Genomic DNA, 72,089 nt, shown 5'->3' on the forward strand with positions numbered 1-72,089 from the left:
CCCTGTAGGATACATTTTCTGCAGAACCAAAAAACTTGTGTGGAATATGTTGGACACAAGTCGGCAACACAGAGTGACTCTTCAGTACAAAGATTTATAACGTGTTCAATGCCTCTAAACACCTATGATGTATTAACAGCACAAGTGTTTTGTAAACACTTACACCCATTAGCTGGGCACAGGCTGTACAAAATTAGGTAGAACATTTATATGGTAGCTACCCGCCACTATGTAAACTATAAAACAAACTAGCACACTCGCTGGATGATGTCATTAGTAGTATTATCAATGACGCCATTTGAGATGACATTAGTGGTGTCATAAATGATGTCATAGAACAAGTGCATGGTGGGGACAAGTCAAAGTTAGCTCTGCTAACCATAACTGGTGAATTTCTGTGCTTTTTTTAGTTGGTGAATATACATATATATATATATATAGGTCTGTCCTGTGGGTGAATATGCATATTGTAGTTTGCTGGTTACTTACTTGACAAATTATGGAAGCATCTGAAACCGAATAAATCGCTTCTGTAAAGGATTCTGGTGTGCCGTCCTTCTGTTGGTCCTGGTGATGGGGTGGTGAAAGCAGGGCTTTGTGCAGAGGCATTTGTGTGCTTTTATTGCACAACATGCAGCGGTTTAAAACCCAGATTTCACAGGGAAACATGAGATTTGGGAAACATTTCATGAGTGTCCCTACAAAATAACTGTTCAATCATCATAATAATAGTCCCCAAACCACTCAGCAGTGCTCTACCACTGTGTGGGCCGTTTGAATTATTCAGCAAAGTATGTCAAAATTTCACAGGAGGTTCAACAACATTTTGTGGCAAGAAAAGATAAATAATGCTTCTCAATCTCTGGCAGTATGATTTAGATCACTTTGTCTACGAACAACATGCTTGTTGAACTCTGCTGACCATTTGTAACTCATTATGTGGCAATAGCAGTAAATCCATATTTAATTATAATTATCTGGTAAATAACACAGTTTTAGATTCACATAATTTTACTGGCACTGACGATTGTCTGTTGTTTTTATCACCTAAAATATTGAAATTGTAAGTCAATTCCCATTTTAGCTGCATCTTGAAAAGAACAGCTTCAACAATCTCTATTTTCTACAGACCCTGTGGGGCACATTTACACAGGATGCTCCGGTGGCGCAATACTCTGCTCCATATTACAAGGCGATGCTAAGCCACTTTGTGTGGCTTAACGCTGCCTTGTAAATGCAGCAAAGAGGCGTGCAATGGGTGTTGCTATGGGCGTTCCCACGCAACACCCATTGCTTTTTGACACTGCCCCAAAATTACAAAGATCTGTAAATCTGAGGCAGCACCTTTGAAAAGGAGACATTAAAGTGGTACCACGAAGAGAAATACTTTAAAGGATCTAAAAGACATTAATGATTGTTTTTTGTGCAGTAAGGTATCCCTTCCTGCACAAACACAGTCATGCCAGCAATGCAGGCACCCTTGTACCATAGAGCATCGCTGCTTTTTTGCGCCGACACAAGGGACAACTCAGTGGTGCGCCATATTCTTGTAAATATGGTGCATCCCTGCATTTTTTAAATGAAGCACCGTTGGTGCAGCTAAATTGCTTGCAGAGCTATGCTGTGCCATTTCGTTGTGAATATGCCCCAGTATTTTTTACATACTTACCTACGTAGCATTACTGTTCCTTTCTTTGTGTTTTATACTACCAAACTGTATTGCCTAGTATTTCAGCATACTTCAATAAATATTTACCTGTATGAAAAAAAAAGAATTCCGAGCTAACATCTTGAACCTGGACCTGGAATCTGGGTGTAAATCTCAATATTGCTCTCTTTGTCCCTGCAGGTCAGTAAACACACCTCATCCTGCTTATTTTCAGTAAAAAAAAATATGCACTAAATTCTTCCATTCTTACCCTTTGAGACACGTCCTCTGGTGATCCAGTTTTCTATTTTAAGCAAATTAGATTACAGTAAAGCCATCTTTCTTTCCAAATGTGATTGATGCTTTGCTGCGTTTCTTCTAATCCTTTTTGCTCATTACAGGCTCACTGATCGATAACCAGAGGCACCGTCCAATATCCATGAAATATTTATGATATGTGGTTGTCTCAAACCATTCCACATACAGGGTGCTCAAAAGTGGGCCAGCCATCCTATGCCCCTGGAAAATTCCTGTTTGTGTCTGAAGCAGGACTACAAGTGTCCCAGTATTTCTGGGCTGTACCACCTGCAAAAAACACAGGAAAAAAGGGCTCACTTGAAAATTCGGCATTGCCTGGTAGCGGTGCAATAATATCACCCAATATCTCTAAAAACTCGGTACCAGCCAGCTACGTTTGGACCTTGGACCATCAATAAACAAAAAAACAGAAACTGCTCTCACCCCTAATCTGTAGATGAAGATAGCCCCATTGTCCTGTCATGCTGTCTTCTGTGTGTGTTTTCTCTTCCATAACACAATTCCTCTCTTCTTCACTGCAGCACCCTTGTTTCGGTGTAAACCATATTTGTTTATTAATACTGCGATATATACAAAATATATGTTTTTACATCAATTTACAGTTTGTAACTGTGTCTTAAATATTGCCTTGAAAATAAATGTCAAACACTTTGCTATAATTTGTGTACTGAAATAATCGAAAGGCCTGAGCAAGCACGCTATGCCCCACCTCCCTCAGGCCCCCAACTTCTCTTCGTCATATTAGCGCCAATGGACTTTTCTTTATGTTTCTGTTTGAAACATCTGGCTTTGGTATGCTCTAATTTATAAGGGGTTATGAATTATTTGCGAAAAGAAAGCACTTTCTGCTGTACCATTATGAAACCACTCCTCTCCAGACCCAAGGCTGCCTTCCACCAGTGGCCAAAATAAAAGGACTCTCTGGAAACCTGTCGATATCTTAGACGTCTTTTGTCCCAAAAGAACATAACCCTGGCAAAAGTACAAGAGCATCTCTATTTATTTTCCTTGACCTCTGACCTCAGGCCAAGGGTTGCACTTTGGTCACTGTTTGGCCATGCTGTTCACAAAGGCTGACCCGGAGATGAAAGGCCCGCGGGCTCTTGAGCATATGATGACCCAGGCTGGAGCATCTGGGCAGGCGGCCATGGCCATTGGCTGCGGGCGAGTCCTGTATCCAGGGGGAAGATTTACCTCTGAGCTCCTGGAGGGATGCTTCAGCTGCACGTGCACAAAGAGGCCGAGGCCTGAGAATGGGCGCGAGCACACAAAGGAGCATTCAGCTGCCTCTGGCTCGTGTGGGTGAATGGAAGCAGCTACTAGAAAAGTCCATGATTTACAACTTCATTACTCTCCTATTTCTGTCTATTACACCCCGCTTGGAAGTTCTGCTGCTGAAGTTGAATGCTTTGGCTTCAGGCTTGATTCTTGACCAGTGATACAAGTAAGACCGATACAGTGGACATATAGCTGTGATAAATACGCAACCATGCTGACATGCGCCAGGGTTGTAACAGAAAAAACAGACGTTTTCTTCTGTAATATTGTCTATCATTTTATCGAGTTCAGTCAACTCAAGCATGTAGGTATCGCCAAAATGCTGAATCTTGTTATTTTATTACAATGGAAATTGAAAACAGAACAAAGGAATGAGAAATGAAAATGGTTTTGCACACACTGACAAATGATTCCCCCTGGTGACTATTGTCTTATGCTGCTATTTCTAACATATTGTGAAAGAAACTGGTTGCGGTGCAGTTTTTGCTTTGCACATGCACTGTCGCTTGCTTTACAGTTTGAAGCATGCTCAAAGCCCTCGCGCCACAAGGGGACAGCCGGCAAATGTAGCACGTGGTTCGCCCAAATTCATCTTTAATGGGGCGGTGATCAGTTTTCTGCTCGTTGAGACCTTCTGTATATGCTGGAGGCTTGCATGGGTCAGCATCCCCCATCCCAGCAATCGCATGTTCATCCCTGTCACTTACAGAGAACATGGAGTGACGTAAATTAAGTATACTTAATTATTAATTACTGATAATTAAGAGTAATTCTTTAATTGATAAATAATTATGCATATTGTGTAAGTAAGATATTTTTAATTATATTTCAGGTGCGGGTTGTTGTGCCTGTGGGGGTAAAGGGTGGGAAGTTAATTAAAATATTTAATGAATCCTTATTTAATTATTATTACATGTTTCATTGATAATTAAATATGCAAATTGTGTAATAAATATAATTATTAAGATATATTTTAGGTGTGGGTTATTGGGTTTATAGGGGTACAGGGTGGGAAGGTAATTAAGAAATAATTTTTGAAAGTCAATTATTAATTGCGATTAATTGATACATTGATAATTATGTAAATTGTGAAATGATCATATTTGTTAAGTTATATTTTAGGTGCATGTTGTTTCGTTTATAGAAGTATACGGTGGGATGTAATTTAAATAATAATACATTTAAAGTTATTTATTCATTAAGTACAAGTTTTGTTATTTATTATGTAATGTGTTAATTGTGTTATGTTTTTTAATTTCAATTCCATTTTAATTGTTGGCTAGTATGGTTGTGAGAATTTAGGGTCCGATTAGGATGGCGGAAGGCCCGCCGGCCCGGCGGTGGCGGTTCTTCCGCCATCACACATCGAATTACCCACCGCCCAATTCGGATGACGGTGGGTACCGCGGCTGATGCAAAGTCCGTCTGCCACTTCACTAACCAAAGGCATTCGTACCGATTACCTGGCGGACGGTGCAGGGTGCCTAAAATGGTGGCAGTGCTAGCAGGCACCGTCCACCAAATTAGGATGTTGTTAAGAGACTGCCTTTCCATGGCGGCAATGCCGTCATGGAAAGGCTGGCGGGGATTGGGTTTGGGGGCCCGTAGCAGGGCCCCTTTGTTTTCCGGGGAGGTGTTGCTGCCCTGGGGGGTACCCAGGGTACCCCCCTGCATTTCCCTGAACTGCATGGCAGGCACCTCGTGGTACGGTGTCTGTCATATTGTGCATGTAAAAGCGCAACATGTATATTTTACATTGTGGTGGGTGCTGCTTGCAGCACTGCCCGCCGCAATGTAAAATATATAGGATGCACCCGCCACACTGGCAGGCGCATCATAATTCGTATGGTGGGACCGCCTCAACTATGGCGGGCGGTCCCTTTTGTAGCTGCGATGCCATCGTAATAGGCCCCTATGTTATTAATATTGTTTACAACATTTTCAATGTTGTTAATATCGATGTAAAAATATCTATGTTGTTAATATCGCTTACAAAAATATCATTTCAATAATTTTTATGTATTTTAGTATATGTTTTAATTGTATGTATTATAATATATATAAATTGGTTGTATAAATATTGTTAATGTTTTTCAATATAGTTTGCACATTTTCTGTTGCTTTTTAATTAAATGTTATTGTTTATTGTAATTTTTAGTGTTGTAGTGGGTTGTGAGGTTTGTAAGGGTACAGGGTGGAAAGGAAATTAATTATAAATAATTAATAATTGATTATTATTAGGGCTCCCGGTTTTATAGTATTTATTTTTTTAACATTTCCGTCTGTATTTATCCATATTTATTTTTGGGTCATTTTATCTGTATTTATCAATATTTCTTTTGTGTTTTGCCTATAAATGTAGTTGAAAAGCTGTACATTTCCATATTTATTTAAATGATAGACCCACAGTCATACTTTGATGTCTGTTGTGTTTTTAGCTATTTGAGTTGCCAAATATTACATAAAAGTACACCCAATGGCAAATATTAGCCTTATACTACAAATGTATGTTGACAAATGCTGTTATTTCAAGAAATGGCATCCAGTTATTTAATTTCCCATGCTGTCATCTGCTCAGCTGTTGGGCTGAATTAATGAAAGATAGCACGAAGAGTCTGTAAAAAAAGCACATTTTCTGTATTTATCCATGTTTAAAAATAAATGCAGGCAGAAAACACATTGTTTTCTGTCTGTATTTATCTGTAAAAATTCGTAAAAACTGAAAACAGGGAGCCTTAATTATTATTAATTAATTGATAATTATGTAAATTGTGTAAAAAATGTATTTTTTAAGTTAGGTTTTAGGTGCAGTTTGTGGGGTTTGTAGGGGAATAGGGTGGGAAGTAAATTAATTATAATTAATTAATAATTAATTTTTAATAATTATTTAATTGATAATTTATATAATTAAGAATGTTTTAAAGTTATATTTCAGGTGCAGATTGTGCTTGTAGGGATAGAGGGTGGGAAGTTAATAAAATAATTATTAGTTAATTATTATCACTGAACCAAGCCAGGCCAGCTCTGGTGGCTCAGTGGCCTAATGCATCCACTGGAGGGGCTTGTGTTGGAGCTCATTGTCACAAGTTCAAATCACGGTGAGCCCACTCAGCCTTTCATCCACCTGAGGTCAATAAAAAGAATACCATTGAGTTGGGTAACAAACATCTGTTATTCAGCACTAAGATGTTTACGGGGAACATGTGCCTTCCTCCTGAGTCCAATGCTTTCCCTACTGTTTCACTGACTGGAGTGGGAATAGTGAATTTCAACCCTCCTGAGTCAAAAGCTTTGCACAGACTGTAGTGGGAATAGTAAATGTAATTTCTTATGAGTCAAACGCTTTGCCTCCTGTTGCACATACCGGTGTAGGAATAGTAAATTTAACTTCTGTGTCCAACACTTTCCCTACTGTTGCACGGACTGGAGTGGTAATAGTGCTTTTTATCTCTCCTCAGTGTAATGCTTTCCCTACTGTTGTATGCATTGGAATGGGAATAGTATATTTATTTACTTATTATATTGTTGAAATATATTTTATTATATGTTTGTGTATTTAAATATATATTCTTTATCTATATATATATGTATATATATATACATTTAAAGATATTTTTAGTAAAACATATATTTATGCATTGTTTACTTTTTGTGGAGTTTGTATGTTGTATTTTTAAATTGTTTATGTTTATGTAAATATATGTAAATATACTGTATTATATATATATTTTTATATGTAGGCATATATATGTATACAAGCAGCCCGTCCCGACGTTGTCCGGGAGCAATTAGGCTTTAGGGCCCCCGCCCGCCCCGACGTTGTCCGTGGATCCCCCGGAGCCTTCCTCCATATATTGCAGTTTTATACCTCTATGTTTACTTTGTACGCTTTTGTAACCTGCACACTTCACTTTTTCCTCCTGTAATGCAGTATTATACCTCTATGTTTACTTTGTACGCTTTTGTAACGTGCACACGTAACTTTTTCATTTTTGCTTCATTTTTCCGCCGCTCACCGCTCCTAAATAAATAAATAAATAACCTACCTCATCCGCCGCTCACCGCTCCTCCCCGCCTGTCCGCCGCTCCTCACCGCCTGTCCGCCGCTCCTCACCGCCTGTCTGCCGCTCCTCACCGCCTGTCCGCTGCTTCTCACCGCCTGTCCGCCGCTCCTTCCCGCGCCATGTCCGCCGGTCCTCCTCGCGCTCCTGGACGCCGTTCCTCCCCGCGCTCCTCACGTCAGCACGCACATCGCGGCCAGCGCTTCTTCCAAGGGACTACTTTTTTTTTCGGTCCATTTTTTAAATAACGTATATTTATTAAGTTTATGTAGCCTATGTCCATCTGCACACCCTCACGATTACAACGATGTATCGGGTGTGTGGATTAGCACTGTGGTTCCCGAGTTTACCCGCCTCAAAGGTTCAAAGTTCTTCTTTTATAATAGTAGTATATATATATATATATATATATATATATATATATATATATATAATTGCTATAGTGGCAAATTTATAAACAATCATAATATAAGTTGCAATTATTATTTTTTAAAATAGTTTGCCATTTTATAAGTCTATATAGCATACACACGTTGATATATATGTGTGTGTTTGATTAAATTACTAAATATCATTATATATTTTTTAAATATTATTTAAACATATTTTATTTACATTATATTAATGTTATATGTTAAAATAATTTCGTTCTACTTATTTAAATTACATGTATATTAAAAAAATATTTGTAAATATATTTTTGTATTTACTTTTTGAATATATTTGCACTTGCTCTTATATACTTCGAAAAACGATAATTTTGTGATCAATATTTTGGACACAAAATTTTGGTATCACAATATTTATGGTTTGGATATTGTGTCAGTCAATTCTGGGGATTGTACTCTACAGTTACCTGACAATGATTTGTTGGTGAAAAAGTTCAGGACAGGGGCAGTGTCACTAATGACCTACAGTGAGATAGGCACCATAGTCAGTGTGCATGCATGAAGCATGCTTGCAGGCTCATCAGATGTCTTAGAGCAGTGGTTCTTAACCTGTTGCCGTGGACCCCTGGGGGTCTGCAAGAGCTTCTCAATGGGTCCACAAATGTTTTACAAAATTAAATAACAATAATAAAGTATATTAAAATACATAAGCAAAATTTAAAATGTGAAAACCTTTTCAGGATTTAATTGTGAATTATACAATGTACTTCAATATTTGAGCATTTGTTTGGTGTACACTTATTTTTTGTGTTTAGGTTTGATGTTCAAATCACAGGAATTACTCAGGCCTGGGGAGCCGTCTTAGAATAATGAGTCAGTGGGGGTCCTTGGATTCCAGGCATGATTCAGTGGGGGTCCACACAAGTCAAAAGGTTAAGAACCGCTACCAAAAAGCATTCAAAGACAGACAGCTTCAACATAGAGACCAACAGCACAGCATCGTGAAGTGAGGCGGTGGCCAGCTGATGACTGAGTTCCCCTTTTGAGTCCTCCTCAAACGATCGGTGAGGAGTGCCCATGCACTAGCACCATCCATTCCACCCCTGCTAGACAGATGTGTCTATATGCCATCAGACCTTACTTCCCAAAAAGATAAACTCCTATTGGATGGATAAAGTTCATCATGAATCCTCAGGGACACAGCATCACTCCACTCCATTACAAGATCCCTCTACGGTAGTTAAGTGACTGCCGCTTCTAAGGCCTGTTCGACCTCACCCATGTCCATAGTCTACACATATGAGAATTCGGTCATTCCATAAAAACAGAAGTTTGCAAAGGTTTAAACACAGACTTTAAAACTTGACACACCCATAATTATGCTGTTTTGGGACAGACACACACAGCTTACAATCTATTTATTTTTAAGCAGCAGCAAAAATTGGTGGGCAAAGGCTTTCATAGCCTTATTTTTATATTAATGCTTTTGTATAAAATGTCAAAAGTTGGCTTTTATGTGTCTGCTGGACGGCAGAACACACTGATACCACAGAGCTATAAATTCACAAAATGTAGATTTATGCGTCCAATTTTGACATTTATAGGAAAGGGATTATTTGTGGTTCTGCAAATGGTAGGGATCCAGTTGCTAACTGGTTTGGACTATTTCTCTTTGTTTTGCGGCTGTTTTGTAAAGCTGAGCAAATGTTCTGACTTATACCACATCTCTAAATGGTCTCTGGCAGAATAAGTTCGTGACCAATCTTTTCTAAAGTATTATTTTATTTAATTGCAATTCTGGCAGGAAAAACCCCTGTTTTATGCAACACTCATCCTATGTCAGCCGTTTGACCTGACCGACTCCTGGACCCACTCCTAATGACAGTGCGGCCCGCCTGTCTCCGGGAATGCCCTGGCTCAAATGGGAAAACTAGGACAAAAAAACAAAAAGGAGAACTCAAAAATCCAACAAAATCTGAAATACATTCAGTGGCTATGTTGCAATAATGCAATGGTAAGAAATACATTTTTCAATATTTTAGCTACTTTCGTATTCAGGAGTGTGACAATATTTTAAGAACCACATCACCCTAATGCTGAAGCCTGGCTACTGTCTTCCCAGGCTCGTACCATCTCCAAGACCAAGTGCATTACCATGAAGGTCATCATAAACTATTCCCTAAAACACATGAAAAACACACTAACCACTTCGGGCAGGCACACCATTCAAGGAACCTAGACAGTGCCAGACTAGAGACACAAAGTGCAAGAAGGAAAAAAACAAGAATGCATGCCTTCTCCATTTATGCATTCAGGATCTGGAACGACACCCACAAAAGCATGGAAACTACTCCACACCCCCAACCACCCCACACCCCACGCAATGCATTAAAATGTAAATGTAAATGTAAATTGATACTTGTATAGCGCACTACTCACCCGCAAGGGTCTCAAGGCGCTTGTACGAATACCGCTGTGGAACCCATCCTGGCTTTCCCTGTGAGGCATCCACTCCTGGGCACCCCCAAGGTGGAGGCCAGGCATCCTTAGCGTTGTGGGGGCCGTTGTGGAGATTAAGCAAGCTATTGCCCAGAGTTGCAGAGTGGGACTCCATGATTGGAATAGGCACCGAGGCGAGAATTATCAGGTCCGTGGAATTTTTGAGCCCAAGACCCGCCGAGGCGGGGAATTGAACCCTGGTGCCGGGCTAGACCTCTGCATCAGGGTCTGCCGCTCTAACCATTGAGCCACACTTCTCCACTAAGAAGCTAAGGACACATCTCTTCCAGAAGCAACCCACACAGTGGAACTTGCATGTGACTCGCCTCAAGGTAGCATTCTGATTCACCCCATTGGCTCCATTGCTTCTCAGTTTGGTGTGCGCCACACAAGTGCCACACTTATCCCATGTGAGAAGGTCTCCTGCCTTAAATGTCGATCCAGGGTTGAAGTGTCAAAGTATAACTGCATATATTATTTCCTATATTTGCAATTGGTTGTTTCTTGTGCTAAAGAGTTAGTTATCACCTTCTGATTTCTAGGCAGGCCACATTTTTTTTAGTTCAGCACCGTGGAGCCCATCCATCCATGTTGCTCATCATCAGATTATTGACCACGGAGCACATCTATTGCACTTTTTATTGCCCTTCATCAGATTATTGACCGTGGAGCCCATTCATGACACTAGTTGTTACTCCTCATCAGCTTACTGACCATGGAGCCCATCCATGACACTAGCTGTTGCTCCTCATCAGATTACTGACAGTGGAGGCCATCCATGACACTAGCTGTTGCTCCTCGTCAGATTACTGACAGTGGAGGCCATCCATGACACTAGCTGTTGCTCCTCGTCAGATTACTGACAGTGGAGGCCATCCATAACACTAGTTGTTACTCCTCATCAGCTTACTGACCATGGAGCCCATCCATGACACTAGCTGTTGCTCCTCGTCAGATTACTGACAGTGGAGGCCATGCATAACACTAGTTGTTGCTCCTCGTCAGATTACTGACAGTGGAGGCCATCCATGACACTAGCTGTTGCTCCTCGTCAGATTACTGACAGTGGAGGCCATCCATAACACTAGTTTTTACTCCTCATCAGCTTACTGACCATGGAGCCCATCCATGACACTAGTTGTTGCTCCTCGTCAGATTACTGACAGTGGAGGCCATCCATAACACTAGTTGTTGCTCCTCGTCAGATTACTGACAGTGGAGGCCATCCATGACACTAGCTGTTGCTCCTCGTCAGATTACTGACAGTGGAGGCCATCCATGACACTAGCTGTTGCTCCTCGTCAGATTACTGACAGTGGAGGCCATCCATAACACTAGTTGTTACTCCTCATCAGCTTACTTACCATGGAGCCCATCCATGACACTAGCTGTTGCTCCTCGTCAGATTACTGACAGTGGAGGCCATGCATAACACTAGTTGTTGCTCCTCGTCAGATTACTGACAGTGGAGGCCATCCATGACACTAGCTGTTGCTCCTCGTCAGATTACTGACAGTGGAGGCCATCCATAACACTAGTTTTTACTCCTCATCAGCTTACTGACCATGGAGCCCATCCATGACACTAGTTGTTGCTCCTCGTCAGATTACTGACAGTGGAGGCCATCCATAACACTAGTTGTTGCTCCTCGTCAGATTACTGACAGTGGAGGCCATCCATGACACTAGCTGTTGCTCCTCGTCAGATTACTGACAGTGGAGGCCATCCATGACACTAGCTGTTGCTCCTCGTCAGATTACTGACAGTGGAGGCCATCCATAACACTAGTTGTTACTCCTCATCAGCTTACTGACCATGGAGCCCATCCATGACACTAGCTGTTGCTCCTCGTCAGATTACTGACAGTGGAGGCCATCCATAACACTAGTTGTTGCTCCTCGTCAGATTACTGACAGTGGAGGCCATCCATAGCACTAGCTGTTGCTCCTCGTCAGATTACTGACAGTGGAGGCCATCCATAACACTAGTTGTTACTCCTCATCAGCTTACTGACCATGGAGCCCATCCATGACACTAGCTGTTGCTCCTCGTCAGATTACTGACAGTGGAGGCCAGCCATAACGCTAGTTGTTGCTCCTCATCAGATTACTGACTGTGGAGCCCATCAATGGCAATAGTTATGCTCCTCATCAGATTACTGACCACGGAGCCCATCTGTCGCACTACAATAAAACCTACTTTTTACCTAGATCTGAGACTGTAACCCATAACGCAACGAAGCCAAACTGTGCTAAAACTACATGGCTGTCTTTGGTAAACACAACCATTAGACAATCATATACTGATTTCTCATCCGCATGTACTGCGGTATATTGTGTAGTTACGGCACAATATATAAGCAAGTTTTTAAAAACATCTAACTGTAGCACTACTTACACTATTCACACCTACTACCAAAAATTACCTTTACACCTCATAATGTATATTCTTCACACATTACATGCACATCTGTTCACATACTCAAAAAGGAATAGCTCGAGGGAGGAAGACTTTCAAAAAGATGCACAGGACACTCTACTGAGATTTGAAGTGAGGGTGTGTCATAAGGGAGTTTTAAAAAAAGCTATGAAAAGTGTACAGGATAAGAACAGAACAGACCTCTTGAAAGAGGAGCCCAATATCAAAAAGATCAATGTGAAAGATAACTTCAGATTGATCACAAATTTTTCGAATGCAGCCAGTCAAGTGAGAAAAATAATACAGACGAACAGGCGTATACCAAGGTCCGATTTAGTGATAGGTCAGGATCGACCATCCTATCCCTCTTTGACCCTCAGAAAGACACTTGCCGTGAAAGATCAGTGAGTGTGAAGTTACCTACCTTGCAGAAAGGTTTACAACAAATACAGGGTTTTTACCCCACTGGCAAATGTAAGGCCTGTGCCAATTGCAAGAAAGTCACTTTGTGTGCGATACGAGGCCTACGAGACTCGGTTCACATAAAAAAGTTTATGAATTGTAACACACCTTATGCAGTCTATTTCTTAATTTGCCCGTGTAACCTAAGTTACGTCGGAAGCACAATTCACGCTCCAAAATTACGTTACCTTGAGCTTCAGAGAGCGATTAATAAAAGAGTTCCCAGTTACCCAGTCGCAAGACATTTTCAGACTCAACATCAGAGCGAGAGGAATCAGCTCAGATATTTCTGTATTGATCACATACCACAGGACATAAGAGGTGGTGACAGAGAGAAAAAATAATGTAGATTATAATCACTGTATATACTGGACATGTTAACAAAGTCACATTTAAGGATTGAATAGTGGGGAAGAGCTAGGGGTGCACTTATAATTAAAACCAGGAAGGGCAATAAATGGACGAAAAACAAGACAAATGAATTAGCCAGGGGACATCTACAAGTTTATATGAATGAAATAATGTAAAATAATCCGCGGAATATGACAGCCCATAGAGGACCGAATTCTGATACTCAGTAATTTTTGTGTCACTTACATATACAATGTAAATACACCGTTGCATGCCTTAGCCTATTCAGGGCGTAATTAAGTAACAGATTTAGGAAGAATGAATAGTTGAATGTCCCCGACAATTAATGTAAACAGAAAAAAACATAGAATTGAGTAGGGTTACATACTTATGTAAATTCTGGGTATTCCAACCGCCATTTTGTGGTGCTTTTATAATGTGAAATGTTTTGCTTATGATTTAGCAATGAAATGCACAAGAGCAGACAAATATATACAGTTACAAAATGGAGGGACTATGTATAATGCATAGATGAATTGCTATAATCATGTAAAATTGAAATTTGATTTATAACTTAGAAGCATCATCCATTAATTCATAATAATTTAAATGTTTGCTTTCATGAAATTGCAATAATTAAGCAAATGGATGCGGAATGGTATAATTTGCTCAGAAAAACCACCACTCAAAAATGGCGGAACATTAATACTGCCCTACCACCAATGAAAATGGTAGATTTGTAAAATAAATGGGGCACAGACGCAGCAGTCGCCGACACTAACAAAGGCGATCCACCAAAACGCGTTTGCGGTAAGGAGTACAAATAAATCCTAACGTTGATTTCCCGCCGCAAGTGCTGGTCTTTTTTCAAAGGGAGCTGTGATATATATACATATATATTCCTTCACGTTGCTGTGCAGGAGGTTTGAGTGAATATATATATATATATATATATATATATTACCTACTGGCGTTCGCCAGTAGGTATATATAGTTAGGATTTTTTCCCTATGGGATTTTTGAAAATTCTATGTCTAATAACTTTGGCGTTTGTGGGCGGAATCGGCTGAAATTTTCAGGAAAATGGCACATTTTGTTTCTGAGCAGCCCCTGAAAATTTGGTGGGGTTTTGTCAAGGGGGGGCCGAGAAAAAAGGGGGGTCCCAAAACGCATTTTTCCCATTCATTTTTCCATAGGGCGGTTGGACTCACTTTTAGCTCGAACGGCTGAATGGATTTGCACGAAACTTGGCAAAATTGTAGGGACTGTTAGCCCGATGTGCCTTTGCTAGGTCTCAATATATGTGCTCCAGTAGTTTTTGAGAAATTAACGTTTAAATCAAGATATATATCTGTAACAGCGCTCCAGGCTGCGCTCCGGTTCGCTTACTTTTCGCGAAACGGAACTTTGAGCGCAGAAAGCTGATTGGCTCTCCGGTGTCTGTCAACATTCTAAACAGTCCGGAGCGGCCGCCATCTTATCTCTCGGTAGGATCGAGAGAGAAGAAGAGGTGAAAAACGAAGGGGGAATTTATTGAAAGGGGGCAAGGTATACCCCTCTTGACCCCCTAGGAATGTTGTTGGGGTTATTAAAGGGTCCCGTGGGGAAAATAAAAAAAAAAAGATTTTTCACGGTAGAAGCGCTTCACGGGCCGCAAACTGGGCCGCAAACTGGTAGCGAAACGGGAATTCGCCATTTTGTGCTTCGTTTTAATTGTTTAGAGACAAAAATTATCGCCGCACATCGGCCACAATGCATGAATATCGCTGAAAAGTCAGCGATATTCATGCATTATCCAGCAAATGCTCTTAGCCATGTTATCCACCTTCCATTGGATAACATGGCTAAAAACTGCTCTGTGCGTGAGCTTTTTTTTTTTTTTTTTTGCTGCGTGACGTGTGTTAACGTTCGATTCGATGGAAATCAGGAAGTGTTGACCACCATTTTGTCACTGCGAGTAAATATTTTGTTATAAATGAATCCTTATTGATAAACATTGTCTGCGCCATCTTGCGTTTTTGTCCAATGCCACAATTTTGTCGTGCACGGCAGCCATTTTAGATGCCTTGACCAGGGCCACTCTCTGCACTCCGCCGATCCTCAGCATGGCTCCCCACCCTCGCAATTATCTCCCCCACGCACTGGTCACCCCCGCTCTTTCTCTCATCTGCGCTGCTCTTCTCTTAGAATCACACCCTGTGCCCGCCCGACACCTCCCTTTCACCCTATTCACTACCGCACCCTCTGACACTCCTCTTCCTCTGTGTCCGATTGTCCAGGCCGGACCTAGGCTATCACCTAGCCCTGCGGATGTAGTTTATGGCCCCAGCTGTAGAGTATCCAGACATGCCAACCCTCCCGATTCAGGCGTGAGACTACTGATTTCAGTGCTAGTCTCCCGCCTCCCGATTCCTGCAAGCAAAAACCCGGGGGCATATTACCAACAACTAGCGATAATTTTTGTCTCTAACTTGTTTAGAGACAAAAATTATCGCCGCACATCGGCGAATTTTATCGCACATAAACTTTGCTATTAGCAAGGTTTATCGCAAATGCGATAAAAAACGGTCGCAATGCATGAATATCGTTGAAAAGTCAGCGATATTCATGCATTATCCAGCAAATGCTCTTAGCCATGTTATCCACTTCAAATTGGATAACATGGCTAAAACTGCTTAGGGCAGGTGTTAGGTTTTGGAGATATTCGCGCTTAGCGCGAATATCTCCAAAAGTTGGTAATAGGAGATAGCGATGGTTAGGGACTGTTTCCAGTCGCTAAAATCTTGGCACGCCCACTTTGCATGTCATTAGTGATAAATATCACTGATATGCAAAGCGGGGCCCAAGATGGTCGCTATCTCCTTTTAGCTGTCACTAACTGGTGTTAGCGACAGCTTGGTAATAGGGAGATAATTTTATCTCTTTTTTTTTGGGCTTTTAAAGCCCAAAAAGCGGAAATAAACCCCCTTGATAATATGCCCCATGATTTCTCGGGGGTTTCAGCTGACAGGGCTTGGTATTTTTTTCCAGGAAACGTCAGAGGGTCGATGCAGGGGTTCTAGAAGGGGTGATAAACCATTTAAGCCTCATGAACAAGCGCATGGTCTTTTAAAGATTTGTGAAGTACTCGGGGCGGCGGTGTGTGTGTGCCCTCTTTCAGGAGCGGGCGGGGGGGGCACTGCCAGCAACTTGCCAGGCCAGGCAGTGTTCAACACGTGCATCACCCTTTCTCTGCCTGCTATTGCGCTCCATGCTTCGGAAAGGTAAGAAAAAGAACGTGCATTTGAGTTTGAAATGTCCGATCTTGTAGCAGTACACTTGCAAAGCCCACACATGACAATAACCCGATTCAAGGCCCCATTCACCCGATTTTTTAAACATATATAGCACTCCAACAAAGTTAGATTTTAAAACTTTATTAACATTTAACTATAATGAACGGAACAAAAACTGTAAAAACATTTAAACATTTTTCACCCAAAAAAGCAACAATGGTCAGAAGCTGTCTTTTGTGCGAATAGTCCCAAGGCAGCACAACGTGCAGAGTTCTGGACGGCACCCAGGTGATGTCGCCTGGGTGCCGCACTGGTTTTGGGATCCTACAATGCTGCTCCGAAAATTGGCGTGGGGAGTCCCGGGTGGTGCGGGGGAAGGCCTCGTCAGTAGCGGTCTGTTGTGCGAATAGTCCCAAGGCAGCAGAACGCGCTGAGATGTTGATGGCACCCAGGTGATGTCCAGTAAACTGCCGCACTGGTTTTGGTATCCTACAATGCTGCTCCGAAAATTGGCGTGCGGCGGCCCGGGGGGGGGCGTGGGGAGGCGGCGTGAACGGGCCTCCCCAGGTGGCGGCCATCCAGCTGAGTTGCGCCCGCTCTTGCGGCTACAGCGTCTCGCTCACCATGTTGTTGAGTTGCTCCCACTCTTGCAGTGCAGCGATAGGCGGCTGCCACATGACTCTTAAAATGGCGGACGGCTCTTCGGTTTTGGGCCTGGTCCACTAAAATGGCCCTGGGACACCTTGGAACTCGGACGCTTGCCTGCTAGGGCTTGGGCTCCATTCTCGAAAAGCGTCCCCTCAGCCGTGAAGATTCTACAAAAGTCTTGGGGGCCCCCGACTCCCGCAGGCTTCCGGTGGGGAGCGGCTGCCATGATTGCTCGTGGAATGACCACGACGGAGCCACGAGATGGTGGTGCTCTCATGCTGACGCCAGCTTCAGTCTGAATGATCCAGAAACAAGGTGGGGCTTTCATCGTTTGGGAAAAAAAAATGTTCTAAACCAATGAAAAGTGTTATTTTTAGGTCATATGACCAAGCCTTCCATCTTTAGGAAACCAAAAGTAAAATGAACCAATGAAAAGTTTTATAAACAAGTCACATGACCTGTTCTGCGGCATAGGGCTACAAAAAGCGTAGAAAATCCGTTGGCACGTGAGGCGGCGTCAGTAGCGGACCGATGTGCGAATAGGCTGAAGGCAGCACAACGCGTCGAGATCCGGATGGCACCGAGGTGGTGTCCAGCAAATTGCCGCACTGGTGTGGCCATCCTACAATGCTGCGCCGAAAGACGGCGTGTCCAGCTGAGTTGCGGTCACTCTTGCGGTACAGTGACTCGAACGCGCCGAGATCCGGATGGCACCGAGGTGGTGTCCAGCAAATTGCCGCACTGGTGTGGCCATCCTACAATGCTGCGCCGAAAGACGGCGTGTCCAGCTGAGTTGCGGTCACTCTTGCGGTACAGTGACTCGAACGCGCCGAGATCCGGATGGCACCGAGGTGGTGTCCAGCAAGTTGCCGCACTGGTGTGGCCATCCTACAATGCTGCGCCGAAAGTCGGCGTGGGGTGCCCCGTTGGCTTATGAGGTGATGTCAGTAGTGGACCGATGTGTGAATAGGTCGGAACCAGCACAAGGCGCCAAGATCCGAATGGCAAGTCCTGGATGTTGAGTGCCATAGTTGAGAGTTCTGAGCAGTGCTTGTAAGACTGTCTGAAGCTTATTTGCACCTGCTGCAGCTTCACTATTGCCCGAGGTGGTGTCCAGCAAATTGCCGCACTGGTGTGGCCATCCTACAATGCTGCGCCGAAAGACGGCGTGTCCAGCTGAGTTCCGGTCACTTTTGCGGTACAGTGACTCGAACGCGCCGAGATCCGGATGGCACCGAGGTGGTGTCCAGCGAGTTGCCGCACTGGTGTGGCCATCCTACAATGCTGCGCCGAAAGTCGGCGTGGGGTGCCCCGTTGGCTTATGAGGTGATGTCAGTAGTGGACCGATGTGTGAATAGGTCGGAACCAGCACAAGGCGCCAAGATCCGAATGGCAAGTCCTGGATGTTGAGTGCCATAGTTGAGAGTTCTGAGCAGTGCTTGTAAGATTGTTTGAAGCTTATTTGCACCTGCTGCAGCTTCACTATTGCCCTGGTGTGGCCAAAGGTCGCACATGACATAGGCGGCCGGCTCCCGAGGTCCGGCGGAACTTTTTGCCTTTTCCTATCTGCTTCTTTTCCTACAATCCGTTTCATCTGAAGACACGACCAGGTCCCTGAATGTGTGCAGGGGGACGCGATTGATTGAATGAAAATGGCGGCTTGACACAAAGCTGACTCAAGCGTTGCTGTTGATGCTATACAGACAAAAATTGGTTTTCAGTTTGTACATTCTTCAGGATTTTTTTTCCATCCAAGTCTGATTGAGAGTTTGTAGAAAAATGGCTTCAGATTTTCCACATACTACTCTTCAACATTCTTCCTAAATGTAACAATGTGAAACTCACTAGGAGAACGGCTGTTTCTGTTTCCTTTCAAAATGCTGCCAACAATATTTTCTGAATGGAAGACACCATCTTGTAGCATAAAGGGCCGAAAGGGGTTCTGGGCTGGCCGATGGTTGGTGGAGACATTTTGACTATATCTTGGACCTGCCCGGACTCGCCCAAAATGGCGCCGGTATAAATGGGACTCGTAACTCCTTGCCCTCAAATGTATATCTAGAAAATGTTATTGTAAGTGGCCCTGTCTTATTTTAATTACAAAATGTACGTCCACCGATTCCGCAACTGTTAGACACCTTAGTTCTTGCAACCTAATGGCCCGCTCGTTACGTTCCTCTACAGTGTAAATGTCTCCTCATCATATACGATTTCAGTTTGCTCCGTGGCCGGCCCACGTGGTTATAGGCCCGTATTTGTATACTGACATTTTCACAATAAAGGTTTTTAAAACAAAACACGGTAGTAGTATTTACATTGGTAAAGTTTTTACTTTTAGTCACTGTTTTCGAATCAGTAAAAGGCAAGTGAAATAAAGCAGTCCAATTACATGACGGATAAAAGGTATAATATGTAGGAACGCAGTAAAGATAAATGGTCAAGGGCAGTTGTGTTTTCCACTCCTGCAACATAAAGTGATCGATAAGAATCTGATAATCAGGCGTATCGGCGACTAAGACAGCAGGCCGAGTATCTTTTACTCAACGGCTCCGTCATGGAACGAAGAAACGCCCTTTTTCTCGAAAAAGGAATATATTTTACTTGCAGGACAGTTGTACATTTTCCGGGAAAGTACATTAGCCTGGAATATTATAACATATGTTTTAAAAAAAATAATGTTCGAAAACAATAAAAAGCTTAATTTTTAGGTCATATGACCAAGCTTTTCATCATTAAAATAACAAAAGTAAAATGAACCAATGAAAAGTTTTATTAACAAGTCACATGACCTGTTATGCTTACGTTACGCGCTGCGCGCCGCGCCTCGGATCACTTCCGGGTGCGCTAACGCGGCGTGTCATATAACGCATTACGCGACAACGTAGGTCAAGAATATAGTCAAAATGTCTCCACCAACCAGCGTTCGGAACACAACCCCTTTCAGTAGTCCAAAAAGTTCTGTTAAATGACAACAGAGGGGACAGGCAACAAGAACCATCAGTCAAAGAGGGGAGGGCAAGTTCTTCTCTTCCGGGTCATGTTGGGGCGCTACCGGAACTGATCGAATTGGTAGTCTACAGTGTTTCTGGATGTTTCAGCATAAGCTGGCGTCAGCATGAGAGCACTTCCATCTCGTAGCTCCATCGTGGCCATTCCACGAGCAGACATGGCAGCCGCTCCCCTCCAGAAGCCTGCGGGAGTCGGAGGCCCCCAAGACTTTTGTAGAATCTTCACGGCTGAGGGGACGCTTTCGAGAATGGGACCCAAGCCCTAGCAGACAAGCGTCCGAGTTCAAAGGTGTCCCAGGGCCATTTCAGTGGACCAGGCCCAAAACCGAAGAGCCGGCCGCCATTTTGAGAGTCCTGTGGCAGCCGCCTATCGCTGCACCGCAAGAGCGGGAGCAACTCAACTACATGATGAGCGAGACGCTGTAGTCGCAAGAGCGGGAGGTAAACAGCTGAATGGCGGAAGAGGCACAGTGTAGCAAAAGCGGGCGGAATGGCAACTGAAACGGTAAAGGGGCGCCCCACTACAGCTTGTCTTCAGGTCAAACAGGTTGTGGGACAAGGTCCAGAATTGAAGAGTCATCAAAAGGCAAAAAGTTCCGCCGGACCCCGGGAGCCGGCCGCCTATGTCGGGGGCGATCTCAGGCTATACCAGTGCTATAAGACTTGGGGAGGGTGTCGGAGCCAAGCGTCTTCTCCGAGTCCGTGCCATCACACCGTCCCTCGGGGGCCTCCGTCAAGCGGTTTAGGGAGGTATCATATAACATTGTTTTCAAATGCAGTCAGGTCCACAAACGACCCTCACTTACTTTGAGAATAGTGAAGCTGCAGTAGGTGGAAATAAGCTTCAGACAGTCTTACAAGCACTGCTTTTGTAAACATTTTTTGTTTTTTTTGTATTTTTGCACAGTTTTATATATTTTTTTTGTTTTTGATGGAGGGGAAACAACAAAGCACAGGCATTGAAAAAGGCTCAAACTCAGAACTCTGAACTATGGCACCCAACATCCAGGAGCTTGCCATCCGGATCTTGGAGCCTTGTGCTGCTTTCGACCTATTCACACATCGGTCCACTACTGACATCATCTTATAAACCAACGTTATGTAAATAGTTTTTTAATAAAATGTTTTACCCTGTTTCTTTGCTGGTGTGTTGTCTATATTTTTAATATTTGCATAGGGTTTGTCGTTATTTTGTGCGGGATGGGTGATGGAGCCGAGCTGTCTTGCAGCCCTCATGGTGTGGAGCTCAGTTCATCTCACTATTTTCGTATTTCTCATGAAGGGTTGTTTATAATATTTCTATTTTAGCGAGGTCAAAAAAAGATCCAATTAGTGGCGTACTGATTTTGCTCGATTACTTTTATTTTTTTACACGATTTTTCCCGATCTGCAAAGACTAAACAGAGTATTGCGACTTTGTGCTTGTTTGTAAATAGAGAATGAACCAAAGAGAATCAATTGTAAAACAGTAAATGCTTGGATAATAATCAATCAAATGGAGAGACAAGCAGGCACGACGGATTACAACGGGGGCAAAGGCCTGCGTTAACTACCGTTCACTATCTGCAAAGAGAGAGTACTACTAAGAGAAAAGAGGGGAGGGGGGGGGCAGCGTTCAAAGCACATCAGCGTGCATAAATACGAAAATGTTTTTATCTATCACGTACTTGACATTTTAAAGCTTTTCATATTTGCTATTAAAAAACCAATGAAATTCACAGAAAAAACCATAGGTTATAGTGGATATATAGTTAGGAATTTGCATTTACAAAACCTTGAAAATTCAATGAAAAAACCATTGGTTTTAGGCCATATATAGTTAGGGATTTGCATTTACAAAACCTTATTTTACTCGCATAAAACCATTGAAATTCCATATATAGTTATAAGCGCTAACTATATATCGCGCACCCGCAATCCACTGCTGATGATGTCACATATTACATCATTCATGACATGGTTAGTGACATCACTGATGACATCACTGATGACATCTCAAATGACATCACTGATGACATCACTGAAAACATCTCATTTGACATGACTGATAACATCACTGATGATATCATTCATGTGATAATACCATGAACCTCTTCAGACTCTAATATAACCTTAGATACAATCAGTGTAAACAGACAGTCACAGACTGTCACTCATCCATGGAGTTACTCACACACCTAGTCAGTTATGCCAAAAATCAATCACACCTCCATTTTCTCAACTATACAGTTATACACACCTTACTTATTCAAACATATACTAACACATATTTACTTTACTCTCTTATACAATCTCTGATACATGTTCACAATGATCCATACAGCCACTCACACATTTACTGGCTCTTATGCACAGTTATTTATATATGTCAACTCTCACATGTACTGTGTTTTACATATGTACTTACTTTGACATGTAGCACTGAGATATCCATTCACTCACCAATACACTCATGCACACAGTCAACCGCCCATACAGCTGTTTCCACATGCACTTTTGAACCCATACATATAGTGAATCAACTACTCACACATCTATGTACAGAGTCACACACCTCCCAGCCACCCATACACACACACTCAGTCTCCCATACAAATACTTGGACAACCAATCAATAACCCATACAGTTACTCATATAGCTACTGATCAACACATGCAGCAGTTTGTAGAACAACAGATATAATGATGCACAAATTAAGACAGTTTAGTCACTAACCCATGCACTCAGTAAGACACATTTAATCATTCTCTCATACAGTCAGTCATGCACCTACTAAATCCTTCTTCCAGACACTTATACATCCACTCATTCTTCAATATGTAAGACATATTTTAACTTTACAGAAACATACAGTCACTGGATGTTGTCATCAGTGATGTCATCAGTGATGTCATTTGAGATGTCATCAGTGATGTCATTTGAGATGTCATCAGTGATGTCATCAGTGATGTCATTTGAGATGTCATCAGTGATGTCAATTGAGATGTCATCAGTGATGTCATCAGTGATGTCACTAACCATGTCATGAATGATGTAATATGTGACATCATCAGCAGTGGATTGCGGGTGCGCGATATATAGTTATTGCAACTAACTATATATGGAATTTCAATGGTTTTGTGCGAGTAAATTAAGGTTTTGAAAAGGCTAATCCCTAACTATATATGGTCTATAACCAATGGTTTTTTCAGTGAATTTTCAAGGTTTTGTAAATGCAAATTCCTAACTATATATGGCCTAAAACCTATGGTTTTTTTCTGTGAATATATATATATATATATATATTTATGTATATACATATATAGATAGCTAGACAGACAGACAGATGATAGATAGCTAGATAGCTAGATAGCTAGATAGATAGATAGATAGATAGATAGATAGATAGATAGATAGATAGATAGATATTTCAGTGATTATTCCCCTGCAGGCAATGATGTTTCCCCACTAAATATATGTAAAGTTATTAAACAAGATAATTGTTCTTTTATAATTGTTATTTATTTTAAATAAAATAGTTTTTATATTTAATATTTACATTTGTTATTTTCTATACAACTTATTTTTGTGGATTTAAATATGTTTGACCTTATTAGTTTATATTAATGTTATAATAATATATATTTTCATACATTTCTTAAGTTTAAAATTAATTGTAAATAAATATATTTCATAACATTGTTTTTTAAGTCTATATTTAGTTTTTGATATTGTGGTTATTTGTAATGTTAATTGAAAAAGTTTATATTATTGTTATCTGTATTTTGGGTTTTGATATGTTTAAACTTTAGATATTATTCTATGATGTAATTTTGGATGCAATATTTTGGTATTTGTAATTATAAGTATGGTGTTGACAATATTTTGAGTTTTGATATTTCGTCTTTGATAATACTATATGTTGATATTTTTATTAGCCATATACACTAATACAATCAGTAGAGCCTGGACTTCCTAGGATGTCCCCCGCCCCACCCTCATGAAATTCCGCAATCAATACTTGATACTTTAAGAGTGTGGCTATAAAAGGCCATGTTTAATTACAATCAACACACATAAACATGACAAAATGCAGTTATATATTTCACATTTACAAATTCAATATTTAGGCTTTTAATATTTACAATCAAAATCACATATCATAACCACCGGTTATGCAATATCCACTTGCTCCAGCACCAAGGGGCCATATGGCTTGCATCTCCTATTCTGAGAACCACGCAAGGCGCACCCACATGCGTCCTTCAGTGGTGAGCCCCAGCCCTCTGATCCTTGTCGGTCATTTATGAGGCCCACCCCTCTACCACCAGGCTGCCAAGGAGGCTTGTAGGGAATTACCAGGAGCCGCTGCCCCATGCCCTAGTTTGTGACCAGGCCTCCCCAGCCGGTGTCCCCATTCTCCCTGCGGAGAGCTTACTGTCTCTCCCCTCAGTGCTGGCCTAGAGAGTATGTAAGGAGGACTCCCGTTAACCCTGCGAGTCAATGTTCTGTGGCCTCTTTCCCACCACTCTCCCCTCCTATCCTCGCCAAAAACCTCTAAACTCAGGGACGGGTGGGTGGGAGATTGAGAACCATGATTAATCCCGGGGCCTGGCGCGGGAAAAAGAGGATGTTCCTGGTGGCCCACAAGCCTAAATAGCCCCCCTGTCTCCACCGCTCCCTGCGCCTGTTCCCTGCCGGAAACGTGTCACAGATGACCCAGAAGTGTTTGGTAGGGCTGGTAGCCAATCGGGCTACACGGCTGGACTATGGGGGCGTGGCGTGGGTCCAGGGGGCCAGGCCCTAATGGCGCGCTCACTAAATTTTGCGGTTTTCCATAAATCCTGGACCCCTAGGATGTCCCAGCCCCACTCTCATAAAATCCCACAATCAATACTTGATACTTTAAGAGTGTGGGTATAAACGGCCATGTTTAATTACAATCAACACACATAAACATGACAAAATGCAGTTATATATTTCACATTTACAAATTCAATATTTACACTTTTATTATCTACAATCAAAATCACATATCATCGGTTATGCGATATCCACTTGCTCCAGCACCAAGGGGCCCTCTGGCTCGCATCTCCTAATCTGAGAATCACGCAAGGCCCAACCCACCTGCGTCCTTGAGCAGTGAGCCCCAGCCCTCTGGTCCTTGTCCATCATTTATGGGACCACCCCTCTACCACCAGGCTGCCAAGGAGGCTTGTAGGGAATTACCAGGGGCCGCTGCCCCATGCTCTAGTTTGTGACCTGGCGCCCTTGCCTCCCCAGCCGGTGTCCCCAGTCTCCCTGCGGAGAGCTTACCATCTCTCCCCTCAGTGCTGGCCTAGGGACTATGTAAGGAGGACTCCTGTTAACCCTGCGAGTCAATGTTCTGTGGCCTCTTTTCCGCCACTAGGGTGACCAAGGCCTACAGGTCCTTCACCCTTCCCACCACCGAACAAGTTCTGCACAAATGACCAGATTCCTTTGGTCCATTCGTCCTTCCCAATGTCTGACAAATGTACTCCATCATGGTGAAACATTAGGTCCCTGTGATGAGTCTGTGTGGTACATGACACAAGAGGCCCTGTCCAGGGCACAGCTTGGCCAATTCCCCATTGAGTCGCCTCACTGACACATTCAAGGCTCGAGCCCGTACTCCGGTGCCCCATGTTTGGCGTGGTATCAAACAAGACCAGGCAATCCGTACATGAGGAAACGTTCTCCTTATCCAGGCTAACTCGGTCAATAACGCTTCTCTGACCGCCTAACGTCTTAAGTCCATGTCGTTTCTGCCTAAATGCAAGATGACTAAATCCGGGGACTGCTGTTCCTTGTGTGCTCTTGTCTCCTCCACTAGCCGTCGTAGCTGCTGGATTCACAGGCCCCCAATACCTCGCCATAGGAACGACATCCCCTTCAAACCTGGTGGTTTTGACACTTGTTTATGCTGCAACAGGACCGTGGCATGCCGTACGAATGAGTGTCCCAACCCAACACCACTTTTGAGGGCATGCTAATGGCGGGAAGAGAAATGGAAAAGTCAGAATGAACATGCCAACATATCTGTTTGTTATCCTACAGTAATTCGGGCCGCACGTAGCATCTGAAACAAGCTGATGACCAACGCCCAAACCTTTTCACTACCTCAGCCGGTAGCCCGGCACCTGCTGCCAGAGTCGCCGTCCCAATTCTGAATGAGTGTGAAGAAAAACCTGTTGGATCCAAACCCAGACTCGCCAATGCCCACCCAAACACGGCCCTGAATTGATATTGTGACAAGCAATCACCCTGCTCATGTATGAACAGGGCCTGCCCACTCCCTAATGGACGGATCGCCATGTATGCTTCCATCCTGGCTACTGGGTATATAGACGCCCCAGGTGCAGGGCTCGGCCGAATCGTGGTCCCCCTCTCTAATGGGTCTGTCTTAGATCTTTTCAAGGCCACCACCAGCCCATCCTGGAATACTTTAGTGTCTTGCCCCTGAAGCCCTCCTGAATGGTCCAACTTTTAGGCTCCCACCAATTCCCCTAATCGAAAAGCCCAATAAAAGGCCAGGGAAAATGCAGCCCCAAATAAGATGCTCTCATAATATGAGGAGCATACCGCCTGCAAAGACCTAGTAATGTCATTCAGTGTCTTCACATCCAGTGGCCTTCTACCATCCTTCCTGACCCCTTCCAACCTGGCCCATCCTGACAGCGCTTTCCTGACTACAAATGCTGCACCAGGGTTGCGCTCGCCTGCTAATTTAGCAAAGAATCCTACAATTGTCATGCACGTCCTAGCATAAGAAGTTGGCTGGCCCTGATCTTTTAAAGCTTGCACAAAACTGAATAGAGCCCCTGTAGAAAAGAGGGCCACTCAGCCTGTGCACTTAGCAAACATCCTGTTTGACTTGAACTGTTGCTGGTAAGTTCTTCTGGTGCATTCACTCAATGAAGCACCCACCAGCCTAGCTAAAGCGGGGCGCCAATCTTCCACAGAGATGTCGGGAACACTGTCATCTGATCGTCTGCCTGTGGGTAATACCTCCAGAAATCCTGCAACTTGGAGCGAGACAAAGCATCAGCAGCTTGATTCTCTATACCTGGAATATGTGCCGCTTTGAACAGCAGATTCAGCTTCAAGCAGGCCAGAACTAAATGTTTTAACAGCCTCAAAACATGCTTACATGTAGCTCCCTGCCTCTACCACTGCCATGTTGTCTGACCAGAAAATCACTGATTTGTTCTCAAAGAATTCAGTCCAAATTGTTACTGCTACCACAATCGGAAACAACTCCAAAAAGGCTATGTTCCTGGTCAGTCAGTTCTCATTCCACGCTGTCGGCCAATCTCCCCTGCACCAGCGTGTCCCCAACACTGCTCCAAAAACTATGCTACCCGCTGAGTCTGTGAGTAAGCCCAAGTCTGTGCTGGATATTGTCGGTGCTGGCCATATTACCTTACCATTGAAATCGCTCAAGAAACTGCGCCACACCCTCAGGTCCTCCCTCACATCTGACTGCAGTCGCAGGTGATGGTGCTTTTGAGTCAACCCCACCATCACCCGTGCAATTGACCTTGAGAAGGGGTGCCCCATCGGAAAAGATCCTTAAGGCAAAGTTCAACTGACCCACTAGCACCTGGAGCTGATGCAGCGTGACTTTAGCTCCTGCCAATGCAAAATCTATTGCTTGTGAGAAGGCCTGTACTTTGTCCATTGGTAACCTACATTATCCCAACACCGTGTCTATCTCAATCTCAAGACATGCATGTCGCCGGACCCACCATCTTACCAGGAGCCAAAGCCTGGCCACACTTCCCTGATGCAGGGGGCCCATGACCATAAAGTCATCCAAGTAGTGTACAAGTCTTTGTGCCCTGTTCTGAAGACAAACAGCCACTGAAACATAGAACTAAACATCTCAAAGTACTTGCATGACACCGCACAACCCATTGGCATACATCTGTCATAGTAAAATTGGTGATTCAGCTGGAAACCTAACAGATGATAATCAGCGGGTGCACAGGCATGAGCCGGAAAGCTGACTCAATGTCTATTTTTGACATGAAGGCCTTTGGCCCTAAATCACACAGCTTCTGTAATGCTGTGTCACAGGAAGAATATGTCACCGAGCACAAGGACTGGTCTATGACATTATTCACCGATGCTCCCCATGGCACCGATAAGTTATGTATCATCCTGTACGGGCCTTGCTCCTTCTTAGGTACCGCTCCCAGCGGTGAACACACATATCCTGGCAACGGGGGAGCGGGGAATGGGCCAGTAACCCGCCCAGCACCCTTTATTTCCCGCCTTTCTACAACACTACTGTGGGGTGCATGCGCGCTGACAATACATTATTGCAATACTTAACAGGAGGCACCCCTTGTGCTGGAATGCGGAAGCCTGTGGAAAACCCCTGATATAATGTCCTGGCTGCCACCTGTCAGTGTACTGATTCAGCCAAAAAACCTGCCTCCCTATCCAAACTGGTGTGGGTAACTTACTGCTGGGATAGCTTTGGCTCCCTCCCTCTGTCTTTTGATTTTTTAATACACTTAAACTCAGGATGGGAGTGGTGCCCGCAGAACGCACAGGTGTGTTTAAACTTACATGTCCCTGTTGGCCAAGTACACATCATTTGGTTAAAAGCCCAGCACGTCCCTTTTTTCTCACCCACTCCCCCCTGTGAGGTCCAAAAGGGCTGTTTCATGCGTACTTTGTTATTGACGCTTTCTAACCATACATTCACCTCTGTTTGGTCCCATCCAATGTCAGGGTCTTCAACTTTGGCCCATCTGAAGTCCCTATCATAATCAAGCCAGGCTATACCCCGGTACATTGTCTGCGCCTTCAGAATCCTATTCGCATACAAGCAACAAGTGAGTGGGCGGCGAGAACGCTAGGCATCTGACCAGAATTTGTATTGAGGCTTTAAGTGGTATGAGTTTGTGGTGTTAAATGAATGAAAGTACTGAGAGCAAGTACCAACGACGCAGAAGTCTAAAAGTGCATGAATTTCGAGTAATACGAATTTGTAGTTTTAACTGAGATAAAGTACTGAGAGCAAGTACCAACGACATTGGATTTTAAAAATTGCACGCATTTGTTTTTACCTGAAACACCTCACCTGTGGTCCTGCCCAACTCGCCCTGGTCCGTCACGGCAAGTGCCGATTGAGCGGAGGGCTGGGGCAGGCCACTTTGACTCACTTCCGGCTGAACATTTCCGCTAAGCAGCGGTCTAGTGCTGCTGGTGGGGAATACTTAATCAAATGCCAACAAGAACGGGCAGCGGACGCACGCAGCGAGCGTGCCACTGGCGCGCCAAAGGCAAGCCCGTCTGCGCCCATCCACAGCCGGCTGGGGCTTGAGGCCATGAATGCTGGCCAATTTCCTAAAAAACACAGTTTACAAGATTCTAGCAGTGAACTTAGAGATCTGGAGCCCATAGAACAGACACAATGTAGGCATTCCCTACTAGTAGAGCAAGGATTGAAGAGATGTGAATACTGCTCATTTAGGTTATACACAACATTAACCACTCATCCAAATCAGGAAGACTTGGAGCTGAAATGCCTACTCATCAACTGCAGGTCACTAAGCAAACACAAAATAGAGATTCATGATTGCATTATAGAAAGGAACATAGACATCCTATTCTTAACGAAAACCTGTCTGGACGAATCCTCAGCTCCCGATGTCCTATTAGCACTTCGACCATCATATGGGATCTATAGAGTGGATCGCCCAATAAAAAAAGGGAGGGGGAATAGTTATGATTTATAAACTATCTATAGACTGCTCGATGCAAGAGGCAGAGATAGACCACTGCGAAGCTGCCTTCTTCACAATTAAAGCCAATGCCAGGCAGATAATAAAGGGCTTTTTGATTTATAGACCCCAGGGATCAGCATCAGGTTTTAGAGAAAGTCTTATGGAGGGCTTAATCCATCCGGCATTACACTATAGTAACATGCTAGTACTAGGGGACCTAAACCTACATTTTGATGACAAATCATGCAGAGAGGCTCAAGCCTTAAGTCAGGACTTAGCAGGCATCCAACTAAAACTAAAATCCTTACGGATAACACATAAGCTAGGACAACTATTAGATCCCTTCTTTTCAAACTGCCACGGGCTGGCAGTGGACTGCCCAACAGCGGTCCCATGGTCGGACAACTATCTGGTGGCCTTCTCAATCACGCTAATAAAGCCACCTCAAAAAAAGGAGCCAGCATATAGCAACAGACATAGGAAATGGAGGAATTTTGAGGGAAGCAGTTTCTCGCAGGCTCTGTCTACTAATACCCCCCTCCTACACACTAATATTAACCAACAGAGTCAGGAAGTAAAAAATTGGATTAAAGGTGCACTGGATGTGGTGGCCCCATGGACCACCAGCACCTCGCGCAGGAACACGAAGAGCGCACCTTGGTACAACCAGAATTTAAGGATGGCGAAACAGGCTTGTAAAAAGTTAGAACGGATATGGAGGAAGGGTTTCCTAGACTCTGATAAAACAGCATATAAACTAAAGCTGAGACAGTACCATGCACTCATAAAGAAAACAAGAGCAGAATACTGCACAGAGAAGATTGAAACAGCGGATAATTCCTCTAAGTAATTATTTGGCATTTTTAAAGAACTATCCTAATTCGACAGAACAGTAACACCTGCCCCTTGTTCAGAAGACTCTTGCAATAAAATCGCAGAATTCTTTGCTGAAAAGGTATCTAAAATATATGACACGTTCCCAGACAGTGCACGAAACGGACATTCAAATGATAAGGAACAAATGATGGAGTGGGGGGAAATAGTATCTCCCAGTTTACCCCTCCTGCACTAGAAGAGCTCGAACGGATAGCTCGTAGTATAAAATCAGGATCACCACTTGACCCAGCTACACCTAAGGTAGTATATACCGGTCTAAGTACAATACTACCCCACATCCAGAAGCTACTAGAAATGTCCTTCAAAGAAGGGACAGTACCTGACTCATGGAAACAAGCCATTGTCCGCCCACTAAAAAAAAGCCGACAGCGGTTGGGAACCTCATGGAAAATCTGCGTCCAGTCTCACTACTCCCTTACTTCTCAAAAATAGCGGAAAAAGTGGTCAATATACAGTTAGGGGCTCATATTAAGACACATGATCTACTGCAGCCAACACAATCTGGTTTTAGATCATCCTATTGAACATAGACAGCACTGCTCTTCGCCACAGAGTCGATACGGAAGAGAGTGGATGAAAGCCTACTGCGCTGGTGCTTCTAGACCTCAGCGCAGCATTCGACACGGTATCACATGAGGTGCTAGTACATCGACTCAGAAGAGGGGGTGTGGATGGGCCGGTCCTGAAATGGATTATTTCCTACCTACATGGGAGAAGCTTTTATGTAGCACAAGACATACACACCTCCAAACACATCAAACTGGAACAAGGAGTTCCACAGGGGTCAATACTGAGCCCAACGCTGTTTAACCTATATGTGGCCCTCTTGGGCGAAATAGTGGAGAAGCATGGTGTGACAATAGTGTCATACGCAGATGACACACAGCTTGTGGTCACTTTAACACAAAAATATGCTATAGAGGCCAGTAGCTTTTCGAGCTGCCTAAAAGAATTAGCAGGTTGGATGACAGATAACTGTCTAAGGCTCAAAGGAAACAAGACAGAAATACTCATAGTAGGAAATACACCTTCCATCTGGCTTGGTGGCCAGCATATTTAGGTCAGACTCCAACACCAAAGACAGAGGTGAAGAACCTGGGGATTTGGATTGACCACAGACTATCTTTTAAGACCCAAATCAAAAGGGTGACAGGCAGATGCTTTGGAATCCTAAGAATATTGAGGAAGACCCTAGATATCCTACCTCTGGTGGCAAGAAAGACCTTGACTCATGCTCTAGTCACTTCCAGGCTGGATTATGGAAACTTGCTGTACCTTGGTGCTAACAAAAGAGGGTTCCAAAAGCTCCAGTATGTCCAGAATGCGGCAGCACGTCTTGTTCTGAATCTGCCAAAGAGAGCATCCTCAAAGAATGCACTAAATGCATTGCATTGGTTACCGATACAGAAACGAATCACATTTAAGGCCCTGTGCACATCGAATCTTGCATGGCAGGTGTCCACTGTACCTTAATGACCTGATGACTCCTTACGAGACAGGAAGACAACTGAGATCCACAGGGACACATCTGATGAAAGCACCGAGGATTAGGAGGGCACAAATGGGAGCACGCTCCTTCGGCTATCTGGCAGCAAAAAGCTGGAACTCCCTTCCTTTGACCCTGAGGGAGGAATCATCAGAGAAACTTTTCCGAAAAAAACTAAAAACCTGGTTGTATACACAGGATTAAAATAGCACGATCTGCACTGGCTCCCTGTGGCTAGTAGAATAAAGTTTAAAGCTCTAACTTTGGCGTTTAGAGCACTCAAGGGGTCCTGTCCCAACTACTTAAAACTTAGACTCCCCAGGTATCACTAGGTGAGGTTCCTGCGCTCCAATTCTCGACTTCAGCTCCTTGTCCCACGCGCCAAAAAAGCTAGACTTGGAGGCAGGTCCTTTTCTGTTGGCACGGCTGTACTGTGGAATGCCCTGCCTGCCACTATCCAAGCTGCCACCACAGAATCCAGTTTCAAAAAGCTACTAAAGACCTGGCTCTTTGCCCAGAATAGATAAGCCCTCTCCCTCCTTTCTTTTTGCTTTTCCCTCTAAACAAGTTCTGCATTCTCAGCGCCGGGACACCTCCTTGTGAGGTAGCTGTTCGCGCTTTACGAATATCAGTATTATTATTATTATTATTATTATTAAATGATGATTATAGGTCTTTAATAGCGCGGTGACACACTAGTGGGTGTAACCAGGCGCTTTACAAATATAAAAATATAAAATATATATATATAATATATATATCAAAGGTATTGCCAGTTCAGGCTTCTTCTCTAATATTACTGTTGCAAAAACGTTGAAACCAAACATCTAGTTAGTAATTGATTCTTCCACTCTTGGTTTCCTATCTTTAAAAGAACCCTCTTTCCCGTCTTTCTCTTTAGACTCCACTTCCCTCCTCTTTGGCCTGATTAAGGAGATTATATCAATGTATTCTCCTTTCCAAATCTTTTCTTTTGTGTCAAGAGGAACATGCGCTGCCAATTTTCTACGCTTAGATAACGCAGAATCGTGGCCCCCAATTGCCTTAGACCCGCTGTCTGCACCTTTGCTTGAGCTCTCAACTGCCTTACCTGTAGCGATCCCTGTTGTCTCTGGTTGGGCAGGGGCCGCTTGACACGCCGCCTGGGGGGCCGTGTTCAAACCTTTGTTCTGCGCTTTGCCCAAGAGGGCCACCTGCTTAGTAATATTGCTGAGCGAACTCCCTGCGACCGTTTGTGGTGACCATGGCGCTAATATCGCCGCACCGGTCTGATTCCCTGCTGCCGGTGCTGCCAACTGCGCTAAAAGGGGTGCTACTGAAGCCAGTATACTATCTGTGGGCGCTTGCCCCACCCCCGCTGCTACTTCAGGTTGGCCTGGGGCAGGGGGAACTACCCCACCTAGCATCCCCACCTGTGTCGGTAAACCTCCCCCTTGCCAGCTCTGTAGGGCCGGCGCTATGGCTGGTGCTACTTCTGGCACTATGGGATTTGGGGGATTGGGTGCGGGCGTCAAAGCCTTCAAAGGTCCCCTAATTTTGGCCAATATTGTCCCCACATGATCCCTTCCCCCAACATTTACTGGTGGTACTGGCTCTGGCTGTGGGAGAACATTAGGTGTTGGTTGTGGAGGTACGTTGGGCACAGGCTGCGAGGGTACACTAGGTACTGGGAGCACTGGTTCTGGCTATGGGGGTGTTATGGGGGCAGCTGGCGCGGGAGGCTGCTCCTTCGGTTCCTTGTTCCCTTGACCCCTCTTATTCACCCTGGGCCTCTTCACTAGGGGGAAATGCTGATTTAGGAGGGACCATGGTTCTGCGAGGGCGGACCCTATCTACTGGCTCTGGGACCTGATCACTGTCTGGCACTGGAACCCCAACCCCCTGATCCTCATCACTCTCTTCATCCATGCTCAGTTAAGCCAACACCAGTTTTAATAGCTGTGCTAGGTCCGGGTCGCTATCCTTCCATTTCAGGTTGCGCCCCTTGCTGGCATTCTGTGACTCCCACTAACTGCGCCCTGAACTTTGGATTGTGATATCCCCCCAATCGCACGCTGGGATGTGTTCAGAATACTTGTGATATCTTAGCACGCGTGCTGATTCACCCCTTTAGAGCGTGGCCTACCCTGCGCTGGTCTTGTGTTGCTGCGCGCTCCTCCTACGCACAGAGCGCACCTTTCACCCACAGCACGTGCAGCCAATAACGTGACTAATTATAAAGGCTGCCTTAACTTTGAGCGCCGATTCACATCCCCTGAAGCGTGCCTGTATTATGCTGTGCTAGCGTACGCTCAAATCGGCCGATCGCGCCTTTGTCTGACCACGTGTGCAGTCAATCCTTAACCACTTCAAGGAGCCGCCTGCCAAGCACGCTTGAGTAACACGCACTTCCAAAATCCACGCAATACTCCCCGCTCACCAACCCAGGATCTCAGGAGGAAGGTGTCGCCTGCCGCAAGCGCTTCAATATAGGCGCGCTGAAATGTTGTGGGGAACTCCGAACAGCCGCGGATGTCCGATGGGGACCAAACCCTTAATCTAGCAGAGCAATCACCCTGATTACAGAACACCGGCCACCCACGGCTGCCCAAAACACCCCCAAGACCTCGACACCTTACCTTCGGATCCGCGACACCCGCCCAATACCGCGCTAGCCTGGAGATACTGTTGGTTGCACAGTGGATATTCTCGATGGTTCGCTCTTGTCAATCCGGCACAAACTCCTGCTCCCTGAGCGTTGAGGCCTCACCACATACAGCAAGTCCACGCCGCTGGAGATGGTGCAATCCACGATCCAAGATTGAGAACCAGGATTAATCCTTGGGCCTGGCGCGGGAAAAACAGAACGTTCCTGGTGGCCCACTGGCCTAAATAGCCCCACTGGCTCCACCCCTCCCCGCGCCTGTTCCCCACCAGAAACGCGTCACAGATGACCCAGAAGGGTTTGGTAGGGCTGGTAGCCAATCGGGATACATGGCCGTACTTTGGGGGTGTGGCGTGGGTCCAGGGGGCCGGGCCCTAATGGTGCGGTCACTAAATCTCGTGCTTTTTCAGACGTATAGGCAAGTACAATATTTCATTCAGGGATAAGCCAATTTACCATATTGAAATGGGGGAGCACAGGCACTTTACTCCTGTTTAGCAGAGATAATGTACACAGAGTTCTAAATACAGCAAAACAGATATGGCAAAAAAAATGTGTGTGTGTGTGTGTGTGGACATCACCTAAAAGATGGTTTGTTTCCTTCAAGCTTCAAGGGCCCTGGTCAATTGTCCACACTGCTAGAGAATGTGCAATGCTTGATTTCTAGAGGAATAATTGCCGGGGTCCAAAGTTTGTCTCAGAAGCTTATGTATGGCGCTATGACATTTTGGGGATGCTGAATACCAAGGCTGTGTAGCCCTGATTTCACCTCATGCCAGTCTTTCACCCAGCAACAGCCACTAGCTGCCCTTTAACTTTCTTTCTGGTTCTTTATCATACCTACTTCATTTTCATGTCTTTTTGAAGTTCCTATATTTTTCCAGCTTTCTCTTTCTCCTTCTTTACCTCGTTTGTGTTTTTTTCTCTCTCTTGCTCTAGATCAAAGTCTTATGAAAACAAATAAGTCTTGGTCCTCAACAATGAGTGCCTGTATGCTCTACCTGCAACCACCTGCCGAAATTAAGCACTGAGTGCGTGCAAAGCAGATGAGCCTGTCAGTGTTATGGACACTTCAGTTACATAAATCACTTGGAGTGCCAAACATCAGAAACCAGTTCATTCAGGATATTCGGATCATTGTACTGATCCACACACACAAACTTGGACATATGCCCCTCTATATGTTGTGAAACCTGAAGAATACCCCTGCCACAGACCGTTCTCTTTACATAGATGTTCCTGCTTCCCCTTACTGATCAAGGTGATTGAGGTCTCTACAAACAACTCTTACAGAGGGTCTTATTCACTTATTCATCTATTGTTCACAGTAGAGGCCATAACAGACTTTTTGCCTGCCTTGTTCATCTCAATTTATTTTAAAGAAACAAATAAAGCATATTATTGAATCACAGTAGGATAAAAATACGTCTAAGAATTTGAAAAATAGGTTATTGGAGGTGCCTGTGTGGCATATAATGGCATCAGATTTAAGGATTTGATTGTTTTCTTGGCAAGATACCCGCCAGCAGCCTTATTACTGAAAATCTAAACATCTGATTTGCAGACCCTTTAAATTCTGCTGAAAGGGAAAGTGGTTCGTCCAAAGAAACAAAAATGGTTCAAACTGGTCATTAAAAGGGTCTCGTATAAAAAAATGAAAATCTAAACATCACTTTAGTTGAAACTAACTTTTAACTTCTAATCCCCACTACTAAACGAATGTATTCTTATGTCTCAGGCGAGTGATTCTAGCAGGGGGCTTGCCGACACTCGCATTACTTGTTGTTAGTTCTACCGTTCTGCATTAGCAAGGCCCAATTAAGCCAAGCAATTGATTAAACAAGCCAATCAGGGTAATTAGTTTAATCAGATTCCCTAAGAAGGCGGAGCTGAACTTCACTGGTGCAAAAGAAATGGCCAAAGAAAGAGGTCGATGCTGCAAAGGCCCAGATAATTAGAAACAGCCCTAGCGATGCCTGAAGCCTCATCACTGAAGCCCCGAGGAACAAAATCTGTTAATGGGGCAGAGTGTGAAGCCATAAAAAGAAGACAGGATGTGTGGTAAACACAGGCGCTGGAGGCGCCCTTCACGCCGTGCCGCCGAAGGACCCGTCTCAAGGGCACGTCTGACATCATCGCTTCCTTTCGGGCCCAGGAGCCCGCGAGCCCTCCATTCATCCGCGATATCTCCGACTAACAAAAGCTGGAATTCCGCAAGCATAAAGGAGGCTAAATAGCGCGCGAAAATTGCAAACCGGCTGTGCGGAGGTAGCGGGATCTCCTTTGTGCAAACTGTTTTGGAATTCTATGCGCTGGACTCACCTGCATGTTTATCCGCTCATTAGGCCGATGGAGCATCTCACTTCAATCCTGGGGTGAGGCGATGAAGGGCCCTTCTTTCCAAGGTATTTGCGCCACGGGCAGCAGATGGAGGGAAGCCTGAATAGGGCCGTTTAATGGCTGTGGCTTCCTAGGGCACGGTGGCGAAACCCAACACTTACTTGGCAGGCTTCCCCACAGCCCTCAACACTGCAGCCACACATTTACATTGTGAGTCAATCAACCCAACAGAGCGGCGTACAATGGACTACCACTAAGACGCCCCGGGACCCGCCATGCTATGAAACAAACCCAAATCATTCAATTTATTCAAAAGTGCTTTCAAAGTCTAAGTACACCTTCAGAAATGAAACGGATACATACGCCATTCTGTTCAACAGCCCTGCAGCCTGAGGTTGTCACACAAACTGTAAACCCTCCTGAAGCAAAAATGATAATTGATATCTGAATAACTCCTGTGGTGCCTTTCAGTTTTTTCCTTTGCTTACTTTTTATTTATAAAAAAGTTATAGAGTATTATAAATACATTTTTGCTCTCATCGAAGACATGAAGTTCAAAGGGAATAAAACGGATGGACCAGGGTGGCACCATAGTATAAAAAAACTTGCAAAAGAAAAGATTCGTTTAAAACACCGGAAGCAAAATGAAGTATTGAAGTGTTTTGTTAGCACCCTCTTTAGCACACCACAGGCCGGGTCACAAAATATTTTCGGCCTTCCATATTTCCTTGGTAGATAGTTAAGGCTGTGCTTGCTCCAAACATCTTTTGACACCATATTATGAAAACAAGATTCAGAAGGCAGTCATGTGTGACAAGGACGAGTGTGCACATTTGTGTTGTGGTATTTTGTTGCGGCAGCCATGCGTTCTGTTGTCTTCTTCTGCTTTGTTTTTGTGCTGCATTGATATAATGAGATTCTGCTTTGTTGTGGTGTATTTTGTTTAGCCTTTTTTGTTGTGATGTGACCTGCCCTGGTATGTTTTATGTGTGCTACGTTGCTTTGTGAATGTTATTGAGCTATGATCTGGTGTTTCCTTTTGATATGTCCGCAGAAATATTTCCAAGCTAAATTAGCATATGCCTGAAAGGTCCTGTGACAAGCTTTCATTTATGGTGGGCAAATAGCACTTCTCCTGCTCTTCAACTACTTAAGACTCCATTCAGCCCAAAACTGTGGCAGAAACTGTGGGCGATTCACAAAGGGACTTACGACTCGTAAAGTTGCAAGTGCAGAGTGCCGAACTCGCGGCAGAATTTCTGCCGTTGGGGCTTAATCTCCGAAGCGCAGTGCTCAGTGCGGTGATTCAGTCACGAGAGCAGAGACTCCATACGCTTAACTTTACGAGTCAAAAGTCCCTTTGTGAAACGGGCCCTGTGCCTTCACTTGGTGCTCTCAAACCCACTTTACTTAACCTCATGCGCGCTAGCGGAATTCCGCTCGCACGCTGAGATTTTAAAAAACGCATGTTACGTGACGAGCTGGGCTCGTCATCAGCGTGCGAGGAGGCTACGCCATGACGAGCCCAGCTCGTCATCAGCGTGGAAGGGGTTAATACAGTTCTTGCACTGAGGGGTTCCAGCAGTTATGGTTCATTGATCTTTTTCTCACTCGATTCAAAGGGTGGAAGTCAAAACACTGTACTAGATGATGGCTTGCCCCAGTGTCACACCACAGTGCTACCACTCGGCCAGATGACCAAAAACCTTTAGCCACTGCCCCAAACTGATTTTCTATCTATCTTGTTAGATAAATTGAGTTTTGGCAGTAGACCGCTACTCGTACAAATTCCTTCATAAGAAACTCGTTATCTCTCTCCTGGAGTCAGATTACATAAGGGTCCAGGAGTGGAGTAGGAATTTGCACATGTTTTTTGCAATCCTGTGGCACTTTCATATTTCAGAAGGGCAAGGGAGTGGCCAGCAAAATAAAATACACCACATATTGAGTTTTTGGGCAGAGATGTGCAAAGCCATTTTGCAATTGCAAATGCAAAATGGCTTCCTATTATTTTTCCATATTTGCTTCTGTCCATTACTTTCATTGTTCCTTTTGTAGTTTTCTATCTTTCTTTATATTCCTATTTCATTGTATTACATTCCTGATTACCAATCATTAATTATTTCCATTATTTTCTTGTTACTTCCTTTATTAATATCTTATTGACCTCCATCCCTTCTCATCTTCTTTCTTTTTCGATTTCTTCCATTTATTCTTTGTTTGTCTTCTTCCCTTCCGTTGCTCTTTTTAAATTCCTTTCTATTCTTTCCCTCCATTGCTCTATTTGAATTCCACCTCAGAATTGGTGCACAGGTAGTGATACCTGAGCTCGCCTTTTTTGGGAGGGCCAAGGAGTGTACCAGGGCCACCACCATAATTCTGTTGCAGGGAGCGCAATCACATACTAAACCGAAATGCATGAGATTCCTAGGCTACCCCTCCCAGACAGATCTAGCTGCAGTGAAACAAAGAGTAGTGCTTCTCAAACAATAACTTCGTCCAAGACCACTGAACTCTCTCGAGTGCAGGTGCAATCTGCAAGCTTACATTGCTCCTAACAAGAGAGTTAAGTACATTTGTAATCGGTAGCATGGTTGTGATATGCACCTGGCACACCCAAAGAGAGTATGCCTCAGTACTGTCTGTGTGGAACAATAATGTTAATAATAACATGTTTATATTGTGCTTGATATCAAAGCTTTTCCTTGGCTAAGCAGTGTAAGTAGCAATTGCTACTATTAGCCAATTTAATGATGATCAATGTATTAACCTCAGAATTATAAAGGGCTGAGTTGGCCACGCTGGGATTAGAATTTATGACCAGTAGGCCAACCTAGATATCACCAGTGAATATTTAACCTGATCTATTTTGTGTTATTCTGAAAACTCCACTGTTCTAGAGCGCAACAGTCTGAATGGCCCTACCTCTGCTGCTGGCTGCTAACCACCACCACTAGTTTAGCACTTAATTTAGCTATAGCCCTATATCAAAGCAATAACGTGTTTAAAATATTATTAAAACTCAAAAAGGTAATAGTTTGTGAGCTTGTGAACAGCATTTAGTCAAATAAAGATTTCCAGATTTTTTAGTTGTTGACAAGATCAAATATACTGGCTGGTCCTCATGAATTTATAAGTAGAGATCTAACCTAATATCAGAAGAGGCAGTTTCTGTCCAGTTGGAACAACAAAATCCTAACTGGCCATTTTGAAAGAGAATTCAGGTTTCATTAGAAATATGTAATTTTCTTGTTACTACTAGCTCTAGCATCTTGCTGGGAAGGTACAGGTTAGAAATAGGTTGGAGATAGGGATGTACTTGAAAACTTGTTTAGATCACACGTAATAACTGTCCTAACAGTGGAGTTATTATTGCATGTTTGAGCATGTGTGTGCCTGTAACTATGTTCAATTGCTCAATAATATTTAGGGATAATGTGCTAACACATTTTCTGACCACTGCTGTAGAAGAGCGTTTAACTCATAACTTTGAAGTTTTCGTCCTACATGTGAAGGGAATACTGATATGCTCAGCAGGTGGAAAAAGGGTAATGAGGCTTTGATCTCAGAGTGAACTAAGGTTGTAAGGAGGGACATTAGTGAATTGCCTTAGATGGTGTCCCTACAAATGTCAATCCAGCTCAACTGAGGCCCGCCAAGGGCCCAGGGCCTGAGGTGCACTACTTAGGGGTCAGGGGGCTTATTCCATCTAGATCTAGGTCCTGGTTCAGTTGGTTGGGAATCTGTTATGCTCCTGTGGCTCTGAACAGGAGGACAGCAGACTAGCCCTTGGAATCACTTTAGGAGTCCTGAGTTCAGGTGCATGTCCAATCTCTCTGACTCAGGCAGCAGGGCAGCAATTTAGCAAGTCAGCAGTCCAGCAAGGCAGTAATCCAGCAGGGCAGCAATCCAGCAGAGCAGCAATCCTTTCCGCAGCACAGCAGTCATCTTTTCTGGCACAGTCTCCACAGGTCCAGAAGTGTACTAAAGAGTTGGTGTATGAGATCCAATGTTTATACCAGGTGCCTCCTTTGAAGTGGGAGAAGCTTCTATGGGTTTCCATTTGAAATGCCCAGGTTTTCTACTTCCCCTGTTTTGGCTCCAGATTAATTGCAGGGGGTATGCTGGTCTTTGTGTGGAGACAGGACACAACCTATTCATGTGTAAGTAGGACTGTGGTCAGCTCCGCTCTCCCATCCTGCCAGTGATGGCCCATCCAGGCCCACCTAATCCCTCAATTGTGTGTGGCTGCCTAGGAGAAATATACAAATCCCAACTTTCTGTTATATCCAGTAATGTGAGACAGGCTTCAGGCACTAAATCGATAAAGGCAGGAAAATGCCAACCTTCCAAAAGTGGCATTTTCAAAATTGTAATTTAAAACCGGACTTTACCATGAGATATGATTTTTCATTTCAATTCCAAAGACACTAAACATGAACTTTTTGCCTGTTCCCATTTGGAAGTTGCAGCTAATTAAATGTAAAAAGGAAACTCCAATGTTATCCTACAGGAGAATAATGCCTTGCAATAGTGAAAAATAAATGTAAATGTTTTTCACTACTGGGATGTAAAACTAAAAAAGTAGACATCCAACTTTTTAAATACACTGCATCCTGCCCTGTGGGCTGTCCAGGGCCTAACCTAGGGGTGACTTTATACATATTAAAATGGAAGGTTTGGGGCTGACAAAAGGTTTATTTTTCCAGGTCAAAATGGCAGTTTACAACTGCACACAAGGCTGCAATAGCAGGCCTCGGACATGTTTAAAGGCTACTTAAGTGGGTGGCACAATCATTGCAACAGCCCCAGTAGTAGCATTTACTTTAAAGGCCTTGGGCACGTGTACTACACTTTATTAGCGACTTACAAGTAAATTAAATATGCCAGTTGTGTGTAAGCCAATTCTACTATGTCTTAAGGAGAGAGCACAAGCACTTTAGCACATGTTTGCAGTGGCAAAGTGCACAGAGTCCTAATAGCCAACAAAAACTGGTTCAGAAAACACGACGGTGAATGAAACAAAATTGAGGAAGTCCAACACTTAGTTTTCAAAGATCAGTATGAGATCTCACAAAGTTGTTCAGTAGTACATGACACATTTTTAGAATAAAATTGTTAACAGATCTCTTAGCAAATGGTGCACAATTTACTCATGTGAACTGTTGGCTCATGTGTTTGTGACTCATTACAGCTCTGCAGTAGCCTCCGATTTGGAATTTTCTGTGCAATTCACCACCTCTGGGATTAGTTTTGTGCGATCCTCACTCAAGAATACTGCCAATTCTCTTCTCATTGCAAGGTATTTGTTGTGCATTTTTGTTTCTGCTTTCACTTGAAACTTGTTACCAAATTGACTTCTCTAATAATCTTTAAATTATGAATAAATATGAGCACATTCAGGTTGGTATTTGTAGAGGGGAGTATAATAAAAATGTAAAGCAAATGCCATAAATGGCAATTTAGGTAGAAGAATTGCAGTGATTACGTTGAGATTGATTAAAGAGTGACACATTCAGTTCTAAATTGACAGTCTAGTTGTGGTGCATTTGACGTTGTGGGTAAAGATCAGCAACATGTTATGCCACATTATGTAACAAATAAGCGAGAAATGTACTGTGTTACTATTGTGCGTACAACTGTATATGATATGTCTTTTAGTACATCTGGCCCATAATACAAAGGAAATTAAGTTTTTAAACCCTCTAGCATTCTCACTTTGTTTGTTATGCTTCTCAAATTGTTTTGAAGCTTGGATCCTCCTCCACCTTATCTAAATTAGGATCTTGGTGTATGTAAATAGTCTGGAACTTCACTCTAGCTGGAGGCTGTATCAGGATATCTCGTATTAAACACGTGGTGTATGAAAGCTATAAAGCAAAGGCTTGCTATGATTAAAACATAACCCATTTAGAAGCACCAAACCTTTGATGTTTATGTTAAGGTGTTGAAAAATTGTACCAAACTGAGCATTACAATAACTTATCATGGACTGGGGAGGAACTGGATATTTACATATTTACATACTGGATATTTACCCTACTCCATACAAGCTTAAACACGCTTCCTTACTAACCTCCTCACCAACCTAGATAAGATGTCACCGGCCACCCTAACGGCTGCCTGCCCCCGATCCTCAAAATACCTGATACCCCACGGATCGAACTCATTCGCAATCTCTTCCCCCCCAGCCTCTCTAGTAAAGCGAAAAGGCATCTCAAACATAGACTGATCAGGCAACACCCCGAGACTCTAGTCGTAGACACTTACCACTGCTCCTCTAGAGGGCAGTTAAAAATGGACTTCATCTTCCACACTGTAAGACCTGACTACTGGTCCACCATCCTCAACGCGCATCTTCTCGTCTCCAAAACCACCATCACAGCCCATAGCCGCAAATTGACAACCTCTCTCCTGAACCACCAGTCCCTAAGCGGCAATATCTCCATAACCATCTATGAAAACGGCACTGTCTTGATACAGTCTGCGAGCGATAACCTAGAAGTCTTCGAAGCCCTTTTCCTTGCGCTAAAAAAAGCACCTGTGCTCAAGTCACGCCTCGGCCCGACCCCTCCCCTTCCCTCAACGAGCCTCCCCCAACAAAGGAGGCAACGGACCCCTCACGCGCACCCTCAACGATCCCCCCTGCCCTCCAGTGACTCATTCCTTCTCTCTACCCCTCTGAATAGGGATCCCACCCCCTCCGACAGCCGCACCATCCAACCCGGCCGCCCCTCCCATCCCAACTCGCCATCCAGAGAGGAGAGCTACCCACAAGTTCAGCCTCCTTACACACCCCCACCCTCGGCCCAACAGAGACACGACTCTCAACCCGAGCCAATACTCCCCCTACCCGGGAACCCTCCCAGAAAGAATCCGGGCAGCTCCTCCCCCATTAACCAACCTGACAGGACCCCACTCCTCCCCTCCTCGGGTATTGATACTCCTGCCTCCCTCCCTCTCCCCTCGGAAAACTTAACGCATCGCCTCAACCTACTCGAATCCCAGCTCGAAATCTTGATACGAGGCTTGAACGAAACCCTTTCCACCCTGGCCACAATCCGAAAACCCACCCAATATTCTGCCGCCCCGCAAATCACCTCCCAACCCAGAAGGAGTAAGATATCATCCCTCTGTGAACATCATGCCCCCCTCAGTTCTCGACGCTTGACCAACAATTCGGGGAACGAGATCCGCTCAGATAGACCCAGAAGAGCAAAACCCACACTTTCCCTGCAGAAAGCGAAATTTCTGGCCTCATCCTATGTCCCCCTGGGGAACTCCTCCACCAAATCCATACTTTTCCCCCAGGAAGCGGCACTTCCCGTCTCAAACTATGACCCCCATTGGAACCCCTCCCCCGAAGCTGAGATCCAAGTAATTACGGGAGTCGGAAGGGACCATCCCCCCAAGAGTCCTCAGAGCCCCAGCGCACTCAACCTCCCTACCCAGAGCCCAACCTTCCAAGATCAAGAATGAAGAAGGCCCACCCATTAAATGCATGCTCATAAACTGTAGATCGGCCCATAAGCATGCATCAGAACTAGCAGAAGCCATCCTCTCCGATGACTTACACATAGCTTTCATCACGGAGACCTGGCTAAACAATCTCTCCTACCCTATTATGGACATGTTGATACCTCCCGGATTCACTTTGATCAACAAAAACAGACAAGTTCATAAGGGCGGGGGGGGCATAGCAATTATTCACAAGAGTAAAATCTCCATCACAGAAATAACCTCTTGCGTGTATAGCTCCTTTGAATGCCTCTCAGTCAACATCAAGACATGCCCTAAAAGGCCATTACTCTGTCATCTCCTATACCACCCTCCAGGCAACTCCAATGAATTCGGGGAACACCTTTCCGACCTGATTGCCCACTGCGCACTCAGCAACTCTAACAACATAATTCTTGGCGACCTCAATCTCAGATGGAATGAAACTCAAAACCTGCTCGGTCAATCCTTAAATAGCCTCCTGCTGGAAAATAATCTGACCCAATATTGCTCAGAAGAAACTCACCATAGAGGAGCAACCCTGGACACAATCATTACCGAAAACAACGCAATATCCATTGACCACATCATTCCCGTAGACTGGTCTGACCACCACATCATTCTCTTCCACATCAACCAAATGGTCCAAACTCTCCAATCAGGACCCCCCAAATGGGTCGGGAACACAGCACAGATCCCTCGGTCTGACCTAGAAGAAAGAATTAGCTTGTTCCTCCCCAGCGCAACTGATCACCTCTCTACTACTGAACTCACCTCTCTCTACAACGTCAATCTGACACTCACCCTGGACTACCTTGCCCACCTGAAAAAAAAAAAAGATCATCCCTTCCAGATCATGGTTCTCAACTGACATCAATGAAGAAAGAAGGCAGCTCAGAGCCCCATAAAGAATCTGGAGGAACAATCCCTCCACCCTCCATTGGGACCAACTTAATGAAGCCCGCAGGAATTACAAAAAGCACATTAAGAATAAAAAGTCAGCTTTCTTCTGTTCTGCGCTAAACACCACAAAAAACCGTCCCAAAGAACTCTTCAATATCATCAGGAATCAAACATCCAAGCCTACAACTTCGCCGTCTTTTTCAATGACAAAATTGACAAGATCGACCTCTCGCTTGGCGCAGATCTCTCCCCCGCCACTGAGAGCAAGGCGTACGAAACTAAGGATGGTGCCTCCGTGAACCCTCTAAAACAATGGTCCTCCTTCATCCCTATTCAGGAAGCGGAGCTAGTCAATCTAATCTCCACGGCTAATCCATCATCCCATGCTCAAGTCCAGCTGCCCCCGCGTTTGGCCAAGGATCTGAAGCTCACCCTAGCCCCGATATGGTGCAAGATCATTAACAGCTGTCTGAGCTCTGGAATTGTACCAGACTGCCTCAAACTAGGCCAAGTCACGCCCCTACTGATAAAACCAGGACTAAACACAGAGGATATGAACAACTTTAGACCTGTTTCGAACTTACCCCTTCTGTCCAAAATCCTGGAAAGATGTGTACTCCCTCAGCTGACTCATCACCTGGACAGCATCAATCTCCGAGATCCCCATCAATCCGGCTTCAGAGAAGGCTGCAGCACCGAAACGGCAATCATCAATGTCCTAGACGATCTTCACAAGTCACTGGATACGGATCAATGCTGCCTTCTCATCCTCATAGACTTATCGGCCGCGTTTGATACAGTCGATCACTCTCTGCTCCTCAAGGTCCTCCAAGAAAGAGCTGGTCTTGAAGAGACAGTCCTCCACTGGTTCTCCTCTTTTCTTCACAACCACTCACAAAGAATAAAAATCAAAAACTTTGAGTCTGACATCCAACCAGTCAATAGAGGTGTCCCCCAAGGGTCAGTGCTCTCCCCCCAGCTTTTCAACATCTGCATGGAACCCCTTACCACACTGCTCAGGAACTCTAACATCCCTTTCCATCTATATGCAGACGATACGTAACTCTATCTAGAAACCACCTCTATCGACGACATCCGAAGATTAAATACCACGCTCAAGGAGGTGCAACACTGGCTCACAATCAACCTCCTGAAACTCAATCAAGGGAAAACAGAAGTACTCCTCATCTCCAACAGAGACAAAACCCCCCAAATTGAAGAATGGCTGAAAGCCATCGATGCCCTCAATGGTTCCCCACCCCAGCGGACTCAGTAAAATCTCTAGGTTTTACCCTAGACCCGAAACTGAACTTGAAAAAACACATTACGAGTGCCTTGAAGGCCAAAGGAATCAATGTGAAATACAGATTCGGTATTTACAGAATCGGTAAATACTGAATCCTGGCAGGGGTAACGGGGTGTCACTTTGACACCCTGTAGCACCCCAAATGCAGGCTTGTGTGCCATGTGGCACACATACATGCCCTAAGGGCATGTCTGTGTGTCACATGGCATAGGTGTACATGCACAGATGTGCATGTACACTGGAATTCGGTATTTTACCACCCAATAGGATTGGGTGGTAAAATAAGAAATCCTAAGGGCCTGTGGCACTGCAAACTGTGCCACCTACATATGGATTTACAGAATCGGTATATTTACCGATTCGGAAAAATACTGAAGTGGTAAATTTACCGAATCGGTAAATATACTGATTCTGTAAATTCCAACCCACCTACATCTCAAAAGCCAAATACCGGTCGGTAACGGCCGAAATCGGCCGTTACCGACCGGTATTTGGCTACCTACATCTGGCCCCTAGTATGATGTGTGGTGATTCCCTATCTGACCTTTTACTTGGTTATGCCTCAGTCAAATGACCAAGTTCAAAGTGTTCCAGTGTTTGGGACCCTGAACCCCCAACAACGAATCAGTGTTGCATTTTAGAGGATCAATGGTGGAGCAAGTGGTGTGTGGCTAAGTAAAGATTGTAAGCTGGGATGTAAAGAGGTGCAAACTTTTGCAAATATACCCAGGTCATTTGTCCCAAGATAGTTTTGACTTTGATTGTTGACTAAACTTTTAGACATTGCATTAGTTTCAATGCTGATTTCAATTTTGTCTGTAGAAAGATTCACCTACTGTTTTTGCAGTCATTGCACCATGTTCATGAAAGTTGCTGATAGGTCTTTGTGGACCACATTGCCATAATAAAGGAGGTGGGATAGGATTGTGCACTAAATGCTGTCAAGCCATTTCCCCTGACCTCAGAGACCAACTGCGAATACCTAATATTCTGGTTTTTGAATTTCTGGTACAGTCTCAAGATAATCTAGCATATTCCCTGAGGCCCTGGCCTGCGTATGGATGAGTGAGCTCCTGGACCTGTCCTGAGCATGGATAGATGCACGAAGAATGTTCTCCCTTGTTACAGTGGACTTTCATCCCTACCAGTAGTTAGCAGCATACTGTATTTTTGTGAATCAGTAGTCCTGACAGAACCTTTTACCTGTGTCACAGGAGAGAGAGCCTACTTCCTCATTACATCATCCTCTACTAGAGGCTAAACCAAATCTTAGAGCTGGTCCACAAGGAAGGAAGTTGCCCTGTAAGTGAGGTCAGTCAGGAAGCGAACGAAATCCAAAAATCATCTTTTTATTAGTGTAGTCTCCAAGGTCTGATCCAATATGATCTCAAATATAGTTCACTCCTACAAACCGTAACTGTTCAAAGCGTGTATCATCATACGAACACGGTACCTTGGTCCCCCTGGATTCGTTTAAAGGATAATGAGAGCGTATTGGATCAGACCTTGGAGACTATCTGATTTTGAGACGCTGTACACTGACGACCATCTGTGTTGCTCTCGGGCTACACACATCCAGATACACTACCAAGAAGCCCTGATGAAGTTCCTGTGGCACTAGGAAACAAAACGGGTAGGCTGTGTGCCTTTTAACCAAACTACACTAAAAAAAGAAGATTTTTGGATAACGTTCGCTTCCTGACTGACCTCACTTAGAGTGCACCTTCCTTTCTTGTGGACCTTTTCTGTAATTGACATCTCGCACCAGCGGATGCCGGAAGTGGTTGCACTCGTGCAAAAATATATGAAACTGGTGGGACTCAATGTGCTTGACCTTGATCTGCTGCTGTATACTTTTTGTGTTTTGCAAATCTTAGAGCTAGCATACCCATGCACATATGCTTGAGTATATGTGTGACTGGAATCTTATGGATACATTGGGCACATTTTTTCACCTAACTAACATCTTTGTGATAACTTCTTTCTTTATATATTGAATGTGGCTTTGTTGGTTTCTGAGAGCAGTTTGTGCCATTGGCGTTCCCAAATTTGAATTTGTTCAACTTTGCCAGCTCTATGTTAAACCACTTATTGGTAGAGTTGTGTCTATTCTTTTGGTTCCTAATTCTGTGAAGTCGAACTTGTATAGGGAGGTTCTAAAGATATGGTATATTTAACCAATCCGGGCTTCTGATATAAGACTAGTTGTCAGAATTTGCCCTACTCATTCATTTCTGCCTTGTTGAGGTTATTGAGTCCCCTGATAGAGCTGACTGTTGGCTCAGCCTTTTTGTAAAGACGTAGAAAATATAGCAAGTTTGGGTGGGGTAGTGTGACATGTGAATGGAAGAACTAAATCATTGTTTGTACAATATTACAGAATTGTCGGTGAACATTATGTTGAGCATGAGGCCCATAATTGGAATTTAATGCAGATTAAGTTCATTCATGTTTCCAATACGAGAATCCACTTGCTTATTGTTATGTATGTCTTCCTATAGCTTTTGGTAGCCCATCATCATAATGTTCTGAGCTGAGGACTGTGTAAACGAGGCTAGACTTGGTACTACGGCTGTGAAATGTTGACACCCTTAATCACATGCTCTGTTCATACTGTAAAGTTATACACCAACCTAACTTGCACACTATCTGCTTGTAATGCCTTAGCCAGCCACCCACCACTCAACCATTTCCATGAGCGGCCCCAAAACATGGCACTTGTTGGACCCAACTTCCCTCCTTAGTCCGTATACATGTAGGAAGGGTTGCAACAGTATTTACATCCATCCATCCATCCATCCATCCATCCATCCATCCATCATCCATCCATCCATCCATCTAACATTACAGGCATGAAATCCTGTGTTGCAGTGGCCTTGGAAGTATGTACCTTTGCCTCATGCAAAGTCGGGGTAGCTTATGAAACTTTACCTGACATCATAAAAGGTGAAGTTCCTGACCGCTCAACTTTGAAGAGAAACTTAAAACTTCACACACTCATACCTGCAATATCATTAAAAATGTAATCCTGTATTCTTGTGTTTGGTAGAGCATTACAATAATGAAAATACTTTTGGGGTTTAATATACAGCATGGTCATATATTTGAAGGAGGAATACTGTGTGATTTCCATTACAGATCAAGTCTATTAAGTGATTTAGTGCAACTCTGCCATCTGTCCTGGCATTTTTGTTATTATGGATTAGTTAAGAAATCTAGAGGCATCTGATCAATCAAGACTACCTCCAAACCAGGCCTTTGATTAAAACCATGGACATGAGAAATGTTTTTAGATGTAAGATCATGCTTGTATGTTATGTGTATTTTTCGAACAACCTTTTGCCCGTAATGGTATCCTTGCTCTTTTGTAGGTGTGTGAGGCTAGCTTGAAGGGGACTGACTCAACAAGCCAGGCCTTCAGCTTCTTTCTGAATTCAAGAAAATTGGAGGAAGCTCTAATGTGGTATGAGTGAATGTTCGATGATTTAAGAAAAATGTATGAGAAGGCTCAACCTCATGACCTGCTTATATGTATGAATGGGATGTGGGCTACTGAGAGTCTGGTTGACCCAATGTGACTAGGGAGGTTGATCAAAATGTACACAGCTGTTCAGGTAGGTTGGGCCTGTGTTGGGTAGTGCTTTTCATGTCTGGGCGAGAAGCTTGAACCATGTGCACTTGTGTATTGGGAGCCAGTGAAGCTCCCTCAGGTGAGGTGGGGTGCAACATCGGCATGGGAGGTTGAGGATGAGTCTGGCAGCTGTGTTTTGGACAGTTTGTAGCCTTTGGTGACTTGCTCGTTGATCCCTGTGTAGAGCCCATTCCTGTGGTCTAATCTGCTGGTGATGAGGGCTTGGGCGATGGTCTTCCTGATGTTGTTTGGTAGCCCTTTGTAGACCTTTCTCGATAGCCTCAGTGTATGGAAGCAGGCCATGGCTATGGTGGTGATCTGGGTGTACATGTCTAGTTCGCTGTCGATGATGCTCCTTAGCTTTCTTGCTTGTGAGTTGGGGTGGGAATGGGTATGAGGTATGTAGGCCACCAGTTGGAGTCCCAGGATGATGCAACTTTTCCGAAAATTACAACTTTTGTCTTACTGGTGTTTAGCTTGAGGAAGTTAGACTTCATCCTGGTGGCCACTTTGGTCATGCAGGTGTTGAAGTTGTTCCTTATGCTGGGTGTTTTGTCCAAGAGTAAAAATATCACTTGCATGTCATTGGTGTAGGTGAGTATGCTGATGTTGTATTTTCGGATGACATCTGCCAGCGGAGTTATATAGATGTTGAAGAACATCGGGCCGAGTGAAGATCCCTGCGGCACTCAGTTACCGAGCTTCTGAAGAATTAGGTGGCATATTGACTGTTTGGGTTCTTCTGGTCAGGAATTTGCAAATCCATTCAAGGCATACGTTAGGTCCTTAGATGCCAATCTTGTGTAGTTGTCTGATCAGGATTGGATGTGAGACTGTGTGTTTGTGTGTGTGTGTGTGAGTGTAAAGTCTTTCCTGGAGCGTTCTTAGAAACAATAGACTGATTGTCTGGGCACTGTCCAAAAGACATCCCCACAGGTATGCTTAACATTCAGACAGATGAGGTACCATGTCTGCAATTACAAACTCAGGTTATTAACTTTTCATCATATCCATTTAGCTTATTTTTCTTAGGAGCCTGATAGCCATTTTATTTTATTTTCCTTGACAAGTTGAAAAAGAGCCTTGGCCCCTCTTTAAGAAGCTCCAGGTTTGCTATGTTCATTCTGTCATGTGGTGCAGCACAACTTGGAAATCCGAAGGACACATTCTTGGCATCTGTAAAGTTGAACTTTCCCTTTGGTTACACTTTGATGCTCCGTTTCAGGGCAATTGGGCACAGCTCAGGGGTGTGGGGCAAGCTTTTTCAAGCCAGTGGCACTATTCAGCAGGTCATCATTCTCGTATGCAGATTCATAACCTGTAATATGCTTTACTTCCTATATAGGAATATAATAACAGTACTATTTTGATTTTTTCCGTTTACACCACTGTTGTTATTTATAGTTGCATTATGGACAGTTTTCACAATAAGTACTAATGTTAAGTAATGGCATTTAAATTTCTGACTATAAATCGAGGTACAAAAGGGGACAGGTCATAGACGTTAGGAGTTTGGGGCATCACACCAATGTTGGTATTAGTTCAGACATGGATGAGTGCAGTGTAAAGTATTTGCTCTCTGTTGGTTCAAATACCAAGCCTGGCCTTTTAAAAAAAGGGATCTTTTTCAAAAGACTAAGCGGGTGATTACGATGGTGTAACGATCGCCAGCGCCGTGCCGGCGGTGGCAATCGTCACGCCATTGTAACATGAATTACCCACCGCCATATCACGATGGCGGTAGGTATTGTGGCGGACGGAAAGTCTGTCCACCGCTTTTCCGCCGGTCGGCAATCGTTACAAGTACCGGCCCGGCAGAGCTGGGTCTCATATATGGTGGTGGTGCCTAGCAGGCTCCTCCATCCATATTATGATGTTCAGATTTCAAGGCCTTTCCATGGGAGTGATGGCGGCGATGCCGCCATTGAAAGGCTGACGGGGATTTGCTTTGGGGGCCCGTTGCGGGCCCCCCGGGTCTAGTGGGTGCACTTGGGGGGTACTTATGGTACTCCCCTACATGTCCATACACTAGGTGGCAGGCACCGCGCAGTGCCATCCACTTTGTGCTACGCACAACATGGCATTTTACCATTGCGCCGGTGCTGCAGCCAGCAGCACCTGTCACAATGTTAAAATGGCAGATGCGACCGCCGCGGTGGCGGTCGCATCATGATCAGGGGTGCGGGACGGACGCATGGCAGGTGGGCGGTCCCGTTCCCGCTAGGATGGCGGGCGGATTCAGATCCGCCCACCATCCTAATAGGCCCCTAAGGGTTTCGTGAGTTCTTTAATGTTTAGTAGAATTTTATATTTCAATTACTTTTCTTTATGTAAGGTCGTCATTTCGAGTTGGGCGGAAAGAAAACAATCTGGTGCATTGCCCCCATGATTTTACACCTTGTGACGTTTACTTGAGAAGTGCAACTATCACTCATTCTTGCATTTTGATTTGGGAGGTTCTCTTACTGCCCTACCAGGAGGAAATGGTGTATTCAAAACTGTGTGCTGGGGGAATACTGCCTGCAAAAACTGTTTGTGCATCTTCGTTCCCTAATGTTCACCACAAAATCATAGTGTGCAAAAACTCCCCTGATACATTGTGCAAACGGTATCTGTAGCAGGGTATTTATGCACTCGTTAGAACAACCTCCTTAAAAAGCAGATATGAGTTTTCCCCCCTATAATTGTATTAATTAGGGTATTAAAAAATATTTGGATGTCAGCTCAAGCCAGTCGTGCCCCACTCGGCTGCTTATTACTCTGCAGGCTCACTGGACCTTTGCTGATCTGCAATGAGGCCTATTCAAAGTCACCCAGGCCCTTTCAAGCATAGGACAGAAGCTGTTGTTCTGAACCAGAGAATCAATGCTTAATGTACTTTAAATAGATGTTGATTAAAACTGCTGAGAAAATGTTCTTTTCATTCCTTTTGGTGCTTTCTTCTCAAATCCTCAACATATACACGCCAAAAGGACTCGAAATGTGCATATTTATGAGGCTCACTATTATAAAATAAGATTACATTTGCATATGAAAGAATTTAGAGTGCAATTAATTGAGCAAATTTGCATGAGCTTTGTTGTTTTTTTTAATCCCACTGGCAGAGATGTTTTTAGGTGTAGTATTGCAATAGAGGCCTTAAAAATACCTTGCCTTGCTCACGTTCTTTACATGTTCACTGCCCATGAACCTAACTGTACATAATAGAAACATTCTTGCTTATTTATTCATGCACAATGATGAGTCATTGCAAGGCATTATCTTCATATATTTAAGCCAATCAATACATTTTAAGGGTGCTCAGTGACTAGTGAATTAACTATTTTTGAAGTTGAATTTAAAACAATGGTTATTTGTACTGACTAAAGTAGTCAGGACTCACTACATCTCAGTAAATGTTCATCAGTACATATGCTGTGAGTTATGCTTGCTCGGGTTGGCATTAGTGTTTTGACTTTCTTCAGTGTTTATAAGAAATATGAAAAGAGGTTGCATCATAACATAATGTCATGTGGCAGTAGTATACGTTCTATGGTGCAAAATAGCAACACCCATTGGAAAACTCTTTCACTAAGGCACATAGGCACTATGGGGGTTATCTGATTTTTGAAAAAAATATAGCACCCCATACTAATGGGGCTCCACTGGCTCTCTATGCCAGCTTGTCCCATTTTCTAAACCCGCTGTATCAATAACAGTGCTGTCAAGACCTGCACCCAGCATATCTGGCTGACAAGCTCACTATCTCCAGTGTTTCTTGTCACACCCCCTAGCAGGATTCCATCAGACTGGAGGCAAATAAGTGCAAAAACAAGGAAACCACCCTTCTCCAGCTATTTACTCAGGATCTGGAACAGGCACACTGTATCCATCAGGACCACCCCAGCCCTGCTCCAAGATCTGAAAACACCTGTTTTTAAAAAGGGAAACAGCATTTACAACGCATTACCACTCTTACCTTTACCACGCATTTGCTTGGTAAAGGCAGTCAGCGCTTTAGATTCAGAATGGATGGGCAGGGAGAATGGAAGGAGCAGGAAGGATCGGGCCACGGCTTGGCGAGTAGGGCTGGGGTTGAGGTAGTTTTTTGGGCTGGAGGCAAGGTTTTAGGGCTCAGGGCGGGAGGGTTGGGGGGATTGGGGTAGATTTTAGGGTTGAGGGCCGGTTTTAGGGTCAGGGCAGAGGGCTGGGGTGTTTTTTGGGCTGGGGGCCAGGTTTTAGGGCTCAGGGCGGGAGGGGTGGGGGGATTGGGGTAGATTTTAGGGTTGAGGGCCGGTTTTAGGGTCAGGGCAGAGGGCTGGGGTGTTTTTTGGGCTGGGGGCCAGGTTTTAGGGCTCAGGGAGGGGGGGGGATTCGGGTAGATTTTAGGGTTGAGGGGCGGTTTTAGGGTCAGGGCAGAGGGCTGGGGTGTTTTTTGGGCTGGGTAGTTTTAGGGCTGGGGCTGGGTATTAGGGCTCATTATCGGCTCCGTCCCAGTCCTCCTCTGGGGGTTTCGTGCCCGCACCCTTTACCCAGCGTGCTCTGATGTCCCCCATTTGTAATCTGTACTTCTCAGAGTGGTGTCACAGCCTTCCTTCTGTTGCCCAGTGCCTGAAGTATTTTCAGCCTTTGAGTTGAGCTGGTTCCACATTCTTACAACCACACTTGTGCCATGCTGGGATTTCTAAGTGACTATTTATTCTGAATTTGCCCCGGTGGAATGTGAAATATCTGCCTAAGGGCCTCAAATGTGAGGGGGGTCCCAGCCTTGAATAAGCTGCCTTTTCTTGTTACACTTCATCATACTCAAGTCTTCTCCACAGGATCCCACTCTGTCAGAGGGGCATGCCAGATGCGTATGCTGCCTTAGTGCCAGTGTGTTTAAGACCTCTCCATTAACAATGCAACACTGTGTGCACTAAGTGGGGGAGTTTCTGTTTTTCTATGTACACTGCATCTTTTCTACATCTGACTTTTGATATTTGTACCGTACTGCATAGTTGAATTAGGTTTAAGGCTGTTGCCTTACTTGATTATTTATCAATGTACACTATATATATATATATTCATACCTAGTCATGTTTTGGCATAAATATACATGTACACATTCATTTGAATTGTTTCACTATAATTCTGAGAGTTTTGTAAGCTTTGTCTTATTTCTGTCTCTGAGCCTCCATCATAACATAAATTTGCTTTGCTCTGCTCATCAGTGCCTAAGGACTCACATATATTTTTTAATGTATGACTGCTTTGTGCTATTTTATTTATGTGCATTTACAGTGTACCAATGTTTTATTTATGTTTCATTGCTAGCTCATGTGTTCTCTATGCATGTGGGAGAATCAAAGAAATCCTTTGGCTGAATATGTTCTGGAATTCACACACTGCTTTTCTCAACCTACAGCACAGATCGCAGAGTTAATTTTTCCCCAAACCACCTTGAAACATATTTAAAAAGCATGTCATAGTCAAGTTTATTGCATAGTTAATAAAAACCATTGTATTACAGTTTTAAAAGAGCCATGTTTAATATATTCAATTGTAACTCTCTTGTAACTGCACACTTATCACTTTTTCCTCTTGTGTACTTTTTACTACCTCATGTATTTTGTTTGCTCACAATTGTCACTATTACCTTATGTAACGTAATAAAAGATTTTGTAATCTTTTCTTGTGTAATGTTTCTCATCAAGTTTTATTTCTGTTCCTATTGTGAAGCGCTCTGACGCCTTCGGGTAAAGTCCGCGCTATATAAAAATGCATAAATAAAATAAATAAATAAAATAAATCTTGAGAAAGAAACTTCAATTTAAAAATCCCCGCAATTAAGATGACTATAAAAAAAAACATTTCTAATGCACTTGTCTGGAGTATAAAACAGAATTCATTAAAACCTTTTCCTGACAATAACATCAATTGCTGAAGGTTCTCGCTGTTAATAATTATTGTTTATAAAAATGTAAAAGACTGCATGCCCTGTTTGCTCCGCAGGAGCTTTCCCTGTGTTTACAAAGGCCAGATTTATCTTTACATGGGCCCATTGTTTCAAACAGTAAAGTGCAACTTGATTGTGCAAATATGTACCCCTTAAACTGGGTTGTAAACTGTAAGTGTCATATGCAAAAGCGCTCTAATAAAAGTAACCTGTCCTTGCCCCTTCTGATTCCCACCAAATATGTTTGGGCAATTTCAAGAGTCGGCCTCTTGAAGCGGGATTGTATAGTACAGGTGCCTTGCATAATAAGCATTATTGGAAGTAGTTTGACCTTGTTTCTTCACTGGTCCAATTCTTTTAGGAGCGGTTTTAGAAATTTTCCTACTTTATTGATTGATTTTTTAAGCCAAACTCAAATTGTACTTGGACTGGTGAAACGTTTTATTATAGAAAACACTGTTTTGTATACTTTCGTTTGGATCTTATTGCTTGTAGATATTTCCTATCCGTGCATGATTTCCGTGCCAAAGGCCACCGCTGGCATGAGCTATGCTGACATCATGGTGAGTAGATGGCTGAATGATGGGCAGCCCAATTTCTTTTTCAGTATTTTGAACCCAAAGTTTAACGACTGTGGTCTTGACTGCATGGCTGCAACGTGATGTTTAAAGGTCATGTGATGCTTCAAGCTGATGCCTAAATATATGTGTGGTAGCAACCTCACTCTTCTTGCCTACTATAAACTAGGTAAATGTTCTAAATTTGGTTACAACCAGGTAAACCACTTTTATTTTGTTTAAGCTTAGCTCTAACCATTGAATATTCAAGTCGGTTTTACAGTGTTCATGCTGCTTCGTTGCAGACCTATTGGGTTTGACTCAAGAGAATAATGCCATCCGCACACTGCAGGCAACCTATCTTCTCTGATGCCAAGATTGGAGGGTGGCTGATGTCTTATGGGAGGGAACCTACAAGGTCTGCTAGGTATGAGTTAAACAGTCTTGGGGCAAGTATGCAGCCCTATTCAAGGCCTTTGATTGTGATGATTTTATTTGTGACTCGACTACCGTCTCCTATTTTGACCTGCACCCAGGTTTCTGTGTGCAACACAATGATTGCCCTCAGCAAGTCTCTTGGGGCGCACAATTCCTCCAGTTTTACCCAGAGATGATCTTGATGGACCCAATCAAAAGTCTTGAGGTCTACAAAACACGCAAACAGTTGAGTTTTTCTTTGCTTGGCCTTCTCTTCTAGGATGCTTAATGCTGTCAAATTGGTTAGTGTCCCCATGCCTGGTCTGACACCTGTTTTGATTTGTGGTATCAGGTTCTTCTCCTTTACCTATGCTTGTAGGTGTTGAAGTAAACATCACGCAGCATAGTTTGCAGCTACGTCAATTAAACCAATGAGCCTGTAGTTGTTTAGTAAGACTGGGTTTCCGTTGTAATAGATGAGTTAAAAGATGCTGCCTTTCTGCAAATCTGGAATGACATTGGTATGATAAAGCAGTTGAAAAGAGGTACTAGGTAGTGGGCCAAGAAATTTATATCACATTTGAAGAGAGCATTAGGAAGACCGTTTGGGCCTCAAGGCCCCTTCAGCCTTCAGTTTTTCATTATATTTACTAGGGGCCAGATGTAGGTAAAACCCAAATTGCGAGTTCTTAATAGCGATGTTTACCAAATCGCTATTAAGAACTCGCAAAGCCTGACGTAGATAAAAAATCGCTAAAAGATAGAGATTCAGTAATAATCAGGAAAAAAAATACAGATTTCACATTTCCGTACCGGTATTAGCCATTTCGCATTGCCGAATCGGTATTAGCGAATTCGCTATTTCAAAAAATCTTTATTAGTGAATCAGCCAATCCGGTGTATCCTGATGACCTCACAACCAGGAAGTGGCCTGACACATACTGTTGCACTGAGCCTGAAGCTGTGGGAGAGGCAGGGACCAGAACCAAAAACCCAGGAGCTGCACAGCAACCACCTTGCAGACACCCTAAACAATCATGGACACACAGGAGAAGAGAAAAGAGGCCGGAGAGAGGAAGAGAAAACACAAATTTAGTGAGAGGGAGTTGGAGGTACTAATTGAGGAGGTGGTGAAGGATCACAACCAGCTGTTCGGCAAAAAACCCTTGCACGTTCCAGAATCACAAAAACGAAAAATATGGCTTGGGATCCCGGAAAAAATTCAATTCCATCAGCGTCTCCCAGCGCTCGATAGACGGACTTAAGAAGAGCTGGTATGACCTACGCAAACGTGCCAAGGAGAGGGAGGCTGGCAGGCACAAACACGCAAAGCAGACAGGTGGCAGAACATCTACTGCGCCTGTACCAACTCCCTTGGAACAATTGGTGGAGTCCGCCCTCCAGCCGGACAGCGTCAGTGGCATCGGAGGCGCGGACAGCTCAGCCAGAGTAGACAACATAAAAGGTAAGATGCATGTACAGCATGCTGTGCCCCCCCAATCCCAATCCCCAATGACCCAGTTTAAATACCACTCCAGTCCATGATGTGCCGAAACCCAACAATGCATCATGGGAGATGTAGTCCCAATTAACACATAGCATAACAGTTAGGCCACTGAACCCAAATGCATGTCACACGCATAAGCAAGTGGGGGACAGTCAATTTGATTGGAAGTCATGAAATGTATAGAAACGCTAATGCTGCTAGACAAGTGAGTAAATGGACATTCTGTATCCACAGGCGACCCAGCGCACCAAGCTGAAGCAGGGGAGACAGAAGAGGCACCCAGGGCACCCAATACCCATGATGAGGAGGCCCAGTCACCTGCTGAGGTCACACCACCACCCCCACCACCACAACCACAACCGAGAGCCAGGAGGTATACATTGGTTAGCATCCAGGAGATGGAGGGGTCAGAGGAGCAGAGCATGGGAGCCCAACAGTCCATGCAGGAAGAGGCTTAACAGACACCAGGAACATTTATTATTTATTTTTATTTTTGCATTTATAAGGCGCGCAGCTACCCACAAAGGGTTTCCTGGCGCCGAGACATTATAGCTGAGCAAAAGGTATGGAAAGCGGAAGTGTGGACAAATCATTTCTCAAAAAGACAGGTCTTAATTTTTCTCCTGAATCTTGCATAGTTGTCCTCTTTACGGATGTGAGAAGGGATTGAGTTCCATAGGGTGGGCCCTAGATGGGAGAAGGACCTTCCTCCCATTCTTGCCAGTTTAAATCTGGGCACCCCAAAGTTGGCTGCTGATAGGGAGCGCAGATTTCGTGTAGGAAGGTAGGGACTGGCTAGCTCTTGCAAATATTTAGGTGCCGTGCCGGCTTTGATCCTAAACATGTAGCTCAGGGCTTTGAACCTGACCCGGTTCTCGACCCTGAGCCAATGTAGTTCCCTAAGGTATTTCGATACCCTGGCGGATTTCGGGATTTTACACAGCAATCTTGCGGCGCAATTTTGGATAAGTTGAAGCCGTCTCAGGACCGCCTGATTTGAGCCCAGGTAAAGGATGTTGCCGAAGTCAAGCCGAGATGTAATGAGTGCATTGACTACGGTCTTCTGGGTAGCAGGGGGCAGCATCCACAAGATTTTACGCAGCCATTTCATGATGGTAAAGCAAAGGCCAACGACTTTGTTTGCTTGTTGCTTCATAGAAAGTGCATTGTCGATAGTAACCCCCAAATTTCTAACTTGAGTGGCTGGTGTGGGGAGGTTGCCTAAAATTGGCGGCCAGTGGGAAGAACTCCATAAATCTTTGTTTTTCCCTAAAAGGAGAATCTCAGTTTTTTCCCCATTTAGCTTCAGCTGGTTGTTAGACATCCAGCAGAAGACCTCTTGGAGACCTTGTTTAAGTAGAGAAGGGGCAAGGGGATCGGACTTTGACAATGAAAAAACGATTTGCGAATCGTCCGCATAAGTCATAAGGGTGAGTCCAGACCTTTCTGCTAAATCAGCTAATGGGCGAAGGTAAAGGTTAAAAAACAAAGGGCTCAAGATCGAGCCCTGGGGCACTCCATGTGGGGCACTTAACGTGTCAGAACAGGCGAGGGAAGAAGCGATCTGAAACGTGCGTTGTGAAAGGAAGGACCTGATCCATTCCAGTGCTGCACCACCGATACCATTTCTCCTGAGCGTGGCTAGTAGTTTATTGTGAGAAATGGTATCAAAGGCCGCACTCAGATCTAACTGAATGAGTGCAACCGTTTGGCCATCATCTAGGAGTTTCCTAATCCTCTCAGTTACTCCAAGAAGAGCAGTTTCGGTGGAGTAACCTGCCCTGAAACCGGATTGAGAGGGGTGTAGGAGGGAATTGTCTTCAGTAAATGTGGCGAGCGCAGAATGGATGTGTCTTTCAAGGATTTTCGAAAAAACCGGGAGAAAGGATATGGGCCGATAGTTAGCGAAAATCTTGGGATTGGCAGTTGTTTTTTTTAATAATGGGCTGACCATGGTGTGTTTTCACAGCGAGGGGACCGTAGAGAGTTGGAGGGAAGAATTAAGCGTGTCGGCAATGATGTTTAAGGAAGGATTGTCCAGTTGATTTTTGACACTACTGAGAATCGGATCACGAGGGGAGCCTGACTTGATGGATTTGAGGAGGGACCTCAGAGTCTCGAGGGTAATAGAAGGCCAGTGTTCTAAAATGCACCCTTCTGTTATCACAGGAGTGGTATCTTCTTCTTGTGGGTCATTGACTGGGATATTCTTATTAACGTCAGTAATGATTTTCTCAATTTTTTCTGTGAAAAAGAAGGCCAGATCTTGGCATTGGTGGGTGTTTAGTGGGCAGGCCGCAGCAATAGATTTTTCACCCGCCAATTCTTTAATGGTATTGAAAAGCGTCCGGGCCATATTGGGAGCTGAGTTGATAGTATTTGCTACGTAGAGGGCTTTGGCCTTGATGCAGGCAGTGTGGTAAATATTCCTAGCCTTTCGGTATAACTCTTTCTTTATGGGGTCATAGTTTTTCCGCCATTGCCTTTCAAGCGCTTTACACTTAGATTTTTCTATTGTCAGATACTCGGTAAACCACGGAGCTGGGGGGCGATGAATATTGCTTTTAAAGTGGGAAGGAGGCGGACAAACATCTGCTGCGTTCCCAAGCCACGTGTGAGTTGCGTAGGCAATACTTTCCATGTCGTGGCCATGGACAGGGTTTTTTTTGGCCAGGGTAATATTCATTTCTTCAATGTTCAGCATTTTCCAGTTTCTCATGAAGGTAACTGGACGGACGGGGTATGGTTGGGAGGATGCTGCTAATGTGAGGTTGAAAAGAATTAGATGGTGATCAGACCAACAAATAGGGGTCCTGTTTAGCCATTTTAGTTCTTGCATGTTCGAAAAAATTGGGTCTAAAAGGTGGCCTGCTTTGTGTGTGGGGCCTGTATTAAGCAATGTCATATTCAGTGCTGCGAGGTCGTCTAAAAGGTTCACACAGGAGACATTGGCTAGGCCGTCGAGGTGTAAATTAAGATCTCCTATCAATGGGAAGTTTTTGGAGGTGAGATGAAAAGGTGTAATTTGGCTTGCTAAATTTGCGGCCCACGAGGTAGCGTTACCCGGTGGCCGATAGATCAAAAGACCGGAGAATGTAAAATTGGGGTTAAGGGAGATTTTAAAAAACGCGGCTTCACAGTCAGGGATGTCAACCGATTCGAGGCTACACGTGAGATCCCTACAGTAAATGATTGCAATGCCCCCGCCAACTTGCCCAAATCTGTCCTTTCTAACAATGGTGTAGTTAGGAGGGAGAGCGGTAGCCACATCAGGCCCTGCGCCATCATGAAACCAGGTTTCTGTCAAGAAGATTGCACTGGGTTTATTGTCCAGTAGTAAGTTGAAGATATCGAGTTTATGTCGCGGTAAAGATTGGCAGTTTACACTGTAGAATGTAAACTCAAGCGTTTTTGGTTTTGGGGGGTGGCCCTGTTTGATAGTACCGTCGCGTATCACTGGATAGGGTTGGAAATCAGTGAGAGTAAGTGCGCATTTAGGACAGGAAAGGTTACCAGTGTGAGAAGGCATGAGTGTAGTGCATTCAACATTTTTCCTTGGACGAAGGGCCCTTAGCTGCTCAGAGGTCATCATACCTGTATTTGTTGGGGCTGATGTAGCATAGTTCCCTGCCCTGTGACCCGGCCTGGCAAGTCCCCCATGGAGCCTGGCCACACAGGTGCCAGACTACGCCGACCAAGGGCACGCAGGCCTGATGCTCAGGGAGAGGAGTCCAGTGTTTTTGCAGGCCTGGAGGGGAAGATGTTGAAGGTGCAGCAGCTGCAAGGTAAAACAATGTGGTCAATGCAACGCCAGATGGTGGCCATTAACACAAACATGCGAGACATGAAGGAGGGCCTATACTGCCTTAACAACACCGTGGCTGAGGGCATGCGGGACATGGCAGAAGCTGTAAGACTAATATGCAGCAAAATGGACAACGAACATGGGGCAAGGTGCAGGGAGAGGCAGAGAATGGATGGGTACACAAAGGCGGTTAACCGGCTTTGCACTGCCACCTCTGTCCTTAGCAGGAGCTCGATGGCCATGCAGTTAGAGATGGCCAACTGCAGCCGTGATCTGGCAAGGGGGTTGGTCACAGTCACCAGTGCCTTGGAAGTGCTCCAGACCACACAAATCTCTGCCAAAGGATCAGGCGATGGAGGAAAATGAGGAGGCAACAAGCCCCAGCAGTATCACTCCCCCAATAACAGAGTGCAGGAGGCACAGTGGAAGGCACAGACCAGGCACAGGACAGACCTCTAGGGAGCGCAGCAGTGCTGCGCATGGGCGCAGAAAATAATACCAGGCATCACCTGACATTGGGAGATGGGTGAAGTAACCCATTTGACCAAATGATGGGATTTGGAAATTTGCATGGCGAGTATCTATGCCATGCTGAGGTTGTTGAGAAAATTACAAAAAACAATTTGATGGACAGAATGTAGATCAATGTCTTACATTCACCCCAGTACAAGGATCTGGGCCTAAATCCATCGTTTTTTGCACTCCACACCACCCTGGGTTAGATAATGGCTTTATGCAAATCAGCTCTGACCCTGTGCCCCATGGGAAAAGTCCAGTCCGAACTACACAGCCATATCTTTCCCAGACCGGATCCAAGCATCCGAGGACCGGACCGGTTTCGAGGTAACACCTCTCATCAGCCCGGCTAGCTTGACTCCAGTGGTGTGGAGGCTCTGGGACCCTCGTCTGGGCTACCCCAGTACACTCAGGGAGAAAATTACAAAAAACAATTTGATGGACAGAATGTAGATCAATGTCTTACATTCACCCCAGTACAAGGATCTGGGCCTAAATCCATCATTTTTTGCACTCCACACCACCCTGGGTTAGATAATGGCTTTATGCAAATCAGCTCTGACCTTGTGCCCCATGGGAACAGTCCAGTCCGAATTACACAGCCATATCTTTCCCAGACCGGAATCAAGCATCCGAGGACCGGACCGGTTTCGAGGTAACACCTCTCATCAGCCCGGCTAGCTTGACTCCAGTGGTGTGGAGGCTCTGGGACCCACGTCTGGGCTACCCCAGTACACTCAGGGAGAAAATTACAAAAAACAAAAAACAATTTGATGGACAGAATGTAGATCAATGTCTTACATTCACCCCAGTACAAGGATCTGGGCCTAAATCCATCGTTTTTTGCACTCCACACCACCCTGGGTTAGATAATGGCTTTATGCAAATCAGCTCTGACCCTGTGCCCCATGGGAACAGTCCAGTCCGAACTACACAGCCATATCTTTCCCAGACCGGAATCAAGCATCCGAGGACCGGACCGGTTTCGAGGTAACACCTCTCATCAGCCCGGCTAGCTTGACTCCAGTGGTGTGGAGGCTCTGGGACCCACGTCTGGGCTACCCCAGTACACTCAGGGAGAAAATTACAAAAAACAATTTGATGGACAGAATGTAGATCAATGTCTTACATTCACCCCAGTACAAGGATCTGGGCCTAAATCCATCGTTTTTTGCACTCCACACCACCCTGGGTTAGATAATGGCTTTATGCAAATCAGCTCTGACCCTGTGCCCCATGGGAACAGTCCAGTCCGAACTACACAGCCATATCTTTCCCAGACCGGAATCAAGCATCCGAGGACCGGACCGGTTTCGAGGTAACACCTCTCATCAGCCCGGCTAGCTTGACTCCAGTGGTGTGGAGGCTCTGGGACCCACGTCTGGGCTACCCCAGTACACTCAGGGAGAAAATTACAAAAAACAATTTGATGGACAGAATGTAGATCAATGTCTTACATTCACCCCAGTACAAGGATCTGGGCCTAAATCCATCGTTTTTTGCACTCCACACCACCCTGGGTTAGATAATGGCTTTATGCAAATCAGCTCTGACCCTGTGCCCCATGGGAACAGTCCAGTCCGAACTACACAGCCATATCTTACCCAGACCGGAATCAAGCATCCGAGGACCAGACCGGTTTCAGGTAACACCTCTCATCAGCCCGGCTAGCTTGACTCCAGTGGTGTGGAGGCTCTGGGACCCACGTCTGGGCTACCCCAGTACACTCAGGGAGAAAATTACAAAAAACAATTTGATGGACAGAATTTAGATCAATGTCTTAAATTCACCCCAGTACAAGGATCTGGGCCTAAATCCATCGTTTTTTGCACTCCACACCACCCTGGGTTAGATAATGGCTTTATGCAAATCAGCTCTGACCCTGTGCCCCATGGGAACAGTCCAGTCCGAACTACACAGCCATATCTTTCCCAGACCGGAATCAAGCATCCGAGGACCGGACCGGTTTCGAGGTAACACCTCTCATCAGCCCGGCTAGCTTGACTCCAGTGGTGTGGAGGCTATGGGACCCACGTCTGGGCTACCCCAGTACACTCAGGGAGAAAATTACAAAAAACAATTTGATGGACAGAATGTAGATCAATGTCTTACATGGTGGTCGATTACATTACCAGGAGCCCGTTGTGATCATTATTGCGGAGTATATGAGTTGATGTGGGTGATTGGTGGTATAAATAGATGATCTGGAGAAGATTGCATTATGAAGTGCAGGGTTATGACTTCAGAGGAGAAAATGTTGAGATCTCTGAAATGAGGTGTGGACAATTTGCAGCAATACAATTATAGAAATTAAGGCTTTGCGTCTCAGAGAAGGTAGTGTTCAGTGAAGAGCCATACAAATGATGAAATGAAAGCAGAGGGTCATTCAAAAGAGAAGAGGACACTCATTTAATTTACTGGGGTACTGTTTGTGGTTTAAAATCAGGCAAAAAAGGCTCCTGGACTTCTAGTACATGAACTTCAAAACCTAACAGTTTACTTTATGACAGTCAATGAAAGGTACCATGACCCAGGATATGAACAAGTAAGCAAAACAATAGGAACAATAAACCAGCCTGAGATGCTTTTCTGCCCCTTGACAGTGGGGTAGTAAGAGTACTGTGGACCCCAGTGCAAGCAAGGAAAGGGCCCCTCCCCATCTCAAAGGAGCTTGGTAAAAGAGGTAAGTAAATGGGGGCAGTGAGTTGTTCACATCCCTGGGCCCAAGTGTCTCTACACCTCCTGCATAAATGAAATCATTAAACATTTACAAAGATTGGTGCTGGCAAGAGACATAGGGTGTCGCTGCTGTTATAATTCATTTCTACTATACATGCATTCTTTACAAATCTTTTGTATTAGTAGCTGGATAAAATCGCTCACTTTACTATTCCTAGCAGCCTCTGTTTTTAGTTTACCCTTCACATTCTTTGGTTAGTAAATTGTAACAGAAAGTCAGAGTCCCAGAGAAAGATTAGGTGGGAAATGAGACATTACATGATGATTCAAGCTCCATTAGAACATTGGAATGTTGAGCGCTCCATTGACGACAAGGAGTACTCTGGGCTTCTAATGGCGCGTAGAAGACTGGAGAATCAAAATTCCAATGCTTTAATACAGCAATGGCTGTGAACAAAGGCCTAACAGAGCCAGAGGGGTTTTCAACTCCCTCTGGCTACGTGAGGCCTTTGTTTTACAAATTAGAACATTCTGCCCTCTAGGGGTAAAATGTTTTAACAACCTTAGAGCCCTCCGTAGCGGGCTCAAGCAGCCATTAAAGGCCTGTTCCCTTGTTGAATGCATGAGAAGGCTGGAGCAGCCTTTAATGGCCATTACAGCCTGCTACAGTCGGCTCTAAGGCTATGATAAGTGTTCAGCAGTGGAGTGCCGGAGGTTCTTCTGTTGTAATCACTTTAATGTGATAGATAACTTGGAAATGCCTGTGGATTCTGTTTCCAGAGATCAGACCCTTAATCACATCCTGGATTCCAAAACGAAATGATGACAAATAAGCAACAGTCCTAACACTAGGACACGCTAGTCCTCAAAAATCACACGGACGTAGCCCAGATATCAAATACCCATACAGACATATTGAGTATGCTGAAATAATGTATGCAAAGGAATGAAGTCTACAAGCAAGTGACTAAGACCACATTGTTTGGAGAAAATTATGTCACAGGTTTATTTGTTAAGGTAATAAGTAAACCTATGGGCAATACAAGGGCAGCCACCAATGGTATGACCTAAGCTGGTGATAGAGCGAGCAGGTCACCCAACTTGGTTTTACCATACTTACATGGGGCCATAAAACAACACAATTTATCGTGAGTTTAATCCGGTAACCAGTACACTTACTCTAATCAGTGATTTATAAATTTCATTTAGGACCTATACCATTGACTAACCAATCCTTGTCATCGGTTCCTAAAGTCCTAAGGGATCAAAGGAGTTAGAATAATAGGTAGAATAATAACATTTGCACTCGTATAATAACCACAAACTCAGGAGAGGTTTAAACTCTTTATCTAAATTTCTTAAATGTCTCAATCCAAATATTAAACATCAGAAATCTTTCAATCAGGAAAATAATGATTAGAATGAAAATAATGCAAAGATTTTATAAAGCAGTCTTTACACATTTGACATTAGGGTGGGAAGAGAGAAGGAAACAGTACAATGACATACCCACATAGAATATTTACCTAGAATGGTGTAGAGACCAACCCTGGCCACGGATCAGTCAAAGGATAGAACCCCAAAGTGCAAGTGCCAGCGAGACAACAGGTGCCGACCAGAAATCAGGACAGGTGCAGCCAAATTTGGATCAGGACAAGACCACCACAGGCTAAGACCGGCACCCACAGTTAAAATTGCTACGCCAGCGCTACAACTGTCTCTGCAGCTAACAGCCGAACCCTGAATGGGTTATCGAAACTTCCGTCAGAGTGCTCCGCCAGCACCCTTGCTCCCGAACCCCGATTGGGTTATCGAATCTTCTGACAGAGTGCTCCGCCAGCACCTCTGCTCTCGGTCATCTATTGAGTGCGTTGGGTCAGTGACAGGTCAGCTATTCAGACAAGTCGGACAAATTTGCTAACTAAGCCTACTCTAGTTATACCATTTTCCAGGACAGTGTACCACCCCCCAATGTTGCAAGTGTAAGGATCCCCAATTGCGATTGGACAAAGGGGTGAGGAGAGATCATCACACCATATCAAAATGAAACTTTTACGATGAATATTAATATTTGCCTTCCTGCCCATCAATTTATTTTCCCATGCACTTTTATTCCACCCAACAATGAATGTTCTTTATAGAAATACAATGTTAACAATATTTTCTTCAGCTTGGGGTCAGCAGGTTAGATTCCCAGGCGCTATCTTCTAGTGTGCTGTAAGCTTGGCATGGTTTCAATGTCAAATGACTTCAGCTCCTTCTGAAGTTTGACATGCGCAGTGTGGGTTTTCAAGATGGAGTAGTAACACCTCCCAGGCCCAAGATTATCGTTACTTAAAAAATAGAAAAGAAACCGTTTTAGAATACAGAATAAATGAATGTACTGTCATATGGTTATTACGTTTCCATAGGTTGTGTTAAGTTAGCATGTGCTTGTTAAAAGTTTAAACGCCATCTTTTCTTTCTGCTTCGGTTTGCACACGACACCTAATTGTTATTACAGCTTTTAACCTAGACGAAAGATGTGATTTACTTCAGAATAATATATTATTGTACTGGTATCAGTCGTGCCTGGAACACTTGGTACAACTGTCTGCACACTGAGAGCTGCACACTCTAACACAAGGTTATTGTAGGCCTGATCCTCGCACTACGTTAGTCATAACACAAATAATGTTTGTACCAACTTTGGGCTTTACGTGAGTTCAAGATACAGTTACAGGGAATTGGAAAACACACTTGATGCTGGACATGCTGAGAGCTGGTAGCTGTTGATGTGATCTCCTACTACTGAGAATTTGAGGTATGGGTTCGCCCAGCTAAAGCCCAAATGAGACCTTCTTAGATATAATATAATATGCTAATTAGGGTGCGCGAAATATAGGTGATACAGAATTCTATAGATTTTGCATCATAATATGTTATCACAGTTTGCTTACTATGGATTAGTGACTATGCTGCTGACTCTGATTTTTATAATATGTATGTTGATATTATACAAGATACTGCGTTTGAGAATGTTGCATTGAAAAAATAAACATTTCAAACTTGCACGTGTTCTCATTGCCTCCCAGTTTCGGTTTGGAATGATAATATAACGAAAGAGTGTTCATGTGTTCCACGATACCTGAGGTATTCTAAGTTCATGTTCTGGATTGTCTAAGACATCGGGAAGTCTTCACTGCCGATGAGATACTGTAGCTAGCCTGGTAAGGGGATTTCTGAAACTTAGGTGAGTTGTGGGTCACCCTGACTCACCCAGGTTCTAGGTCTCTGTGCACAGTTCTGTGAGAGAACGGAAACCCTGCGACATGGCGCCCCATGTTGGGCGCCATGTCGCAGGGTTTCCGTTCTCTCACAGAACTGTGCACAGAGACCTAGAACTTAGGTGAGTTGTGGGTCACCCTGACTCACCCAGGTTCTAGGTCTCTGTGCACAGTTCTGTGAGAGAACGGAAACCCTGCGACAGTACTGTATACCACTTATCTCTACTCTTTTCCCATTATTTTAATTTAACTATTGTTAATGATTAGGCAAAACGAACAGCTTAGCAAAAGCAGCAGTGCAAGCTTCATGCATGCTGTAACACAGAGCAGCCATCTTAGTTCTAGAGCGCAGAAGCGAAAGTGTCCCTCCAAGCCGAGAAAGACGTCATGTCACATGAGTATGACAGACGCATGCGCAGTAGGAAATCCCGCGTAGCAGCAGCCATTTTAGTGCAAACTAATTATTGTTAGTAGAAACACATAAGCAAGCTTCTTCTAGATACCTAACATGTTGTGAAATGCAATAATAATAAGACAAACATGTTGGTTAGTGCATTAACATTATGCCGAGAGGACTGAATTCAAGCAAGTCGCTTTACGTGTGAATCCTTGCTCCATCACTGGCTGATCTCCTGATTAGCTAACAAGGGCCAAGAACATTCAGCGCCTGGTGATGAACCTTTGAGTTTTTGCCCACATCTGGATGGCTCCTCATAATGTAGATTTGCGTGTTAGGGTCATTGTTGCCTAGGGCTTCAATGTGTAACTGCTATGTGCAATTTAATTTACGTGCCTTTATAGTATAATCGTGTCTTATTATTCTCAGTGTATTTTTACACATTACATATATATATTAATTTAAAGGAAAGCATAGTGGCTTTGGGTGAAAACGCAACAGAATTCATGCTCTTCTTTTGCTCTCAGCTAACTTCACAGATCACAAAGTTCATTATTCCCAACATATGGTTAAAAATATAACATAAAGCTTGTTCACAAGGCTCTGGAGAAGAGAGGAGCTTTAGACATTCCTGAAAGAGCATTTACAACAAACAGTCTGTACCAAGGTTCCATTACGCGTTTACTATCTTGTTTCAGGAACAACGACCCAACAGAGACCAAACCTTCGTGAGCCATCAGGGAAGCTGCTAATTACGGCAAACCTTTGGTACTAATGTAGACATAATCTAGGATTAGGGAAGGAGGGACTCCATTTATGATTGCTATCTATTCTATTATCAGTTTTCATATTATTTACATGTTGTGTCTTTATATTTATTCCTATAATTTTGTATATCTTTAATTATGCTTTTACTTATATTGTCCACTAAAACTGGGCTCTAATATTTTATTAATGGCTGTAATGACTATTTATTGTGTGTATGTGCATCTTATGGGAAAAAGAGCATCATCAAACATTAGAACTCTAATCCTATACATGGTAGTCTTTGGCAGGTAAGTTGTGGGACATCCATAAGTCACACTTCCCCACACCAGTACCAAGGTTTTGAGATGCTTTAAAAATCCTTCAGGGCAATACCTCTAGAATACTTTTAAACTAATATAAAAGGCACCGGACCAAAGTCATTTTCGAAAGTGCTGTTTGCCTCATAGGTTAAAGGTGGCTTCAAAAGGAAAGATCTTCAAAGGTTATCTTCAACTAGAAACGCTCAGACCAATGAACATCCCCACGACTTGCATGCTTTACTCAGTTGAATGCAGACTCACAAACTGGGGTAAAGGGGTGGGCAGAGCAGGATATTGACGGAAATGGCTGAGTGATCAGCATTGACTAAAGTCATAGGATGAAGCTGCTCCACCAGAGGAACAATCTGTTTCATCATTGAGACAGATGCGTCCACTGGAGCTGGGAAAGCACCTTGAATGTAAACATCTTTTAATATAAACATTAAAGATCAGCACAAAAGGGTCTATCATTCCAGGAAGGGGGAAACATTTCCATGAAGGGTTCTTTGGGGGCCACCATTCCTAAGAAAGTATTATGTTACTCCTCGACAGTCTTATTACACGCAACAATCCAAAAAACTCCATAAGACATGAGGAAGCACGCTAGCTATTTTGTGTGGAGTTCACGTGCCACACCAAAACTACTCCACTCACCATCCAAGATCTTAGTTGCTTGCCATGCTGTGGTCTTTCCTAACATAAGGCTGCTGAATTAAATGAGCTATTGATGCTGAATACAAAAAGGGACATATTCTCAAGGACTTATCACAGAGTAAGCAGCACTTTATCGCAGCCAAAGTGGCGATAAAGTTATCGCCCTATTCACAAGCAGGTGCTAACAGCCGAGATCACTAGTTTTCCAGCGATAGTAGCCACAAAAAACATCGCCACAGACGACACCAGCAACTAACGCTTATGATATGTAGAGTAGGCACTCCCGTGCAAAAAGCTGTGACAACACCACTTTGCAACATTCTCAACGACCAGCCAGATCGGCGCTAAGATCACAAATTGTACAATAAGGTGTGTTAGCAGCAGGGATTTAACACCTGCTGTAAAGTCGGACGACAACCCCCCCTGATACCTCCCGGACTACCACTGAGGCAGCACAGAAAAAAAAAAAAAAATGCACCAGCCTCACAGACTTAACACCAGAGGATG

The 72,089-nt window shown here is 44.1% G+C and overlaps 1 pseudogene; it reads right to left on the reverse strand.

Moving 5' to 3' along the window:
• Positions 1 to 28,823: 28,823 nt before the first annotated feature.
• On the reverse strand, positions 28,824 to 33,885 carry LOC147725524 (uncharacterized; annotated as a pseudogene).
• Between the last annotated feature and the right edge of the window lie 38,204 nt (positions 33,886 to 72,089).

Source organism: Lissotriton vulgaris, chromosome 3_2, assembly GCF_964263255.1.
Source record: "Lissotriton vulgaris chromosome 3_2, aLisVul1.2, whole genome shotgun sequence".
In the NCBI taxonomy this organism is placed as follows: Eukaryota; Metazoa; Chordata; class Amphibia; order Caudata; family Salamandridae; genus Lissotriton; species Lissotriton vulgaris.